At 46.6% G+C, this 70,618-nt stretch overlaps 2 protein-coding genes across 3 annotated transcripts in view; one reads left to right on the forward strand and one right to left on the reverse strand.

Moving 5' to 3' along the window:
• Positions 1 to 1,588: 1,588 nt before the first annotated feature.
• Positions 1,589 to 57,745, forward strand: RHBDL3 (rhomboid like 3; the record flags this gene model as incomplete). 2 transcript variants are annotated; one of them, XM_084273518.1, is made up of 9 exons in its annotated part: positions 1,589 to 1,708; positions 5,183 to 5,206; positions 36,045 to 36,203; positions 47,613 to 47,837; positions 48,180 to 48,328; positions 52,626 to 52,738; positions 53,963 to 54,063; positions 56,988 to 57,048; positions 57,474 to 57,745. In XM_084273518.1, 9 exons carry the CDS (start codon positions 1,589 to 1,591, stop codon positions 57,743 to 57,745), a joined length of 1,224 nt encoding a protein of 407 aa, XP_084129644.1. The 2 variants fall into 2 exon arrangements, with proteins under 2 accessions (XP_084129644.1, XP_084129645.1); XM_084273519.1 differs by lacking the exons at positions 1,589 to 1,708; positions 5,183 to 5,206 and adding an exon at positions 24,246 to 24,293.
• A 7,412-nt stretch (positions 57,746 to 65,157) lies between these two features.
• LOC311199437 (protein Njmu-R1) overlaps positions 65,158 to 70,618 on the reverse strand; it is a gene marked incomplete at its 5' end in the record, with an annotated part of 6,536 nt that continues 1,075 nt past the window's right edge. Inside the window, 8 exons of the mRNA XM_084273532.1 lie at positions 65,158 to 66,812; positions 67,398 to 67,501; positions 67,998 to 68,134; positions 68,256 to 68,320; positions 68,874 to 68,993; positions 69,626 to 69,677; positions 69,865 to 70,011; positions 70,436 to 70,561. Of these exons, the coding sequence (XP_084129658.1) occupies positions 66,612 to 66,812; positions 67,398 to 67,501; positions 67,998 to 68,134; positions 68,256 to 68,320; positions 68,874 to 68,993; positions 69,626 to 69,677; positions 69,865 to 70,011; positions 70,436 to 70,561 (952 nt within the window). The 3' untranslated portion in view covers positions 65,158 to 66,611. The remainder of the gene's footprint in view (positions 66,813 to 67,397; positions 67,502 to 67,997; positions 68,135 to 68,255; positions 68,321 to 68,873; positions 68,994 to 69,625; positions 69,678 to 69,864; positions 70,012 to 70,435; positions 70,562 to 70,618) is intronic.

Below are 70,618 nucleotides of genomic sequence, written 5' to 3' on the forward strand. Positions count from 1 at the left end.
GAAAATCATTCCCTTTACTTGACCTCATTTAGCTGTGTGGGAAGATATTTCAGCCCTTGACCCTGACCTTAAATTAGCACCAGCCGTGCAGGATGCTGAGGGGTGGAAATCTGCTGGTTCCTGTGGGTAGGTGTAGTTCAGTGGGTATGTGGAAAGAATTTAGCATCATTCCCCGTTTCCTGCAGAAAAATCTTTTTGTAACTAAGAAACTAGGACCCAGTGGCTCAGAGCACAGGCTTGCCTGGTTTCCCACTACTGTGTGGGATAAATTTGATCCAGATCAGAAGTAATACACAGTATGGAGCTCATGACAACTGTGGATGAGAGAGACACTCTGCTGTATGGAAGATCCCATTCCCAGAAGTGTTCTGGGTTTGGTTTTTCTGTTGTTATTTGGGGAGGGTGGGGGGGAGGAGTGTGTGTGTGGGGTGTTAAATAAATTTGTAGGTAACAGGGGGACCTTTAGCTTGCCCTTGTGACCGAGGTGTGCCTGGAATGGTACTGATGTTCTGGTTCTGGTATCGTAACTCTTGCGTCAGGAAAGCATGGTCTGTGATGCTGACCCTCTCTCTCTGCTCTGGCTCGGCTGCGTCCAGCTCTGGCTGTCAGTGCAGGGGGAAGCAGAGGCACTAGCACCATGTGGATCAGCCGGGCTCTGCTTGCCCTTCCCCCTCGCCAGCCTGCTATGTCTGTACTTGAGTGGAAGAAGCTAAAACTGCTGGATTTTTGCCTTCTGATAAGGCACTCCTCAAGTTCCTAACCCAGGCTCCGGATGGTTAAGATACCCGTCTTAACACAGAGAAACAAATAATTACAGTAAAGAATGTAAAACCTTGTCCCAGCCCCGAATTGTGAGGCTCCCCGGGACGGAGAAGTTGGCTTCGGAAGCCCGGACAACCCTGCACGCCTTGCCAGCTGCCCGCACTTGCTCAGCGAGACCCAAAGCGGGGGTCGGAGGGGGCAAGGACGGGGAGAAAGGGCTGAGCCCTGTCCGGCTCCGCTCGGAGACCGGCGCGGGGGATGTCCGGTGCCGCCGGCGGGTCGCTCCGGGGGGAGGCGGTGCCGGGCGGGCCGCGGCGCCTCCCCCGGACAGGGGCAACCCGGGGCTCTCCCCCCGCCCCGCCGACGCCGCCCAGCCCGCATCCTCGGGCGTGCTGCAGCTCCGGGCGCTGCCTCCGAGAGTCCCTCCGAGGACGCGCAGCTCCCCCGCGCCGGGAAGGGCAGGCCGCCCCCCTGGGCCGGCATGGCTCGGGGGAGGCGCCGGCCGTGCCCCGGGCTGGGGGCAGCGCCCGGCCGCAGGGGCGGGCAGCGGGAGGAGGCGAGCTGTCCGAGCCGGCGCGGGGAGGGGTCACCTGCCCCGTCCGGAGCCGGCCGCCGGGATGCCGCCCGCCAGCGCTGCCCGCGCTAATTGGATGTTCCCTGGATGGAGGATTTCCTCCCCTCCCGGCTGCGCGAGTCATGAAGGCAGGCTCGGCTGCGCTTGAAAGTTTGCCAAGCAGCAGCTAGGTTTAATTTCTTTAAGGATCTGGGGAGAAGGGGGGGCGGGGGGGGGGGGGGAGCGGGGGCTGGAGGGGGACCGTTTCCAAGCATGGGAGACAAGCTGCCGGAGCCTCATGCCAGCTCTTCCCCTGCTGTGGCTGCCAGCTCAGAGGCGGAAGAAATCGAGGTGCTGGACTCCGAGGATGTCCTACCTATGGCCGCAGAGGATGTAAGTTTCCTTTACTCGGTGTCTTCCCCCCCTTTCCCCCGGGCCGGGTTAATCGGCTCAAGCTATTTATAGATGAAGTCCGGCATGGGGGGAGGAATGGGGCTGGTGACCCTCTGGGGCGAGGGAAAGCCGCCGTCCCCGCCGCCGTCCCCGCCGCCCTCCCGTCGCTCCGCGCGCCTCTGGTCGCCGTCTGTCTGCGGGCTCCGGCCGCCGCCGGGGCCGCAGCTCCCTTCTCCATCCCGCCCCAGCCCGGAAAGCCCCGGAGGCAGCGGCCCGGACAGGCTGCCGCTCCGCTCGGTGCCCGCGCCTGGAGCCGCGCCGCCGGGAGCTGCTGGCTCACAGCGGGCTGCGGCTGCCGGGCAGGGGTGGCTCGAGAGGCTGAGGGGGCTGACGCCTTGGCTTGGGGGGGATGCCCGGGGACGGGGCTTTTCCGGAGACCTAGCTCTCCGAAAGTGACAGGTGTGAAACGCTCCCGCCTTCGGGAGCTTGTTCCCTCTTCCTGCCCCTGAGCAGCAAACAGCCGAGGAAGTTTTTTCCCGGCCCGGCAGGGCTGATAGCTTCTGTCCACCCTCTCTGAGCTCTGACTGCGCCGGAGGGTGGGATAACTTGGCACCGGTCTCTGCCTCTGCTCATCCAGCCTCGAAGGACGGCAAGTGGTCCTCCGTGCCGGGCTGGGCAGCAAAGCCTGCGGAGCTGAGGCGGCAGTTCCGCATGTGCTGGTCCCGGAAGCAGGAGCTCGCTGTGCACCTGTCTGGGAGGCAGAGAATGCGAACAGATCCCGCATTCCCGGTGCATCCCAGGGATGCTCGCAGCTCTCCTTTCCCAGCAAACTCTGCTGGGATGAGGACTGTGCAAAGTGCTCGGTCTGCAGAGGTAAGCGCAGGCTCTGTTTGTGTCTGCGAAGGGATGAATCAGTGATGCTGAATGTCTTTCTGAAGTGGGCTCTGGCAAGGGTCTTGCTCAGCATGAAAGGGATGCTTGTGAACTGAGCCTTCAGCAACGGCACGTCCCCTTTCCCCTCCACTTCTATCACGCTGCTGGAGGAACCCTCCTGTTTAGGGACTGTGCCTGTTCCTCATCCCCCAGCCTATCCTTCCGAGTCACCTAGAATTTGCTGTTGGATTTTCCTCCCAGAGGGTAGCGGAGGAAATGCAGTTGCCTGGTAGGGCTGCATTCCCCAGGCTGTAATCCTGAGCACTGCACAGTCCAGAGAGAACGTGTGAAGCAGTTTGACCTCTGCTACAACGCTGCCAGGCAGTCCTAAGGGTAGCCTGCTGACCCAGGGCCACGTGTAGCTTCCACTCAGACAGGGTGGCTTTCCAGGAGCATTCACAGTCCAGGTTTCCAAATCCCTGTGCTTGCTTACTTCAGACCATGACCTTTTCTTCCCAGACAAATTTTGTGCTTGTCTGGATGGTCTACAAGAAAGATTTCCTGATGTGATACACGTGGGCCCCTTGGAGTTACTCCAGCCTCTACATGAGTGCAACCATTAGCAATTTAATCTTGCCGGGGACCCAGGAGACACTGAAGTGCTGAGTGCCTGGCAGAATTGGGCACCTGAGACAAGAGAGAGACCATGAGCTTTCCTTGGTGAAACCTAGATTCCCATCCTAGTTTTGCTACTGACTTGCTGCTTGACCTTGAGGTAAGACAGCTTGGGTCTGCTCCAGCTTGCAGTGTCTCACTGTTCCTTACGCCAGGATCTGCATTGTTATTTGACTCTGCCACCTTGCTTTCTGCAATCAACGAAATGGAGCTAAAGCCTGTGGTTGCACTGGTTATGGGAAGCTGCTGAGACCTGGCAATAGATGATGTGACAGAGTCTGAGTTATCATATATCATCTGCAAGTTGGAAGAGCAGGAAGCGGTGTAAGTGTCTTCCTCCTCCACGGCCAAGATTTCTTGCTGAAACAAGCAGGCTGCAGAGCATCATCTTTGAAAATTCAAACTGCTCTGCGCTAGAGTGTGCCCCCTGAGACCCAGCTGGGGCTGGTTTTCTGTGTTACTGCACTCAAGTGCTTGATGTAAGCTCCCTGTCTTGGCCAGCAGGAACTGACACAAGGTCAGTTCTTTATGTGTTACTAAACACAAAATATTACGTAGTGCAGGTTTGGCTGTCACAGCCTTGAGAGTGTGTAACAGCTAGGCTGTGATGTCAGCTCTCAGCGCAGCATTCCACAAAGCCAGGATTCAGGCAGTCCCAGAATGTTCCATTTAAAGTGCTGGGTTGATTTATGATGATAAATGGGAGTTTTTAAATGGATAGAGGTATGGTGAGGAGGGGAGCAGACAACTCATTAGATGGAATGTAGTGGCCTGATATCCCACTGACTCTCTGGTCAATTCTGCCTCAGATCTGCCTACCATGTGAGAGGAAGTGTTCTTCCAGCACTGAGTAAGAGTCACCAGAGCACTGCTTTGCACGTAGCGCAGTGAGATTGGCTTCTGCGGGTCTGATGTTTGTCACTGTACTCATTCTGCTTTTCTGGGAAGGTGAATGATGCAGGAACACAGTGTGCTGCACAGCACTTCAGGCAGGAGAGCTGAAAATGTGTAAGGTTTTCTCTGGGGACCCAAAGCTAGCAGTTACCCCACTGTTGCCACATGGAAGTTGCTCTCAGCTGGCTCCCAAATCCAGGAGAGACAAGAGTGAGCATTAACCAATTAATTAGGATTTTTTCCATTTCTTGGGACAGTGAGGCAGGGAGGTGACAATGTTGGTATTTCACAAAGCATAAGTCAGAGCCAGTTGCCAGCTTGTTTTTTCTGTTCCTGAATGACAAGTACTTCTAGAGTATTCACATGGTTGTCTCTGTTGAAGTGGAGCTTCTTCCTATACAGAGCTTTTAAGGCAGAACTGCTACAATGAAAGCTGTGGGGTAAATCCTTGTAATGGACTGTCAAGACCCTGTGCAAGAGAAATGATCTGTTTTTCGGATGTGGACATGTGAAGCTTAAAGAACTGATGGGTTATCAAAGACCTTGTAGCAAATCCCTGCTGGAGTTAGGCGCAGGCAGCAGGCGAGGCTCTGAGAGCCCCACAAAGCCGCCTGTGGGTCAGTGTTGAGCCACAGGACCTCAGAAAGCCATCTGAAAAAAAAAATTGCTAATTCCTCCCACCCCTCAATACCCACCAAGCTTCTTGATCCTGTGAGTAAAAAAGCCTTTTATTCTGTGTTTGCCTGCAAGTAGACAAAGTGGGAGAAAACAGAATTAACACATGAATGTTCTGAGTTCATCCTAATTTGGATTTGTAAATGAAAACTGTCCTCCCTGTGGTTGGTAGATTCCCCCTGCCTCCTCCCCCCGGAAGGGTAGGTGATTCTGGGATGAAGAAGGATGCTGGAAATGGCATTAAATCACTTGATTACTTCTCTGTAAGAAAATACTTCTACGGTTTACTGCATGTTAATGTTGCTGCTCTTAAAACTTCTTTTTCTTCTTTTTTCTCCCGTATGCATTGCCTCTCAGCACTGGAAAGCCCTATTTGATCAGGTATGTGAACAACTGATATGTTGTCTCTGTCTTGTGAGCAAAGAGTCTAACCTAAATTAACTGATTTCTCTTGTACTAGATTCTCCCTGCACTTAAAATGCAGCCTGGGAGTAATGTGCTCCCCGTTCCCAGGGTGCTGGTGTGGAAGTCGTAATTATCACTGCAGCTTTGGGCCTTTCTCTCAGTTTCCAGGAACAGAATTGGACCCGGCCTGGCCACCCCTCCTAGCGCAGGGTCTGAGCCAAGGTGCTGCAGCAGGTGCTCTCTGTGCTGCCAGTTGCACTGTCCTGGCTCTGTGGATTAAAGGATCTTCTGCTCTTTGAAGCAGGCAAACTAGGACCTGTGAAACCAGCACTGTGTTCTTTGAAATGGCTCCCCAGCTGCTAACCTGACTTCTGTGGGGCCACATCCTCCAGGGAGGACCTGCTGCTTTAAATATGCTTCCATATCAAAGGCCACAGTTGCATCAGGTAAATGCCTGGGTCAGATCCGTAGCTGGCTGCAATCTGGACAGCTCTGTGGTGCTTTTGAATTAGAGCTGCTGAGAATTTGGGTTGTGGATTTTAGTTTGTAAATCATGCTTTTAGCTGCTCTAACTGACATGTTTGCGTTGTGGCATTCCTTCCATCTGCCAGGTTGAAATGTGAAGCAGCAATAAACTGCAGGATTTTTCTAGGGTTGACTTGCTTTTAAACTGCAGCATTCTCTTGATGTCGTAAACTTTGTGCTGGGGGGTGTGTGTGTGTGTAAATGTCACCTTCTGTGAGGAAGCTTACTCTGATGCTGGCATTGTCCTGGCAATACTGAAGTTGGGATGGGATTTCCATCCCCACTCTATGAGGCGATGATCTTGCTTCTGTGTCTGGCTGAACTGCAAAGCCAAATGCTGTGGTATACTGTTTGCAAAAGGATGTTCTTGGTATCCCAGGGGTCCTGTTATCATTCAGCTAATAATGGGACTGCCTGTTCTGATGAGTGCTCATTTATACCCAGTTAGCCATGACCGACTGCTAATCCACGTGTCTGGGCTGCCATACACTTGTTGTACAGTCAAGCAAACGGGCAGTTGGGAATTAGATTACTGTAATTGTTGATCACACCTAAATTGTTTGTTGTATTTGAATTTTCTGGGTCTCATTGAGTATGCTGCCGCTGAATGGATGGATGCAAGATAAATTGCTTGTGGTCTGGGTTTAATGCTTGTTTCAGCCACTTTGAATTCTCCCCTGTCTCACATGTTGGCCTTAATTTGGAGTCTGATTCTACAAGCATCCTTTGAAGTCATTGAGTCCTTGTGGGATGGAGCTCTTGGCTGGTAGCTACCTCGGGCTCAAAGAGAGGAATCTGTAATTTCCCACTGGACTGGCTTGAATAGTAGATGGGGGCTTTTTTCTTTCTTTCTTTTTTTTATTCCCTTTCTCAGGGAGGGGAGAGTTTGACTGTTGGATTTACAGAACATTACCCCAGTGACAAGGGAATGGGCTTTAAAGACAGACCTTCAATAATTAGCTATGTTTCAATTAAGGCTGCAGCTGAATTTTAAGCCTCGTCTGTAAGGCTTTATTATCAAAGAGAATGCAACCTGTGACATAGTTGTAAGTCCTGAATAAATCAATAATGTCCTTGTTGCCTGTGGGCAAAGCCAAGGAGCAGGCGTCTTCCTTGAGCGTTATATCAGCAATGCAATTAGCCCTGCAGTAAATTGCAAGATGCTGTTTGTCATGAACGAGGTTGCTATTCCCAGCAGCTCTGTGCTGGTAGGAGAGGGGAGCGTTTTGTTTAGCTCTGATTGGCATCCACGTGAAGCACAAGGATGGTGTTGGGGAAAGCCTGTGTCTTGAAACTTGGAACAGCAGCAGCTCTCCCTGAGAGACACGACCTGGCCTTATGGGTGCTTGGAGTGGAAATGGATGGCCACAGATTCACGTGCCCTCTGTGTTTGTGCCTCACTGGCTGGGACTGAAGCTTGAGAACTGCCCTCTCAGCAGAGACATGTGGGCCTCTGCGTTCACCATCCCAGAAGAGCAACAGAGCAAGAGAAGGCTCAGGAGAAAGTGTTAGAGCAGTTGGGAATTCACCGGCTGGGATTCTGCAAGCCGCTTGTTTCTGGGGTGATAGAGTATGACAGCAAGCAGTATGAGGGAGGGGGCAGTATTTCCCCCCTTGTCTTTTGCAGGAGAGAGAAGTTAGTATTTTTTTTTCTGTATGGAGATTTTTTAAAAAGTATATATATAAAAAAACTACCAACCCTTTTATTTAAGTTTGGCATGTTTCTATTTAGGCATATAAATTAAAGGATTTGGTGAGGGTTTTTTATGCCCCCTCTCCTATCTTAAATTAAAAATTCAAAACTTCTTGATGAAAATTACTGCTCAGCCATAAAGCAGTGCTGCTTGATTGTTTATCTGGGGGGAGAGGAGTGACTGACAATGTTTCCTGGAGGAATTTTTTGTTGTGATCCAGCTCTAATCTGTCACCTTAGGAACTGTCAGTGACTCAAGCCAGAATCTCCAGCGTCTTGCAGTTTGCATCTTCCTCAAAAGTGAAAGAACTTAAGTACAGTGAAAAGGCAGGTCCAGAACTGTTTCCGAGGCTTTGAGGGTCAAAGCCGCCCCTCCCAGGGCAAAGTCCTGACTACACTGAAGCGAGTACCAGGATTCCTCATGCATTTGGTGGGGTCAGCCCCTCACCCAAGAGTCGGGGAGCAGTCAGCCCTGCAGCTTTTCATGGCTGCAGCTCGGCGGTTGCAGTGCAGCTGCTGCATCATGCTGTGCTTATGAGATGCGTTTTTTATTATGAGGCCATGGCCCTCGGGCAGCTCTAACTCACTTTTATATGGGAACTTTTATAGGGATTCATACATTTATTTATTGTGCTCATAAACACCCTCCACCCCCACACACACATTAGCTCCGCATCTGCTGCCTTCTGCAAAGCCTGCACTGTCACTGAGCACTCTGCACTGTCTCTGTATGGAATCTAAGCTCTGAGCAGAGCGAGGCATTGCCTCTCACCATCCCTCCACGACCACCTGGGGTTCCTTTACTCTTTGTGGCCAAACCACCGTTTTTTTTGGTGAATCTTCTGCTAAACTTAAAAACAAGACAATCTCAGGAGCAGGTCCTGATGGCTTCACATGCCTCAGTGCTAGTAAGATCCCTTGTTAATTACCTTGCATGCAGACATGAGAACATCTCACTGTCCTTGTTGAAGCCAAGTTATCTGATGGCTAGAGAGTGAATCTGCAGATGAATCTCCTGAGAGGCTGTTCCTGCTTTGCTGTGTCCTTTCTAGTGTCTTGGGTGCCCTTCCTTGCCTCCATGTCCCCAGTGCCCCTGCTTTAGAGACGGCTGCAGCTAATCGGTATTATCCAGCCTTTGGCTGTGCTGGGTGAAAAGCACTATCCAGGAGAACAATGTTCGTTACTAGAACAGACCTGCTTTCGGAAGGTGGCTTTTAGCCCTATTAGATACTGAAAGCCTATATAGTCTTCTCTCTTTTTCCCATCCCCATGGCTGCTGAAATTTCAAGGGTGAATTAACATTATCAGCCCTCATCTTTTGAGTTCTCACTTCTTCTCACCCTTACCCTTGTTTGTAGTCATGACAACATGCTTGTTTTAAATAGACACACGCAAAACTCTCTTAAAAGACCCTCCTCAATGGCTCAGCACCTTGATCCTATTGCTTGTCAATCCAGGCTGTGTTTTTGTTGCAGCTGCTTCAGAAATCCTGGATTCCTTCCTGAGACTTGTACGTGGGTGTGATGGCAACAGATGAACAGAGTTTATGGGGAATGCAGAGAGATGCCAAGTTACCCAGCCTGTGTAGGCAGCTAATGGAAAACTTCAGCTTAGAAATAAGACTGTAGAGATACCCTGGACTAGACGTGCACTTGCCAGGAAGAGTTCAGTTGCTGACATTACCAGCAGTGGGTGCAGCTGAACCTGCTCGGCCATGGTCTCATAAAACATTAAAATAGGTTTGAAAATATGCTGACTTGGCAGTCTTCTTAAATCCTTAAATAAGGACTAGTTTCTGCACAACTGCAATTGCAAAGCAATCCATAAAATGAGGGCAGCAATGACCATGGTTGGTGGTAACCAAGAAAGTAAATTATTTTGAGCCATTGAAGCTGTGTTCCTTTTCTCTGGACAGCCTTTAATGCAAGCAGGATGCACTATTTCCCACACTGTAAGAGAAATTCCAGCTTGCTTACTGGGGCACTGCCGAGCTGATGAGAAGTTTCCCTGGCTGTTGTTGCTGGTTGACCCCTGGCAGCTGTGGCTGGGAGGCCTGGCCAGGCAGGGCTCTCAGAGCTCTGGGCAGTGGTTTGTGCCTGGAAATTTTACTGTCTTCTCTGACAAATTGCTCATGCCTTACTGCTGGTTTGTGTGGGTCCCTGAGAGCAGGAGGAGCCGGAACTGAACAAGAGGAATAGAAGGCAATGGCAGTGAGAGCAGCTGTATAGGCAGGGGGGCTAAGCACGGGGTTGTGTGTGACCTTTATGTCCTTGTCTGAATTTTGAACTATCACTGCCTTTTTAGATTAGTGTTTGTCAGGATGTTTGTCTGTGTTTAAGTGGAGTGGTGCTGCAAAGAGGACGTGATAGGAACTGGAATTAGGAAATAGTCACAGACTTGTTACTTCAACTCCTAACATGAACTCGAGAATGAGAGGTGCTGGTGGGAAGACTGTCTGTGGTGATAACAGATTAACATCCTGGCCCTAAAACCAGGGTCTGACTTGTCTGCTGTATTAGACGCTTCTATGAGTGTGACAAGAAATTTGCCCCCTTCTCCCCCTCTACCGAGCTGTGCATTGCGAAGGGGAAAGACGCTTTAAAAGCTACAAGGGTCTCTTGGCAATACACAGAGGGGGTTCTGCATCTGCCTCATGCCTTGAAGTCTAATCTCATTTACAGTTGTCATTGGGGGCTTCTGGAGGAGATGAAAGGCAGAGGACAAGGAGGGAGAATAGATTCGTCTGGAGCAGCGGGCACTGGAGTGCACCTGCCCCACTACCTTGAGGAGGGGCGGCAGTAGCAGCTGGGCATGTGTCATCTGCTGCTCTTTGAGGCACCCAGCCATGGAGCACACGATTAATGACTCAAGGGGCTGGGCTTTTGTGAACGATAAAGCCCTGGGATTTAGACAGGGCTCTCAGGCTTCTTTTTTTTTTTTCCTGAGCAACGCCATCACTTTACATTTCTCAAGTGGTGTTTTGGTCGTAGGGAGATGCTGTCTGTGGCCACAATGCTTTCCTTTCTCCTCCCTCCCCAAACTGGGCTGACCTTTGTCATGCAGCATTAACCCTTTGACTCCTGCACTTCGGGTTATAGGGTTGGGAAAAGAGAGAGAGTCCCTTCAAATTCATTGCCCTGTATCCACAGGGCTTGAAGGGAAGAATGGGCTGTTAAGAGAGGATCCATTTTTGCTGAAGGAGGTTGGTTTGCTGCTGCTGTCTGGATTATCAACCCCATGCTGCCTTCTGCTAGAGGCTCTTTTGAATACAGCAGCCCCCAGGAAAGAGGGGAGGGGAATTTATGTTTCAAGGAGGGAAACAGAGGCATTGAGCAGCAAAGAGATGTCTGAGAGGCTATTCCCTCCGCAGGGTAATGACTTGTCTTTTACCATGCCTGGATTAGCCTGTGTCCATCCCCAGTGTTGTTGCAGGGGATGGCAATCTCCCAGCACTTCAAGGCTTACAGCCAGATTTGGCTTTTAGCCACAAAACCCTGGAGTGAAGGCTCAGAATGAAACAGCTACCTGGAGGTCACTAATGATGTTCCTGCCTCTTGCAGGACAAACAGCAAATATTCCCCAAGTTCCTCCATAATCTTCTATACCTTTGTACAGGGAACACCAGCTAGCCCTTAGGCTGGGTGCTGGTTTCTGGGATTGCATGCATTTACAGCTTCCCTGCAGTGTGAAAGGTTTTTGTGATCAGCTGCCCCATTTCCCTGTCCCTGATTATTCGGAGACCCCTCTCGAATCCCGTCAGCCTGTACACAGACTGTTAGCTTTGCCTAGTGCAAAAAGGTTGGGATCAGAACCCATCAGTATGAACCAGACATCAGCAGTGTAGCAAACACAGCACTATTGAGCTTGTGCTGGTAGAAGTAGGCACCTCCCAAATGTTTCAGGGAGTCATAACACACACACACCCCCCCCAAAAAGCACGTGGAGGCTGAGTCAGTTTTACACAGCTCGTGAGTTACTGGCAGCTTGATGTCTAGATTTGTAAATGCCTCAGGAGGCTTCCTACTCATTACACATTTGTGTACCTTCAAGTCTGAGCTGCTTGGAAACCTGCGGGCAGAGCACAGCGTCCGAGAGGGCCGGCAGGCTGCTCTCAGAGCCTTGTATCTGCACTGCCTCCTGATCCCAGCTGCAGGGACAGGCTTCAGCAGTGCACGCTCTGCCATTCCAGCTGAATGTGTGCGATAGTTTTTAGGGGCACAGATACTTGCTAATGCATTATTCTCAAATCCTGTCTTGCACACAGAAAATCACTGAAGAAAGGGGAGGAAAAGCTGTAAACAGAGTAGACTGATGCTGTTCCACAGATCAGCTGCAGCTCTGTTCCTATGTGCTTTGTTATGACAGGGAGGAGATCAGCTTGCCTCCAGAGGGACAAACCACCTGCTTAGTGAGGGGACAACAGTTCAGGGGTGCTTTTTACACTGCCATCACTTGTGCCCATAACATACACAGGGCTTTTAAAGTTCCTCTCTCCCAGACCTGGACAGTAAGTGGGTTCTGTGATAGGAAGTGTAACATTCCCTCCGGTGTTTGCAGTCAAGTGGGAACGCACCGGGGCACGTTTGCAAATGAAATGCAGCAGTGGGCGTGTGTGAGTTTGACAGCAGCCAAGGAAGCTGTGATCTCCCTCTGCCTCCGCACTCGGCGTTACACAATGTGTTGGTCTGAAACCAGCTTGGTACCAACACGCCAGGAGACAAAGTTTATGGGGTTCGGATGATGGGCTGTTGTCCTGTGCCGTGGTACATAGAGGCTGATGGGGAAGCTGGTCTCTGAATGCTCTGGGTTTCTATGGGATTCAAAGCTTGCCGTGTTTGTCTGCTCAAGCTATAGCACTTGGGACAGTCACTTCCTTCCCTCTCTTCCTCCAGTCTCCTGAGTGTTCATATCCCCCCCCTCCAGTTCAGCTACTGTTGGGGACACGGTGTGTATTTGTATCAAATACACGGAGATGATAGGTATTGATGAAATGTGCAGTGACAGTCCTGGCTCTCTGTGATCACACCCAGGCTCACCTGGACCTTGAATTCCTTCAACTCTAAAGCTAAAGCCCGAGCACTAGCAAGACACAGATGTATGTATTCTTAGTGTATGTTCCTGTTGCTTAGGAACAGCTGTCTGCTGTGACCCTGTGCTGCTATTGAGAAGAGTAACAATGTATGAAACTGATTGTAAACAAGCAAGATCAATCTTACCCCTAGGAACCATTCTTCTTCCTGGTCTTTGAAACCTGCCGTAGCCTGTAAGTAGTGTGGGGTTCCCTGAGTTACATGGGAAAAAATAAACAAGGCTGCAGGAGACAAAGTTGTTTGTGACTATCATCACACCTCTGGTCCCACACACTCCTTCAGGGCAAGTGTTCTCCCAGGAAGCATCTCTGCCTCTCTGATCCTTCATGATTAGGTACCAGTGATGATGGAAACCTTGCTCTGTGTAGCATAGTTGTTTGTGATGAATGATTGCGGTGCAGGTGCCTGTTGATGACAGCCAGCGAGATGCAGCCATGCTTTTACCTCTTGACAGGGAAAGGATCAATAGCATGAAAGGTGAAAAATGGAAAGTTTCACAAAAACTGCTGGAGGACTTACTCCTGCGTGCTCTGACTTGGTCTAGCAAAGCACTTGAAAACAAGTGTGGCAGCTGTCCTGGACCCATTATATGTCTAACATCAGCGGTATGTTTTGCTGGGGCTGGGACGAGAATGGCTTGCACCCCAAGGGGTTTGAAGAGCAAAGCAGGTTTTAGTTCTGCCCCTTGGCTGTGAAACAGAGCCAGGCTGGCTTTCTGCCACTCCTTTCACATTTCCTTACCCTCATGATGGCAAATAATGGGAAGTGGGTCTGGAGTGTCTTTCCTCGCTGCAGGCAGTGGCCTCCATGGAAAGGTGTTGCTTTTTAGTTTTGCTGTTTGCACTGGGGAGAAGAATGAAAGTGTTTATTGTCGTTCCATCTTCTGTGAACTGCTGCCTCTTCCCACAGCTACTCCCTCTCAATCACCAATAGAGGAGTTGCCTTTGCACACAGTCTTGTTATGATTGGGTTTATGTCTCTGGGTTGTTCTCCTCCCTGTCAGCGGGGAAGGCACAAACATTTTTCCTTCATGTGTCTTCTGTTTTGGAGAAACATTTATTGTGCATCACTTGGTGCATCTAGGGAGCCCCTTTTGGGGAGACTGCTGTGAAGAACGCGGGACGTAGTCCTTTGGCTACTGTTGTTGGTGTGAGCTGTGCCTGGAGACAAGAGCTGGAGGAATAACTGCCTTCCACCCTAAATGCTGTGTCTGAAGCATCTTTATAGCACTCCCTCGCTGCTTCATCATGCCTTGACTTGCCCTGGGAGCCATTTGGGGATGTCTCTGTGCATGTGTGCAGGATTGCTCTTGTGCCTTCAGCGTGTGAAACATCCTGGTCTTGTCTCTTCTAGAGCTCCATACACTAGAGTGTATGTTGGCTTTTTTTTGAGGGTTCCTCAGTGTTTGGCATCCCCACCAGAGCTCTTTGCTCTTGCGATGTTTTTCAGCCAGTCTGTATCCCAGAGGCTCTAGTGTGCTGGCTTGTTTGTGTGCTCTTCACCTGATGGGAACCTCCTGCCTGCATTCATTGCCTTGGGCAGCATTTGGAGAGGCCAAAGCCACCTCTTTCGATGAATGAGGGCAATGGCCAGTTTATCTACTGGTCAGGTATGACAGGAAACAGCTTTTTTGGTGGAGAGAGCAGCAGCATAGCATCATAGTTATATGAGAGCTGAAGCTGGCTGGGGTATAAATGCTCAAGTCCCCTTCAACAAGAAAGATGCATAGGGTGGCTTCTCCCAGGGTGGTGATAGCCAAAATATCTCACAAAGAACTGTCATATGTGCCTGAAACAGCATCTTCCATCCTTATTCCCTCTGTGGCCAATGAGCTGAGAGCTGCCATTGCTGCACAGATTAATGGAAAGTTTTAGGGTTGGTACTGGTGGCCAAGATGAGCTGAGGCAGAGAGTCATTTGCCAGCTGCTGAGTTATGGCCCTAAGAAACAGTCTGGAAAAGCACAGTGAGATTTTTCTGGACCGTATGCAGTTCCAGCTGATTGGAAGCTCCGGGCTGTTATTTGACCACGTGGAGTAATAAAACTGTAAAAACTAATTATCTTTTGGGCCTACTGCAAAACAAACTAGCTCATGCAAAAAAAATTACTCCACACTTGCAAGCAACAATGACTTTATGGGCTTATAAGCCTGTGTTTAATGACCAAGCATGCAGGACGATGACCAAGCATGCAGTACAATGCATGAAGTACGTTTCTTTTGCTGACTTCTAAGGCTGAGCAGAATATAACAAACTCCACTGATCACTGAGCATTTGAGTAGCAGCTTGGGATAATGTTGTCTTTCATCCTCATTAATTATGTAGCTGGTGTGTGGGCAGGGGTTTGACACAGAGCTGCATCGGATGGTTTCTTGTACTCTAAGCCCGCCTGAACTGCGCACACCTGACCTGATCCGAAGCACTTCATTTGAGGAAAGATGCTCTCCAGTGTGAGCACTGTAGTCTTTCTGAGGTCATTCCTGGCTCACTGTTCCCTGTGAAGTGTAGCTGAATGAATTCTTTCCCAGTGGGGACTCCAGGGTGGTTTTTCTGCTGCTGGCACGCAAAGAGATTCAACCCTGCTCAGGACCTGGCTCCTATGATGAGGATGCTCTGTGTGTGCTAGTTGTGATGGTGACGTCAGTATGCAGATGTCTCCAAGTGCCCTGGTATTGTGTTCCTTGCCAGTGACAAGGCACTTACCAACATCGTACAGATGATCCAGACTGTCATTCTACACCAATTTGGAGGGAGGGAATGACTGGCTCTTCTTTCCATTTAATCAGATGACTAAGGGAAGCTCCTTCTGTCCCACCACTCCTGCGATACTCAGTAGCCCTTGATACTGGATGTTTAACTGCCTGTATTGTTAGTGTCAAAGCTGTGCCTGCTGATTCCTGCTCTCCATTGCTACAGTCTATCAATTTAGCTGGTGGCAGAGCTTTGCTTAGAGCCTTTGCTCACTGGGGTACAGGATGCAGCTTTGCTGTGCTTTTCTGCTCGTTAACTCATGGGCCCAAAGACCAGAGGTGCTCTGGAGGAAGCCATGCAGTTGTTCGCTATGTTTAAGCTGCACAGGCGTGAGCTGTGGGTCCTCAGGAAGCTGCAGGGAGTGCATGGCTTGTCCTCTCCCCACACTGAGAAGGCGGGAAGGAAGGTTGAGTACCAGACCCTTTTGCTGCTCCACTACATGGCCATGGAATGAGGGAGACTTATTCAGGAACTCCCTGCTGTGAGGGAAGTTGTGTGCTGGCCAGGTCTGTGCCCATACACAGGTTATGCAGATAGACTGTCTCTTGTCTTGGTCAGATACTTGTCATGATTTCTGAGACAGGAGCAGGTACTTGGAATTTTAAAAGGAACCATCTTAAAGGCAGGAAACCTGTGGCATGATGAAATTTTTGAAATACTGTATTTATTTATTTTAAAGTTTTTCCCACTACTTTTTCTGGTGGATGTACTGGAATTGTAATGGTACTCAGTACCAGAGTACCAGCTGGCATGGGTCTGTCCTGAGCTTTGGTTTTCTCTGCTAGGCAGAGTATTATTGCAGAACTATTATTTGACCTAAAATAAGTGTGTGCATACTCACTGCTATAGAATTCTACTTTTTCACGCATCAGATCAAGTCCCTGAGGATTTTCACCTCCCTCCCAGATCTGGCAGACAGTGAAAAAGGGAGCTATTTTTAGTCTGAAATGTTCTGTGTTTCAAGTCCAGAGTATAAAAATTTTTTTTTTTCTCCTGACAAGTTTCATGGCTGATTGCTGTAAAACTCCTTGTCTTTAAAGAAAGAATAAAACTTCCTACAGGAAGGGCAGAAGTTCTGGTTTTGGGGGCCATGGATCTAAGTTCCTTTAAGAAACTCAAACACAGTGACAGTCGTTGTCCTTGAATTAAAGAATGTACCAAGAAGGAGGAACAATCTAACAGAGGAGTCTTAGCAAAATCCAGTGTAGTAGAGTGCTCATCTGGTCACTTCTGTGAGGCTCTGACTGCTCCAGCCTGGTCCCCACAGAGTCACAAGTCCCCACCAGCAAACGTGGGCCTCTCTCTCCAGGTCCTGCCAGGAGCTTGCTCCAACATGAGTCTCAGTGTCTTCCATAGGTCTCCACCCACTCCAGTGTGGGTCCTCTCCATGGGCTGCAGGTGGGGTCTCTGCTCCCCATCATCTTTCATGGGCTATGGGGGGACAACCTGCTCCACCATGGGTTTCTCCACAGGCTGCAGGGGAATATCTCTCCTCTGGCACCTGGAGCACCTCATTCCCCCCCGCCTTCACTGACCTTGGTGCCTGCACATTTCTTACATCTTCTCACTCCCTCCTTAATAGGACAGCCAAGCTCCAAGCCCAGCAGACCATGGACAGTACTGCCCTGGAGTGTGCAGTGCAGCAAGTGCAGCAGAGGAACAGCACTTGTCTTCTGGGGCTGGCTAGATAATCGGTGTTTCTGTCAGGCCTTCATCTCAGTGGTGTTGCTTGCCAGATATGTCACTAAGCAGCAGCAGAGAGAGACCCAATGGCTCAGATCTGATTAACCTCTATAACTTTATCCTGTGTCTTAATTGGATTAGCTGCAGGGGGGTGTTTTTGCCGCTGTTCCTTTTTTCTTTTTCTTTTTTTCTTTCCCTCAGGTACTTATCACTGGGACATCTGATGCAAGGAACAAGTTAGAGTAGCAAGGCTTGTGAATAAACAAGTGGTGTTTGCTTCTTCCCTACTGGTCAACTACCAACTCCTGTCCTTCCTTTCTGGAAAATGACTGTAGCTGATGTCTGTGCGATGGGTCTGAGTGAGCCCTGCAGGCAGATCGCAGGAGATGTGGGTCTTGCCTAACAACTGCTGTTCTGTCACTTTTGGGAAGGATTTCTGCTCAGTAGATGTTCAAAGCAGTATTTTCTTTCCATGTTCAGTTTCTTTCATCTTTTCTGTGAGCTTTTCAGTTTCCTTTAGGACCTGACTTTTCTGCACCTTAGGGTTTTTCCTTTTATCATTGCAGTGGCTGTGGGCTGTCAAGAGTTGGCTTTATTCAGCACTGCAATAGCCCTTCCTCTTCAAGGACTTAAAAGCTGGTTCTCCAGAATCAGTTCATTTAGTTTCACAGGTGGGAACATGGAACGAGGAGGAGATCTGTGCTCATGTCTTGTTACAGTGGGACACAAGCTACTACAGATGTAAAGAAGGAATGGAATCCATTTTCCCATGGGATTGCCCCTTAGTCTTCGGGCTGCTGTCTGCCTGCACAGTGACCAGTTGAGAAACAGGAGAGTCAGTTTATAGGAGACTTCCCCCCCCCCAGCCATGGCCATCCTTCTGCCTGCAGCACCCTGTTAGCTCTTCAACAAGCTTAAAATAGAAGCCTTTCTCCTAACCATAGCTGTAATTGGCCCTGCACTGGGCACTGGAAAGGGTCATTCCCCTCCCTGGGATGGGAGAAGAGGTACATGCTGCTGAGAGGCTCTTACCTCTGTTTCTAGATAGCTGTGCACAAAAAGAATGAATTGTAAGTGTGGTATCAGAGCATGGCTCCATTCCAGGAGGAATAATAGATGTACCAGCACCGCTCTAACTGTTATGAGATCAGAAGTGCTGTTACATTAAAGCTGGTACTGCTGCCTGCCTTGGCAGAAGGGCTGAGAAATCCTTCCAGGGTTTTAATGTGTGTTCGGATAGACTGTCTGCCATAGCAAGGATCCAGCCTGTGCATTTAGTACATGGACAGTGGGCTTTGGTGACTTAGTAAAAATGTTTAAGTCCAAGGAATTCCCTCTTTGCATGGGGCTTTACTGTGATTCAGGCGTGAACACTGCGTGCAGCACAGAGGCTTTCAGCAGAGGGTTCAGTACTTTGCTGCACCTGGGGTGCTCAGACGGGGTGTGTGGCTGTCAGGCAGGGACTGCTGCTGCTCCTAAAGCAAATGCCATCATTAAATCAAATTGCAATGGATGTTAGTTTCCTTTTTCAGAGGTAATGTATTCATGTATTTCATGTCCACTGGCCCCTCAGCAGCTTGCAGGCTGGATATGCAAATTAGTAGCTGCAGAGGATGACTGATCCATTACTAGGTGAATTTGATGCTCATAAAAAAAGAATGCATTTAATGTTGCATGGCCATAGTTTGCTTGAATTTTAAGTTGCCTGAGGATCTCTTACTTGGAATTCTGTGGCTCAGTCTGTATTTGTTACAAAGGCAATACAAATGGAGAGGCCCTGTGGTTTCAGAGGGTTGGCTAGTCTTTTGTCTGTGAGTATCACTTACACTTTTTCTGTATCAAATGTTATTCCAAGGAAGCTGTGAAAATATGAAATACGATGATATCTGAAAGCAAAGCCTTGCAGTCCAAATCACTGTGTCCACAGAAATATCTGCCTTTGGAGATCTGTTTAGATACTATTTTTCAGGAAAAGCCAAGTTTTAGTAGGTGATTTTTCATTATTAGGCTTTCATGGAGAGATGTAGAAGACTAAAGGGATTTGGTGGGTCATTAAAATAAATGCAGATCTGCCAGCGTGGGTTTTTAAACACAAGATGAAATCCTGGCCACTCTGAAGGGGCCTCATTTGCTTCCTTTGGGCCCCATGCTAATTTCATTACTGATTTCAGAAGGGTAAGGACTTCCCCTGATTTTAATTTTACAGTGTTTCTTTAAACATGTAGACATAGAAATATTAAATTTCTGTTACTGAGGGCTTTATTAACGGAAGCTCACACAATATGCACCTCTTCCATGGTAGAGTTTTCACATGATAAATTTCAACCTTCAAGAACTTGAGGTTGTGATGAGCCCTCAGATTTGAGAGGCTGCACTCTGAAAAGCTCCTTGTTCCTTTCTCTTTAGCACTGTAAGACAAATACTTCAGCTCTCCATCCCTTATGCCAGCCAGGGCTACAAGCCTTGCCTGATGGGGCTATAGAAAATATGCAGAGAGAATATTGTGATACACACCATAAAGTTGTGCCAAGGAGAACGGAATATCTGGGCTCAAATGATCTTTTTCCCTGAGGCTTCTATGGTTTATTTCTTTCTGTTTTCTCCAAGGTGAAGTGCCAAGCCTTGCTAACAGCCAGCATCTTTCACGTCAGGGAAAACATTCTTTGCTAGCATCTTCCTTGTCCAGAGCATCTCTACATGGTGGTGGCTTCAGTACAGCAGAGTTTGGCTGTGGGAAGTGTGTAGTTACTGTAGTAATGCACAACTTTGTGGGTACTGCTTCCAACTGCTCTGTTCTCACCAGAGTGTGTGCCAGGGTTAGGCAGAACACAGCTCGCTGTGTTTCTGAGCAGCCCATTGGAAGAACAGTATTTGCTGGGTGGGCAGCAGGCACAGAGCCAGGGTGAGGTACTGGGGTGGGGTGGCTGGGGCTGGGGGTGGTACCTTCATAACACTTCTTCCCACACTATGGCATTTGGAAAAAGGAGAGCCCTAAAGGCAAGTAGGAGTGCTTGCTTCTGATGTTTTGTCTCTGAAGCTAGCTAGTTGTGATTGCACTGATTGGCAGTCTGCTATGAGTTGATATAATAGAGCTGCTGTGTTTCCTGGAGGGACATCAGGGAAGTATGCAGGCAAAATCCAGCTGCTTTTCTTCTGGAGGCTTGGCCTCTCAAATACTCAGTGCTCAAGGTTCTTGGGAGTCCTATCTCAAGTCAGTGAATTCAGTGGCAGCTGCAGGAATTTGGCATCTTTGGGTATCGATCACTCTTTGGGGTGCAGAAGGCAGCACTGCACACTGACACTTTGGCCAGACCACTCCACTCCACCCACCAGCTGCTTGTCTGAGAACTCTGGCCTGCTTTGGGCTCAGCTGCAGCTCAGCCAGCTCATGTGATTCAAGGGTGAAGCAACAGTAAGATGTGTAGGACTGAAAAAGACCTCAAGAAATTTCCCCCCCTTTCCATCAGCCTCCCTCCTGGCCCCCAGGTGAAAATTGCCTAGACTGTCCCATTTTTGACATAGGAGGGATTCTTACCTCAGCTTCCCCGAGGCCAGGTCCACAAGACTTGGGAGGGTGAATGGAGAAGCTGTTCACCAGGACCTGCTGCTTCTGGTGGCACCAGCTGGCAGTTTCTGAGGTAAGTTTTACTTTAGCTGCCTCCAAACTTGGTAGAGGTAAGAACTGGAGCAAGCAACACTGGTTAATTAAAGTGGCCATATAATTTTCATTGCCCTAATAATGACTAATGTAAAATTAATTATTCTATGCAATAGGACAGGAATTAATCTCACCTAAGCAATCCAGCCCGTTGTACTTCCCTACTTGCTACAGCAAGCAATTGTCTATATAGAGGGATTTTCTAGCACAGGAGAGCTAAGGAGAGAGTGCTCTGTGGTAAAGTTGGCTATGGGAGTTGGACTGGACTGCCTTCTAGCTGTGTTCCCTCCCTTGGTTGGTGGGTGAAGAGGCTGATGGCCAGCTTCCAGTTAACACAGTTATTTTGCTAGCTTACGGGGTAACTGTGCTGAAGGTGATGCTATTGCCTGAGTGATCTCATTTCTGAAGAGGGATTCTGATGAAAAGTTTGTCTATGAAATGAGCTGTCAAAACTCTGGTTTCCCCTCCATGCTGGTGAAGTACCCAGCCTCAGGGTGCAAATCCTCAAACTGGTTTGTTCCTCACAGAAAAACTGCAGAGCCTAAAGCAGCTTCACAGCTGAGCCACAGCTTCTCCCTTTCCAGTGAGAATGAGACTGTGACTCATTCTGTCACTGGCTTGCATCTTTGGGGACATGGTTTAGCACGGGACAGGTACAGTTGGACTTGACGATCTTAAAGGTCTTTTCCAACTGTCTGATTCTGTCTCTGGGATGCAATAGATTTGCTGTCTTGTCATGCTTACATGCAGTACTTTACTGCAGGGCTCAGCAAAGCTGAAAGTCTTGCCTGTGTGTCTCCTGCCCAGCTCCTTCAAGTTTCTCAGTGTAATGAGCAGAGCCTGGTTATATCTGTTCTCCATCTGTCCCTTCCTTCCTCATCTTCGCTATCGTTAATTGTTAGCATCTGGCTTGAAAGATTGCCTCTTAGCACGGTGCTGATGGGATCTTTCCACAGAAGATTAAGGCTGGAGTGGATTGACAGGAGACAGTATCCTTGCTGTGGGAGGTTTGCCAGTTGTGTGTGGGCTCAATGCTGCTTCTCTCCAGTTACTCCAGTTCATGTCAGGACGTAGACAGGAGTCAGTCACAGCTCCTTCCCAGGGCCATCTGGCCAGATGTGGCCTGGTTGTGCTGCCTGCTGGGTTTGGGAAAGGCCTCCTGCTGCTACGCACTGCCTTTGTCAAGACTTTTAATCTCTTTACATCAACTGCACCATCCCATGGAGGTGATTTCATACCTGGCTTGTGAGGTAGTTTCCACTGCACCATGGCAGCACTTTAATCAAGGATGTGCTTAACGGTAACGGCATTGTGGGGGTGCTGGCAGTACAAGTTGAGATGTCATTTCTTACTCTATCGTGTTCCCTGGGTGGCTAATGTATCTGTAAATCACATAAGTGCTTTCCTGTAGCTTTGCTTTCTGTTACCACCATGGCTGCCAAGGATTTGGGACACAGATCTTAGCTCTTCACAAAAGCAGGGCCCCTTTCCCTTGTAAGGGTACTTAGTACGTATTTCCAGTGTCCCAAAGTGTAGCTGAGGGTCCTGCTAAGCTCACTGAATCCACTCCCTGAGAGATGCATTAATTGGTTTCCTTTCCTGTGAGGTCTGTATTTTTCCCTGTACATGTAGAGGGAGCAGCACAGAATCTTTTGGCATTTCAGAAGGTAGGACTTTCCCCTTATTTTTGTCTCCTGATCTGCTCCTAACAAGACCCTGGAGACCCTTGCTGCTCTTTCTCAAAGACAGTATCTGTCTGCAGTAACCAAAAGGACAGGACCCTTGCATGACAGCCTGAGGCCCGGAGGCACATTGACTCTGAGCACAGGTGATGATGACTCTCTCTTGCCATAGTTAGGACAAACTGTCAGAAACTTTCTGTGTCTCGAAGCTGTCACACTAGCTTGGATTTCCACGATGTTGATAATGTCTACACCTACAGCTGTTGCAAAAAACTCTTCTCCCTGTCTAAAGGTAAACCTTTCTATCTAATCTGCCTTAAAGATAGCCAAGTAAGCAGAGTTTGCACCAGAGGGCTCAATTTTGTGGACTTCTTGGAGGGAATGTTAAAAGATGTTCACAGGGTTTAGAATTATTGTTGGATTTACGTGGGGGTTATTTTAATGGTATGAAAATCCCACTGGCTGGTATTCCCATGTCCCTTTAAACCATTTAAGTTAAGGTTTCTTTTGTTTCTTTCATTAAAGCTACTTTTATCCTGGCTTGTGGGGCTGTGCAAGTAGAAATTAAAGCACTCCTTGGTATTTCCTTGCCCATCCTATCTGTTCTTCATCCCAAATCCTTTCAGCTCTCCCCCCTTCCCTCCCAAGCTTGCCTTGAAGGGCTGGGAAAGCCGGCGCTGGCGCATTATGTTGCCTGTCTGATTGTTGTGGGGTTGTGTTTGTGTGGGGAAGGTCACGAGACAAAAAGACCACCAGGCAGGGGTGGGCAGGGGTGTTCAGTCCCTTTCCATTCAGCCCTTGTGGTGATGGGTGGGAAGAGTCTTGTTTGCATGACAGGATTTCAGGCGGCGATTGCTTTTTGTTTAGGTTTCTCCACGGCCCTGCATGGGTCCTGAGGGCTGCAACAAAAGTAGAGCATATACATTGGATTCATGGGGCTGAGGCGTGCGGAGATAACTGAGAGGCAGAGCTGTCAGTGCAGGAGGGACTGAGCCAGAGCTGTGTGCAGAGCCAGGACACTGCCAGCAATTGCCCGGGTGTTTGTGCTGTGTCCAGTCTTGGCTCTGGTGGGAGTTCTGCTTGAGTGTCTGAATCCTGTGGGCTGAGGTCCTTAGCTGGAGGAATGCTGTGGAAGCTTTCTGTCCTTGGAAGGAAGGTTGGATGCTGGGGACAGGGACAGCTCTATGGCACGGTTTCTGTGCTTCCCTGAATACTTTTGAGACTCCCAGCTAGTGACTTATTTGCAGCATCTGCCTTCTTCCTTGCCCATTAGCTTCAGGCTTCTGAGAGTATCCCTGTGCTTAACAGTGCTTGCTTCCTCCTCACCCCTCTGTGAGGCGGAGGTGTTGTCCCTCAGCACAGCTCTCCCCTCACCCCCATCCTTAGACAGCAGCTCGGGCTGTATTTACCGCCGGCACACACAAAAGCAAACATTGTCAGGATTCATTGTAACTGCCCCAGTTAACCCCCCGAGTTCATTTGCATAAGAAGATTGACCGTCCTGTGGGAGTGGCTTTGCCTTGGCTGTCTGACGCTTGGATTTGGAGAGCAGAAGAGCTAGAGTTCACAGTCTGGGTGTGGAGTGGGGAGGGAGCGGCAGTTTTGGTCCCTGACATCATGGGTGCCACGGCAGATCTTCCTGGAAGGAGGGTGACCTGTCAGCTCCCAGCTGGCAGCACAGGCCTGTCTGATTCAGGTGTAATAGCTGCCAGTTCCCCAGAGACACGATACAAGGATCCTCCTGCATGCTTGAGCTTCTGGCTGTCCGATTGGAGTGAATCCTTCTCCTGTGAAGGGTGTATGTGTGTAATTCTGTATTTATTTTTGGTAGGTGTTGACCCTGCTTGGATGCTTTTAGAGGAAGCAGTGACCAGCCTCGCGTTGTTGCTTCCCTCAGGCACATTTCTTCTGGAGAGCTAGCTGGCACGAAAGGGAGAGGAAAGCAGCTGGGATGAAGCACAAGTCAGGAAACAGGCTGAAATGGTGTGATCTTTTGACCCAGACCAATAGCTAACGCTGTGAGGGCTTGCTCAGGCTGCAGCAGCTGCACAGCCCGCACTTCTTTCACCCAACTGGGAATTATTCACATTGGCTTTCCCCCCCCCCCGGACCCATATGTAACGCGATCTGCTCTGCCCAGCCTGGCAGATGGAAAACCAAGGCTCTCTTCTATTTGCAGTACTGGTTCTTCATGGGCTCAACCGGCCTGCGAAGTTGGAATGTTCAAGCTTGTCAGCAGCCACTCTGAGACCCTTACTGTCCCCTGCCACTACTCTGTGTGTGTATATGCCTGCACAAATGCATATCGACCCCTTCATCTCCCTGCTGCTTCCAGGAGAGCCTCTCACACTTGGACATCTTCTTGTTTGTGGATGTCGCCAAGCCTAGCATACTTCCTGGGCATGCTTAGACCTTGAGTGAGTAATGATAGAGAGAGGGTTTTTTGCAGATCCCCCAAAAATGGGGAAAAATGCTTTTTACTTCAGTAAAATATTTAATTTGACTTGAGCCAAACTATCTGGGCATTCTGAACATAAACATAAATAGCAGTTGTTCTAATGAAATATTTTGAAAATGGTAATGTCCAGTATTTTGGACTTGTAGAACCTGAGGGAACTTATCCTAAACAATCAATGTTCAGAGCTAAGGCAAATTCACAGGAAAGTCTTGGCATGATTGAAATCTCCAAGTTTTTGCTCGGAGAAGTTTTGTTTTGAAAAAAAATTATCCTGGCTTTACAAAATGGGAAGAAAGCCCTCCAGATAACACTTACAATAAATGATGCTCCTGTGTCATACATGCAAATTGCACTGTGTCCCAGTGTTAGGTAGTGTTACACTCACATCTCTTGGGCTGCTGCTTGTAATTATCTTGGTGCTTTATCCTGTCAGCTGTTTCCATGCCACTGGCTCAGTTTTGCTACAACTCCCTTTGATGGGGCCGTCTGGCCTTTGGTGGCTGCTGCTCGATTTACTCTGGGTTCATGAGAACTTGTTGACTGGGAGCAAAGGAGGTGCCCGACGGTGGAGGGATTATACAGGGACAGACGGCAGTAACACTGTCTGCTCCAGGCAGCTTTTCTGCTCCTGGATTAAAGTTCATGCTATGTTACTTGTCTGTCTCTAAGGCCTTGTCAAGTCCATGTGGAAAGCTATTCTGCCTGCACTATTTCATTTTGTGCTGCTCAGCTCTCTGTGTGCCTCATTTCTCCTCCCTCTTTCCCCTTCCATTCAAGCGGCATCTTTCAGTTTTCCCCATTCACATCTGTGCTCTCTGCCCTGTGTAAAACTTCCATGCCCTTCCTACCATTCATCACCTCTGGCTCATTCACCTCTCTGCTTGCCTTTCTCCATTCATCTGGGTTCCTCTCAGCCAGTCTGGGCTGCCCTCTCCTCCTGCCCCTTCCGCAGCCCTCCCTTTGTGTCTCTGCACTTTCATCGCCGTGATCATCCAAAGCACAACAGTCTGCGGTGTGCTCTGTGAGGATGCTCTGCTAGAAGCTGGCCCCACTTGAGGGGGTAACTAATCTCCAGTGGAAGCCTGGTGGCATTGTTTTAAGAGGACTTGTCTCTCTAGTTACCCTGCAGGTGAGATTTCCCACCCCCTTTCTCCCTTCCCCCCCTTCCCTGAGATGCAGCGTGATGCATGAATAGGAAGAGCATTGCCATTTCCTAACCTTCCTTGTCAGTCTGGTCTTTCTGTCTCTTCCTCCTGGCTTGTTTCCCTCTTGTTTGCAGCAACTGCAGCTCTTGGTGACTCTTTGGGAGGTTATTCGGATTTCCTCATTCCTGAGGAGCATAACATGTATTCTCTTAATTACACAGGCTCTCAATTTATGGTTGCTGCCTGTGCCTTCCCTGCTTCCTTCTTCTAATCATCTGCATTGGGGTCACATCAGTTTTGGAAAGCCATCTCTGCGCTTGAACGTGTGTTTTGTTACCCAGGAAATGGAGCCTGTGGATTGCAGTAGCCAGGGCTTGTGTTTCAGTCTCACTGCAGCCACGGCGCTGTGCTTGTGCTACGGACACGGCAAATATGGACCATGGGCCTCTGCCAAAGGTCCCCCAGGCTGCTGTGCACCCGCTCCCCTACAGCTCACACCCGAGCCGGCAGCGTGCGGACATCACCCCATCCTATTGAAGGGGCTGCTCTCTGCTGCAGCCTGGCAGGAAAACTAAGTGGGAGGTCTGCTTGGGTGCCCATGGGGGGCTTCAGCTTTGAATGGTTGAACTGCATTCAAGCCAGCCTGTACTAGAGCCTGGGAAAAGTGCACAGGCTTGTCAAAGAAAGCAGGTGCTCTTTAAAGCATGTGTGAGCCCTGTCCATGTGAGAAATCTGATTATCGGTAAAGGAGGCAGAAATGGAGTGGAGGCAGGCAAGAAGGGCTCTGTGAGTGAGCACGGGTTTGAATGATGGGATGAGCGCTCTGGTGTGTGGGAGGCTGTGAAGGGAGCATCCAGTGCTCTGTCCCGGGGCAGTAGGGAGCCCCTGATACGGCTCAGGCAGGGCCAGGCTCTGTGAGGACTGTCAGTGCTGTGAGAAGGAGCCCTTCACCTGATAAGTGTGGTTGTGTAGCTTTGGCACTTGGACAAATCTTTTCTACCCTTAAAACAAAGCAGAGGAGTTTCTTTGGTAGCTATTAGTCCTCATGAGTGAGCAAAACCCCATGTAAAATCAGGCCAAGTTAAATACATTTCCCTGTCCCTGAGTAGGACTTCTGCTCTACAGTGTTTCTAACCAGAAGCATGGTTTGAATTCCAGTATAGATGGGTCATTCTGGGTTTGTCTGTGTTATGGAAACTGTTATTTGGGGCTTTAAATGCATTTGTTTGGCTTAAGTTTTTTCTGAGCCCTAAGAACTTGCAGTAAGGTCAGAAGGGAACTGTTGGAATCTTCTAGTCTCACAAAGAAGGCCAGAAGATTGTCTGAGCGGTCCTCTGTTTGACCTTGCCCACACCTCATCTCGTAGGGAAACTCGCAGTTCAGTTGTAAAACTTCTGGTTATTCTAATCTAAATCTAATCAGCTTTGACCTCTAGCTCCTAGATGTGATTATACCTTTGTCATAGTGGAGAAGCCTCTACTGCCAAATTTCAGTTCCCTTTGCAGCTCTTCTGGACAGTGATCAAATCATTCCTTAACCTTCCCTTTCAGGAGCTAATGAATTGAGGCTGTCAGTGGAGCCAGACAGACTATACCCGTAGCAAGGTGCCAAATGCAGAGGTAATGGCATCTCATTTACAAGCCGGCAGGTCGTGTTTCCTCTTCTGAAGGCAGCATTACCTTGAGAGAGAACCTGGTGTAACAAAGGACATTTTTTCCCCTGAGTGGCTGTTCCTGAAGATAGCATTCCCCATCCTTGAAGCTGGCTGGCACGCTTGGCTCCTGGCCATGTGGTTCTCTCTTTGTTATTACTGTAATATGCATTGTTTGCAAGCACTCAGCTTTACCCAAAGACCCAGCTCATGCTTAGTAACTTGCTGCTTTAGCTCAGCTGAGAGCATGATGCAGAGTTACATTATGCTTTCTCTAGCCGCTAATGATAATTCGGGGGGGGGGGGGTGCCAAGAATGAAGTCTCATGGGACCCCATTAAGGGCATCTCCATCTCTAGCTTAGTTTTATTTTTGAGACCTGTCAAATAGTCAGACTTTTTAGCATGTTGAATGTGTGGCAGCCTGAGTTTATGTCACAGCCTTCAAACACAGCGCTGTCTGGTGATGCCCTGCAGAAATCAGTTATGCCAGCAGTCTTGTCTTAGGGTCCTGTACTGAGTTTGTAAGCTCATCCTGATAATTTCAGTTGAACATATAACCTATTTTTTGTAGCCTGTTCTGACTGACATTAGGCCAGTCCTATGCAATATTTGCCGTACGTTCATTTGCTGTCGGTGTTATTAGGCTGACAGCCCTGCTGTGTCCCATTAAAATCTTGTCACAGCCCTGCAGTTGTGGGAGTGGTGTGGGTGCCTGTCACTGTGTTTGGACAGGAGTTTTGGAGCCATGGTTGGAAGGGCTGGATTGGTGATTCAAACCTGGAGAAAGCGTAGAAAACCCATCTCGATGTTTCCCTAGTGTTCCCAGGCTTACAGAGAATTGGCATTAATACTGGCTTTTGAAAATCTTTTGGATGCAAGTTACCTTGACCTTCTGTTTCAAAGCTATCTAACTGATCTCCTATGATAGAGATAATTCATTGAGCTTTTGTCCAAATACAGAACAGAAGCATTTAAACTGCTCCTAGTGCTTTTGCGTTGGTATCTCCTATGCTGCTGTTTCCAGACCATATTGGACCAAACCCCAGTTCTGACTGAGAAGACTTGGCTGCCTCAGCTGCCCAGCAGAGATGCTGCTGTGACAGGAGACATTGTCACCAGCAGCAAATTGTACAGAAATGTTTGTGTGCTTTCAGTTAACCTGGGAGTAAGCAGGGATCTGACTGCAGGAGCTTGGCCTAAAATACAGTCCCAGCTGAACAGCTATTCTGACTGTTGTATGTTGGGTTGGGGTTTTTTGGGTTTTGTTTTTAATTTCCTTATAGAAATAGTGATTAGAGCCTGTCTGTCTCCAGGCTGTGAGGCAGACTGTGCATTGTGCCTACTATTGAGTTATGAAGTCCAAATAACTGCAGCATCCCACCCAGAGTGTATTACATTTCAGATCTGAATGAAGTGGCCTACACATTGTGCCCCCTCACAATGTAGAAGCCCTGAGAGCTGTAATTAATATTGATATAGGATTTTGAGAACCTCCAATAAGACATGACTAAAAAGACATAAACAGTAATTATGTAGTGGTACATTATAATATCATGTGGCATGGTAGATGGATATTTCTGGGTTTTTTGATATTTAATGCTTTATGGCATCCAGATGAAAAGTGAGTTATATTTTAATTAGGCTGTAGAACTCATTGCCTCAAGAGTTTATGGAGCCCTAAAAACTGGAGGAATTTAAAAGGGAGAGCAAGAGATGGGGCATTTGTACATATAACAATGTCTGGTCCAGTGCTGACAAGCAGATCTGGAAAGAGTGTTAAAACCTCTTGCCTAAGGATTTAAGAAAAGGTTTTAACTGTTAGGGTGGGTTTGGTTATGGCAGTCACTGGGTGATCTCCTGTAGCCTTCATCTTGTCCACGGTCTCGGAAGTGTGTGGGTAGTCAGGCTGGAGCTGGGCTGGCCATGTGTGGTACATGACTGAGCTGTAACCTGCCCAGCCTGGCGCTGCAGCTGAGGATGTCTGTCCAGTGAACTGTGCCATGTGCCCAGTGCTGGATAGAGATTAAAAATTTGATTTCCCCCTAAAAAAATCCCACCACTATTTAGAGTGCTTCAGCTTCTTTCCATTAGTCTTAATGTACTTACATAAATAATAAAAGAGGAAGAAGCAGAACTGGAGAAGTCTCAGTCTATAAATATGTCTCTTAGCATTAAGCCTTGTGGCATAGTGGAGGGTACCTCCTGCCTTCCATGCTGTCTTGTTAATCTTGTAATTATCTCCCTCACTTTCAGTGCTGCATATCCTTCCTTGTAGTACTGCTGATAATGGAGCTTCTATTTACCCTGGCTTCTTTCAGGGGAGTGGCTTCATTTTCAAAGCCAGCACAGTGGCATATTTTGAATAATTTAGTTCTGGGTGGCTTGAACACTGTGTGCGATTCCCCAGCAGAGGCTGGAGGCTCGTTCCTCTGAGTGTTCTGCCAGGAGGCTGGTCTGAAGAGAGGCGGTGGGATCGCTCAGAGTGGTGGGTTGTTGAAACGATAGAGGACTGAAAGCTAGCTCAACAGGTGCTTTGAGCATATCTCAGCTCTGTCATCTCTTAGTATAAGGACTTGCAGCAAGAAACCCAGAGGCAGAGGAAGGATGGGGAAAGAGTGGCATTAAAAATGTGTATGAAGATAGAAACATGGATTTGGGTACTTGGCTGAGCATGATAGGCTGGGGTCTCTGAATGCAGGATTTGCTTGGTATCGAGGTGGCTTGAACCAATGGTCTGCACCTCTGTGGAGTCAAGGAGTTCAGTGTAGTGTCCAGCTGCTATTGGCTTTGGGAAGTCAGTTATATTTCTTGGCAGAAACCCATCTCTATTTGTGTTCTCCCTGTGCTGCTTGAAATGCCTATACAGATTGGCCAGCTACCTGACAGTCCGGGTCCTTCAGGCTACTCTGCTCTTCAAGGAAAAGGGAATCTTATACCAGGTCCCTCCATCTCCACTTTGCCATGTGCTGTCTGCAGCGAGACTGTTACCTGAGTCCAGGTCGTGGGCCATCTGCTCTGCAAACACCCTCTCACCTATGTGAACGCTGAGCCTCGTAGCTCTGTGCTCTCTCACTGCAGCTTTCCAGGGAGTGGGTCTGTCTGGGGGCCCTGCTTGGTGAGTCACTGAGTATCCTCTGTGCTTAAATGCAATCTGGCTTTTGAGAGCTGGGTGATGTTTCCAGCCCTCGGGTTCACCTCAGGTCAAAGCAATCTAACATGTGCTAAAAGTACTGCTGGACAGCTCTTAATCACTTCATATTGTCTGGGCAGTGCTGGGTAAATTCCTTATTTACAGGAGAAGAGAATGTGTCTCATTGGAGCTGGTGCTAATGTTTTACCACATGTGTTCAGCCAACTGGAATCAGGTGATGGTGGGAAGCTGGATCTTGAACTGGAGGCATAGGCACTTGACTGGCCTTCCTCTCTTCTGGACCAGAGCTTCTCCTCTTGCGTGCAACTCCCACCATTGGGAGAAAGTGCAGGTTCATTAAGCTGCTCAGAAGATAATCAGCACCAGGCCCTGATCAAACTCCTGATAAAACAGCCCCTGCTTTTGCCCTCTCATTTGGATTATAAGCCAGACTTTCATCTTCTATCCTGTCATTCCTTTAATCTTCATCAAAGCAGCAAATGCTGCATGTATTGTTGCCACGTTGGGTTTTGTTGTTTTAACAAACAAAAACCAGCAATAAGCAAACAACCCACCTCTCACTGACTCAGAGCATGGCCCCAGAAACTGGAAGGGTAGAGAATGGGCTCTGGTAGGTGTGTGGCTGTTCTGGGGAGAGTGTCAATGCCTGTCTGAGATGTCTTTTTACAGCTTCAGGTTGGAGTCTGTCAATTCCATGCATTGACTTGGAGACACTTGATTTAGCACAGTCTGTTGAGGCCGGAGATGGTCTGGTAGTTTCCAAAGCTTGTTAGCATTCCTGGATTGCAAAAGGTGCCATCTAAAGGGCTGAGTTCAAATCCAGCACAGCTCAGAGTGATTTCTGAAACCCTTGCATGTGATTGACTCTCCCTTTCCAGTGCCGATCATGGAAGATTGTCTACATGTGAACAAGAAACAGGCATAGTATTGATAGCTCATTTCTGGTGGGAAATAAGGCAGGACATGTCATTTCCATAGAATAGGAGGGGAAGCTAAGGGGCATTTAATCCCAGAATCTGCCTCCTGGTCTGGAGCAGAGCTGGGGTCAGTGCCAGGAGGCCTCACAGCCAGGCCAGCCTCTCCCAGAAGTGATGCCACTGGGCCATGGAATGATTCAGGTTTGAAGGGACTGATCCAGCTCAAAGCCAGCTTCTAAATTAGATGAAGTTGCTTGGAGCCTTGCCCATTGTGAAGACAACTTACAGCTTGCGTCATATCTCCATGCCAAGACAAAGCCCCTCAATGGGGAAGCCGTGCATCTGCAATCCTAAAGCCAGCTAAGGATCCTCATGTTGTGCCTGGTTCAGCTGTTGACTCTCCAGCTGCCCATGGGGCAGAGGAGCAGCTGGCTGCGCTGTGTGAAATGTCTGTGTTTTCCCAAGATACCCATTGTCTGGCTGCAGCACCAGCCTCCACCCTACTTGCTCATTCAGCCGTGGCTAATGTGTCTTTAATTAAAGAGGAGGATCATTTTGAAATTTCGTTTTCTCAACCATATTTCCTGTTTCCTTCAGAGTTTGTGGGGTTGTTTTTGTCTTGTAGCTTTGTGATGGGGCCTTCAGTTTATGGAATGTCTGTTCTAAAATAAAGAAGAAATAGGAAAAAAAAAATCTTGGTTTGGGCCAGGGTATTAAGGTCCTGGGTCAGGACCGTCTGCTACGGTCATTAACATATTTACATTTTTCTTAAGACCCTTATTGAGGATCAAGGGAGTTAAGGGTGATTGTCATTGAAATGCAGAGGAAACCTTGCATGAAATTGCTGTTAGTGTCCTATTGTTTGGAGGGGTGGGGGTGGGGGCACATGGCCTTTCCTCATCCCTGCACCGGTTGTGTCTGCCCAAGTAGATGGCAGAGGCAGAAATAACTATGCTGAAGGAAGGCGCTGTGCTGGCTTGGCTGCTGGGAGGCTTTGCTGGGTGAGCACTCCCTGTGGGGCTGGACTGGGGTTCAGCGTGGCCGTGCTGCTGTCTGCTCTCAGTGAGACAAAGGTGCTCGCCTGGGCTTGTGGGATAACTGCCTCCTAACGAGATCCTCATGGATAAATACATGAAACACCTAGCAAAGGTCAGTTGCCTCTTTTATAATTGATGGACTCCAGAGTTTTGAGTGTGCCATTGGACATGGCTTTTGCCATGTGTGGGGTTATATGTTCTGGGGGAACAGCTCAGCCCCTTGAGTTTTGTGACTAGCTGCGCTATCGGAAACAGGGCTTGAGGCAGTTTGAAGTGTTGGGGTGGATTTTGAGTGCTGTGGTGACAGATGAGTTTATATGCTGAAAAAAAAAAAACCTGTTTAAACATAAATAAGAGAGCTTCCTTACAGCTGGGGTTTACAGTAAAACATTCTGCTCCAGGCTGTGGAAGCAGTGGTCTAGTCCAGCTCTGAGGCAAGCCGTTTCAGTTGAGATGCCAGTTATTCATTATTCACCTCTTACTCTTTCATGCTGTTCAGATCCTCTGTTTTAATCCCAACCTATTTCTAATTAGTATCATTAATTTAGTGCCAGAAAGAAAATTATAATAGTAACGTGAAAGAGGAGAACAGGCTCCCCAGCACGTTTGCAGTGCTGACAATGCTAGCTACCTTCTGCCACAGCTCTGACTGCGGTGCGATGAGCCGCAAGACGGCGAGCTGAAGGAGGGGTGCCAGTGCCTATCGGTGTGAGGAAAAAGCATCCTCGGACCACAGGGTCATCCATAGTCTCCAGACAGACTTCAGCTGTCTGCCCATTTGGAAGCCAGCAGCCACTCACAGGTATGGACAGTCCTGGTGTGAGTGACAGAATCTTATCTGCTCTGGCCATGGTGAGTCTGGAGCCACTGGTGGGTCCTTGGTTTGAAGCTCTGAAGCTGTTGTGTAATTCCTGTTCTCGGTTACAAAATGTTTCTTTTTGGAATGCTTCAAAGCAGAACAAAGTCTGGAAAAAGTAGCTTGTGATCTGAGCAGCTCTTTTGTGCTTCTGGAGCCTATGTGCTCTGTATCTCTTTTGCCTTTTGAAGGAATAGTTGTGGTCCCTTGTCACTGTGGCCCTTAGTCATTCCAAAGCACACAGTGAACACACAGCACGGCGGGGAGGGAGAGTCCTGTGCGTCAGTCACTGGCCCTGGCCCTCAAAGTAGGGAGGCATTTAAGCCTTCAAGGAGCAAATGAGTTTGTCCTAGACAAGGTAGGTTCTGACATCTTGAATGTCAAGATATAGTTAAAGTGGTGCAGTTAAGTAAGATGTTGGTTAGGTCAGATGTTTTCAGGAAACAAGGATGAACACAGCAGTGTCTGTGGGATTGCAGGTGTTAGATCCATTCGCTGAATGACTCATCTCCCAGCTTCTGCAAATTCCCCTTGAGGAAGGTCATCTCAGGTATTATGCTAATAATACTTTATTTCCTGGGTTTCTGTGCTTCTGGGATTGGGAACTACAAACTCAGGCTGGCTTGGGGGTCCCAGCAAGAGCTAAAAAGCATCATTGCTGAGCCTGAGTAGAGCAGCCCTGATTTGGGGGTCGGTTTTAGAATTTGATCTGTTAACTCACAGCATCAGACTGGGGGGAACAGAGGAGCTAAACTGCTCCAGGGATTAATATTAAGCCCTTGTTTAACCGTAAACAGCTGATGAAATCCACCTTTGGCTCTGGGTGCCAGCTGTCAGGAAGGTACAGCCAGGCCATCTCGCAAGGACAGAACAACCCTTGGCAGTGGGCGGGGGAGAGTGCTCAGCTCTGTCTGTGGGTCTCTTGCTTTGTGTGATCCGCTTGTCCAGCAGCTTTCTTGCTGCTTTGACAAACTAGCAGATCAGCCCTGCTCCAGCGAGGGGCTGTGTTTTCCCCTCCTCAGGTCAGACAGCTCCTGCTGAACAAAGCAGCCAGCGACAGCAAAGTCTGCAGGAGCAGCGGGACAAAGGGGCTTGGGCTGGAAGGAGACGGAGCCAGATCCTCACACGTGCATGCTGTGTCCTCCAAACAAGCTGCCTGTGCCCGAGGCCGGTCTGTTTTATAGCTGCTCAGCTCGCTGAGAGCAGTGCCAGGCCTGGCACTGGCAGGCTGCATCCTCTGCCACATCCCTTTTCTCACCTCCTTCCCTGCCACAGCAGCGGCTGATTGAAGGCCTGGTGCTTGTTCGGGTTTTGTTCTCTGTTAGGAAAGAGCGGGGATTGTCAGGACCTTTTAGGCTCTGCCAAGGCCTTTTATGTCCCAAATGTTTCCATGAAAAGCCTCCCTCCTGGCCGCCCTGCCCCCTGACAGCCATTCAGTCCCGCCAACAAGCTTGATATCATTATCTACAAAAGGAGGCCAGCGAGCACCAGGGTCCTCACAGCCAAGTTTAGGAAATCCCAGGCAAATCACCCAGCAACAGAGAGCTGGCAGAGCTCAGACTGCGAGCGAGGGCTGGCCTGCAGCTTGCATCCACTAGTTTTCAAAGCACAAAAGCAGCCGCTCGGCGTGGTGCCAGCACTGGCTTTTCGGGGCTGGGGGTGTGCTTGCCTGGGGACTGGCAGCCCCTTGTGGAGGGGGGAGTTCAGCATGGGCTAGAGGGGTTGACAGCCCACAAAGCTGTCTTTTTTTTGGTCAGTGACATTTTTAGATGAACCACTTTGTCTGAGGGAAAACTTCTGGTTTTCCAAATGTTTTGACCAGAGTGAGATTCACTCCAAATCTCACCTGGGACTTTTCTTCTAATCACTCTGGTTTTCATTCTGAAATGGCATGTGGCTGCTTTGTCACTTCTAGTTTGACATAACATTCATCTGCTTTGCTCCCTGTCCTGAGACTTTATTTCCAATCCATCTTAAAATGGAAAGCTCTTCAGCAGGACAAACATCATTTCCACGGCATCTGTAGAGGTGGTCTGGAAAGGTGACTGGCAGAAATACTGAACACAGAAAGGGCTTGAGCAGGGATGGCATATTCCTGTGTTGCAACTGTGTTAGGAAATACACGAGTAAAACTGTTTTCAGCATGTTTTATCTCACAGACTGCATCTCTGTTTTGCTTGATGGTCTAGACATAGAGAGATATCAAAAAATATCCAAGAGAAATGATGATGCAGAGGGCAGGAAGGTGAAGGGAGATGACTCAGATGAAGCTGGGCTGGAGACAGGGTGATGGCACAGATGACTGTGCCTGGTTTCACCCTTCTCTGCAGCAGGGTGCTTTGCAGTGCCTGGTCAGTGAAAGGAGGTTGGAGACGGGGTCATTGCAGGACAATGCATGCCCAAAGTCTAGAGCAGCCTCTGGGGTCCCTCTGGGTCTGCTGGAGGTGGTGAATGCAAAGGAGGGTATAGTTGTGTAATGTGGAGTGGTTAATTCTGGCACTTTCCCCTCCTATTCCAGTTTGATCCTGACAACACTGGCTACATCAGCACCGAGAAGTTTCGCTCCCTTCTCCAGAGACACGGCTCGGAGCTGGACCCCCACAAGCTGGAGGTCCTACTGGCCCTGGCAGACAGCAACTCTGAGGGGAGGATCTGCTACCAGGACTTTGTCAACCTGGTGAGTGCTCTGGCTGGCAGGGCCTGGGAGTCCTTGGCTCTGTTTAAAACACTGGCTCTTGAGGAAAAGTCTCTCCCCTTCCAGCGTTTGTTGTGCCCCCACATCGCAAGCTGTATGGGCTTGCTGAAGCATTCACTGGTGACTGAACTCTCAAGCCAAGAGTCGAGTTTCTGCTTTTTCCAGGGGAACAAGTTTGTATGGAAAGAAACTGTGGGAGCTGTTGTAAGAGGAGCATGAAAAAGTGACTGCTGCTAGTTTTTGCTTAGTATCAGTTGGTAGCTGTCATAGAGCCATTTGTTTGCAAGCAGAGGCCTGTCAGTCTGGATGTCTCCTGTTTTATCTATAGATTTCACCACTTCCAGACAAAATATATAGATAATGTTGTGTTTTCTTGCTGGATGGAGTCATATTGCACTGCTGTAGGCATCAACAGCAACAGGGATAAAGTGTTTCTAGGTCGTGTTCACTTTATCCCAGGTGAGATGTCTCAGACTGCATGAGTCATGATCTGGATGCCTCTCTATCTCTACTAATGAGTCAATTAGTGAAGGGATCTCTCTGTTTCTAGTCAAGGCAGTTTGGCAAGCCAACACAGATAGGTATCTTGGGCAGTAGCAGTTCCAGGAGCTTTGCCCTGTTCTTGCTCTGCCATTCCCCACCTCAGTGCAGCAGGAAGAGAAGCCTGCATGGAAAATCCAAAGAGCAGTGAAAGTCAGTGATGTCTCCCAGGTTTTGGGGGAAGCTGATGTGGTTGTGATGCGGACTGTAATTACTTGCATCTCAGTGTATTGCTGCAGCCAACATGGGGGCTCCATGCCCTCGTTTGTCATGGTCACTCATGCACACGTTCTTAGTTTAGAGTGTCTGCCTATGTCCTGCCTTCACATTAATCAGGGAGGTGTAACAGTGGGGCACAGCTATCGAGGGTACTGGTCACAGCGTGGTCAGACCATGGTCAGTGTGAAGGTGACATTACTGTGATGCAATGACATAGACCTGCTGTATCTAATCAAGCTGTCTTGTTAGCCTCTTGCATGCATTTAGGTGCACAGTAAAATACAAAGTAGCAGCTATGAAATAGATCACAGGGAGTGTGAGGTTTTCCTCAGCTCCATCTTAATGAACAGTGTGGTCAATGAGACTCTGTGAGCAGCAGTGTATTTATAGTAACAGCTGCTTGTTCTACAGTTTGGTACATTCAAAGTACCACACAAGCATTCACTAATTGAGCTGCACAACACTGAGGTAATGGGAAGAGGTATCATATCATTTATTTTACAGAAATGATGGCCTGGGGCCAGCTAGCATCTTGGCAACAGGCTTGGACGTAGACCTGGCCTTTTTCCTTTTCCTCCTGCACTGAGCTCCAGAGCAGCACAAGCTCATGAGAGGCAGGTGGGAGGTGAAAGGCTTGGACATCCTCCTCCTTTGGGGAATGGGAGATCCTGCCAGCTCACACCCACCCAAGGTGATTTCTGCAGAATGGCAGATTCCCTTCACTGCTGTGAATGGGTCCTGAAGAGAAGCTATTGATCGATCTGTCACCCGCCCCGCTACCCGCTGCTGCATTTTGTGCACTTTCTGATCAATAGGCAATGCGAATGCCAGAACATTAATTTACTTTCAAATGGCATCTCTCTTCTCACTCCTCCTCTAGTTGCAATTGATTTCCAACATCCAAGCTTTTTAGGGCTCCTTTTCTTTTCCCTAGTTTCCTGCTCCCAAACCTGCCCTGCAAACTTCCTGATGCAAAGAAATAACATGGCTGGTGCAGAGTCACTGTGAAATGAGTGATTTCCTTTACTGCATAGCTGTCAATCCTGGAAACTGTGGTGGTGTTTAAGTACCTGCTTGTGCTTGATGATCATCAGCCATCTCTGCTCTATGCTCAGGTTAATTTATCTCTTTCCATAGCTTAGCAAGAATTGATCTGATCAAAAACGATGGTGCTGGATGTGGGGAAAGGAAAGGCTGACCCTCTGTTAGATCCAGAGAGGCTTTACAAGCATGGTTCTGTGTGTGGCCTTCCTCTTCTCCATCAGTATTCACCAACAAGTGCTCTGACTTGATCAGAGAACCTCAGAGCCTCACAAATGTGTCCAAGGTACTGAAACCTTGAGCCAGAGGTATAATTGCGTGAATAAGGCTTGGCCACTGGAGAGGCCTTGAGGGGAGGAGTGGGGCTGGGTATCAGAGATGCCTTGCAGTGCAGCTGTCAAGGTGGAGATGTGGAAGGGAGGAATGGGACTCCTCTGTGTGTGCATATGTGTGTTAAGCAGCTCTTTTGGTTTCTTTCCAAGCATGGGGTTGGAAGGAGCTGATGAGCTACCTGCCCAAGTTACTATGAAAGAAAATTCACTCTATCCCAGCAAAAACTAGTGCAAACTTGTATTGTCTCATAGAACCTGGTAGAAAGTAGGGTTTGATCACTGGGCATCAAGAGAGCTCTGTCTTCAGTGGTCAGCTCCTGAGATATGATATCCTCTCTGTTTTCTCTGTCAACTTTGCTCATGTTGATAAAAACTGAGCAAGGAAGGTTGTCCCTGTTTTCAGCCTTGTAGAACCATTGATCTTTGTTGGGTTCCCTGGAAGTGTGACAGACTGTGATGCTGCTTATTCTACAGGGTCCTTGGCTACTTATTAGTGAGTCTGATGCTGAAAGATGCTATCAGTGATCACAGAAGCTGCTGTAACTCCTTGAAATTACTATTTCCAGAAGACACTGCAGGCCATGATCCTCACAGAGCAATAGTGTTAACACTTCTTTCCTCCAGGATATTCTGTGTCCCAGAGAGGGCAGTTAAAAATGTTTGCACCCCTATGCTCCAATATCACTGTGAGCACCAAGAGCTACTGCTACTGAGCAAAGCTATTTTATCCCTTAATGTCCAAAGTGAACCTCTAGATGCATCACAATATAGTTCTAGGACTCCTCACCTCAATGAGACCCAGATACACCAACAAAAAAACATATGCCTGTTCTCAATTCAGCAAAGCACCTTAGATTTCTCAGATTGAAAATTTTATAGGGTGAGAATAGACCCTCGAAATCATGCAGTAAGTAATTTGAGTAATGAATAAATTCAGGGCAGCTGAAGCTTACAGTTGCAATCTGCAAACAGAAAGGGCTGGAAAACAAATCAGATAGGCAACTCACTGGGAATTACGTATCCTCTGTACGTTTGAGATTCGTCTCCTATAGTTGTAAAACACAATGCTGCAATCATACCCATTTCTGTTCCTATGCTGGGGTCTGCATAATGGCAGAAAGCAGTGTCAGATGGGATTCCATATTCTGTGTGTGAGTGCAGAGCAGCAGAAGTGTTTGCTGTACACGTGGAGATGGCTGGTGCAGTGCTGCTGTCTGGCTGCTTCTCTGCATTGTGAGGACATGCTGAAAGCACACAGCGAAAATCTGCCTGTGACAGTGTTGGCCACAGGAGGAGATAATGAACAAAGCTGTTTAACTAACTTCACCCCTGGCTCGTGTCCTCTCTGCAAGTAGCAATTACAGTTGAGGTGTTACTTGCTGGGATCCCTGCTGAACAGCAGTTGTGGCTGGCAGTCCTGGGCTGCTTTGCATAATACCCAGTGAACAGTAACGGAGCTGAAGAGCAGACTAGTGATGCCCTGGAGAGACTCAGCCTCTTATTCTCTGGCTAATCTCCCTTCCATGCTCTGTTTAAGAATCTGGATTATTGCTTTGGGCAGCCTGGATCGTGGCTTTACCACATACATCCTCACCCTCTCGACATGTTCCTCTTCAGACATGTGAGCAGAGGCAAGGGGAGGCAATGGAGCTGAGATCTTACTTAGCTTGACAGAGGGGCAATATGAAACCAGCTCAGGCTGTGATGATAGCTTATACTCTCTTGTTGTAAAAATCAGGTAGGTAGCTCCTAGCCTTGCTCTGCACAAGGAGAAGTTTCTCCAAGAGCCAGAAGGAGGTAAAAGTTTCATTTCTTTCAGGTTTCACAGTTTTGGAAGGGTCAGGGCAATTCTCCAGTGGAAGAAGACCCAGGTGCTGGGGAATCAGCTCTCTGATGACTATTTGCTTTGGGAACTGTGTTTGGTCTAGAAGAGCTGAGGACAAATGTGTTCCCTGAGGCAACAGTATTTCAGCATGTTTGGGAGGAATTAGTAAACTCTGAGACAGAGTTCACCTGACCTGGGAGAAACAAAACCACTGCTGCTTCCAAAGGAAATGTTTAGCTCTAACTTTGTAGTAACTGGAAGCTGATGTAGCATCTCAGTAGTGAACAAAATATATTAAACACATACTCTTCTTTTCCAGATGAAGAATTAATACCTGCCTTGCTTTCTCTAGCCCTGCTATCTTCTAGGGACAGGTTAATTCTACCTCATTTTCAGTGAATAACACAAATTTTTTAGGCACTGTGTAACAGCAATCAGGTCACACTAAGCCAAACTTTCTTGGTGCCAGCACACTTTACTTTCCAGAGAAAAATTTCATTTAGTTTTTGTGATTTCCTCTCTAGCTTGCTCAGTGTGCTGCCAGACTGCACATACTGCCTCTTTGAGTGAAGAAATAAAACCACAGATGCAGGCTAAGAAATCTACAGCTTCTGCTCTTCTTCATGAGTGACAGACATATAGGTTTACTGGCTGTCAGAGGAGGTGAGAGGAAGATACCAGTAGTTACTTATTCATGGAAGAGGCTGGAACATGATTAGTTTTTGGTGGAAGACTGGTACTGTATGCTGGATATTCAAAGGGGCAGTTATGTCAAAATATTGGTGGAATTATAAGAATAAGACTAAAAATGAGAGGTGAAGGAAATGAAATGACTACCTGGAGTTTTGTGTTCTGTCCGTGCTGGTGGATGCTGTAGAAGTAACAAAGGTTAAGATTCGGATGCTAGCTGTTCTGTCCTCAGCAGGGTGATCTGAGGAGGCTTTTGAAGAGAAAGCAGGAATGGCTGAAGGGATAAAATACTTTGAGGTTGTGTTACAATCCACAGACAAAACCAGTGAGACCAAAGTGGGTCCTGGAATGTTACAAGTGGGAAATGAGCTGGTTCAGTGAAAGCTTTGACTTGTACTTTACAGCTTCATTAGTCTACAGGAACTAATTGTGTGGCTTACCCTAAAGAAAAACAAAAAGCAAAATAATGAATTCTCACTCTAGTTTTAACACTTTTGTAGACTTTTAATAGTCTGTAATGCACTCTTAAAGATGCACTCGAAGTAAGGACTCTTCAACATGTACTTAGAACAAGTTAATGTCTTTACACAGTTCTGAGTTGAAGCCCTATGGGTGTAGTGTTGTTGTGCTTTGATTTAATGAAGTTCTGTTGGGAACCTTCCCTTCTAGACAACTTATTTGAAACTTGGTAAGGATAAAACCTCTAAGATGCCACTGACTGTGTCATTTGATGGGATTCTCGAGGCTGTTTCAACCTTATCAAGTGTAACAGCAAGTGGGGGATGAGGTTTTCTTCCAGTTTAACCCCAGACAGCAACTAAGCACCACACAGCCACTTGCTTGCTCCTCTGTTGGGATGGGGAAGAGAATGAGAAGAGTAAAAAGTGGGAAAACTCATGGGTTGAGGTACAGACAGTTTAATAGGTAAAGCAAAAGCCATGCAAACCCAGGAATTCCTTCCCCACATCCCATGGGCAGGCAGGGGTTCAGCCATCCCTGGGAAAGCAGGGCTCGGTCACGTGTCATGGGTACTTGGAAAGACAAATGCCATCTCTCCAGACATCCTCCCCCTTCCTCCTTCTTCACCCAGCTTTATATGCTGAGCACGACATCCAATGGTGTGTCATATCCCTTTGGTCACTGTTTGCAATAGGACCACTTTTACTTCCTCCAACCTGGCTTGAACTGAAATGAGGGAAAACAGGGAAAGGAGAGCTGTAGCTTGGGCAAGAAATAACTCTTCTAAAGGAAAAAACATTGAATTTTATATTTTGGCTCTGTGAGTGTGTGCATGACAGCACCAGGAGGGCAGCCCTATCTTCGTGGAGGTGAGCCTTGAAGGAATTACATACCATGTTCTTTCTGGCAGATAATGGGGAAGTTAGAGAGGCCCTTTAAACCATGGTTTGCCTCGAGTTTTTTAATGGTACTTAGAAGTTCTTGGTAGCACAGACATAAAGTAGCTATAAATTCTACTTCCAGTGTCTTTGCATGTCCTTTACTGAACCAGCTGACAGCCTGCATTGAAGGCTTAGCTGAGCACGGCTTCACAGGAACTGTGTATAATTCTTTATTACCTGAGTCACTGGGAAGATAAGCAATAAAGCCTCAATTTCCAATTCTCAGGCGAATCCCCAGGCAAGACAAAAGTTTGCCCAAATGAGTTTCTCCTCTTCCACCTAAATCATTGTTCACTTTCCAGTGAGTGTTTTAAGCTTAAAATGCTATTGCAGAATAACCCAGGACCTCAGTTCCAGAGGTCTTATCTGCTGTTTGTCTTTTTGTTCTCACTATGGATGAGCTGGAAAGGTTTGTTGCAGGCAAAGCTGTAGGTTTGTAGCTCCGTTTCATCCCCTCTGTGATTCCAGTTAGCTGCACTGTTGAACCAGGGCAGATGCTCTGCCAAACATCAAGAGGACTCCCATCTGGAATGCTCTGGGATGTCCTTCAGCTTCCAGTGGGGACACCCCTTTAAGTGCTCTCTGTTCTTGACTCACTGCCATGGCTGAAAGCACAGAATTCCTGAGTTCTCTTCCTGGCCTTTATTCAGAGGTATAATCATAAATATTTCATGACAAAAGGTTTCAAAGTCTCTTACTTCAGTATTTGATCTAATATTAAGCTGTGAGTAAGGAGAGGTTTTATCAAGCGATAGATGAGAACAGTCGTGTGATTGTGTCCTTACCCATCTCTTCCCTCTCAGTGTATTAAAGCCCTTACTGAGGTGCAAACTTCTCACTTCAGGGTGCGTTTCCAGGAGCTGGATACTCCCCCTCATATTGCCTCCATGTTGTTTGGAGAAAAGTGGTGATTTTTGATGTTCCAAGAGCCATGTGCATCTCCTGAGTGGAGAAGAAAGCCGTCAGAGGGACAGATGGGCATCTTGAAACTTAACAACTGGGATGCAGGAGCTGCTTGTGGAACGTGTTCAGTTGTACATTGATGTGAGTCCGTTAGATACCAGGTACACACAGCAGCAGCAGAGAGACCTTTCCTCCAAGGTAACTGGTCTGGCAGATAAGCTTTATGCCAATGAAAGTGGAACTTGGCTTAGACATTTCTGTCCTTACCCGGGATTACTTGGCTCTTTCCACCATGTGCAGTTGCAACTCGAGAGGCACAATGTCAGCTTACGTGGTTGCTTTAGCTGTGTATCTATCTGAAATACATACATGAGGGGGAAATGTTGCAAAGGTGTTTTTTAAAATCATTTCATAAAAGTAAATCTGGATTAATTTGAGTTGTGGAATCCTTCCCACACCAAGTTAAAAAGAGGGGAGTTGGGGAGTTTGAAGTTTCAAACTTGCTGTGTTTTGATACATTATTTGAATCCCAATGTTAGTCTTGTCCTGCAAGCAGTGTTCTTGCAATTAACCTTGAAATCTGAATATGCTTTACCTTTTCCAGTGGAAGTGCTGGGAAGTGTAAGCCTGGCACATTGGAGTTCAGACAGAACCTTGCACAGGGAATACTTGCAATGACCAGGATTAATTATTTGGTCTCTCCTGCTTCTAACTTTCCTTGAATCCCCAGAGTAAACTGCTGCTTGATCAGAGCAAATCAGCATGTTGGTATTTGCTTTTTTTTGCATTTGATACTGTTTGGGAAAGTGCTGCCAGGTTGGCTCAGAGGAGGGGAACATCTGTGACAGATGAGCTTGATGCTGAGGTATGCGTTTTGGGAGAAGCACTCTTTACCCACGTTAGCATTTTGTACAAGTGCAGAGTGAGGGAAGGAAATAAATGTGAATCTTGAAAGCAGAGTTGATTGGAAAGGCTGCATTTGTAAGCAAAGTGGGTTATAAAACTGGAGCTGACAGAGCCTTTTAAAAAGCTTGTGCTAACTTCTGATTTAGTGTTCTGTGTCTTGGAGGATCAGAGCTGGAGGGCTGCATGCATTGCCTGCCACAGTGTTGTGTGTGTTTAAAAATAGCTGTAGACCAGCCTCAAGGATGCCAATACGTAATGGGCAGAAATCCATGTTCTTCAGAACCTCATGAGTGAAGCTGAATAAAAGCCACTAAGAGGGTCCTACAGAAGCCATGAAACTGGAGATGGGGAGATGGTCCATGACTTGGCTGTTGATTGAGGCGGCGTCAGTAGTACAGGCAGCCAAGGAACCCAGAGGAATTTGTCTGCCAGTGGGAACAGACAGTTTCTATTGCAAACTGCAGACTATCTGAGACTAGTTGAAGATGGGTGTGTGTCCTGGACAGCAACAGGGCTTTGTACTCAGCAAAGGTTGGCACCATCCCATGCTAGATGGACTAAATTTTGACATGTGCAATGGTGAGGACAGGTTCAGATCTAAGTATGAAATAAATATTGCTTTCTGGCAGATGTTTCAAACCCATCCTTTGAGCAGAACTGTTGCACTTAAATCTTGTTTAGTTTTGGAATGGTAATACCCAAGGGCAGAGGTGGCAGTGCACAGTTGCTGCTCATGCTAGCTGGGCTGGTTTGCAAGGGAAATTTATTTTTCTCTGCATAATAACTTCTTACAGGACTAAGGGAATGTGTTGGTGCCCACCACCACTTTCATTCCCCACACACTGTTTGCTGTACCCATCTGCCTACAGCTTTAATATCGCTCTCATTAAAGAAGTCCCACATCAATTGCATGAAGAGAAGTGGGGTGGGCTGCCCTGGAGCCCTAATACTGTGCAGGCCAACAATGGCCCCAGTGTTCTTTCAACTGATGATTAAATACTTGGCTCATGAATACCAATATTATGTAATTCCAAAATCAAGTCAGCAAATTGTGACCATATGGAAGACTCTCTGTTTGGGAAGATTTGAGTCTACCATAGTCAGTCTGAAGAACAAAGTAGGCTTCTCATCAAGAGCTGGTGAGAGCAGCAGTAGTGACTTAATCCTCTGCCTCTCCTCATGCCTGTCACCTCCCAGCTTGAGGTTAAAAGTGTGATCCAAAGGCCTGTGGGGTTGTGTGAGTAGGCCTAGGACTGTTGTGTTTGCTTGAGCCCTGGCAGTCTCAGCTGTGCTGCCTCTTTCAAGATCATTTAATCATTGGTGCGATGGGCAATGATTGCAGATGGACACTAGCAGAATGTCTTCTTGCTGGGACACCTAATTTGAACAGGCACTGAGTGCATCCAGTCATCCCTGTATTCATGGTCTTGATGCTGAACTGCACTGATGGTTCTCCTTGGTTGACTCTCAAAATTATGTTTTCTGTTGAAGTGCTGCAGCAGGGAAAGGCACTGACCAGTTTGTGGCAGGCAGAAAAATCACACACATGACTGTAATTAGCAGCAGCTTCAGACAACTGTTGGGTGTATTCATCTGCAGCAGGAAAAATTACAGTTTCAGTCTGAATTTATTCTTGTCCACAAGCAGAGTGAAGCCGGAGGGAAAAGAATGAGCTCAGTGAGGGAGCATGGACAGAACGTCTCTGACAGACCACTCACAACTAATGAGGAGTGAAACTTCCTTCTGTGGACGTGGTGGTGTCATTGGGTGGCTAAAGGTACCTTTCAAAACAGGAGTATGTCTGTCACCTACCAAAAAGCATCTCTCAATGCTAAGGAAAGCCTTCCACCTGGTGGATGTTTCTCTGTGAAAATACTGTCTTTCAGTATGAGCGGCCTTTCTTGATGCAGCAGAAAGATCACCAACAACTTTTTTCCCTCTCTTCCCTAGTTTTACCTGAAAGCTTCTGGATAATAGACTTGAGAAGACTGGAAAAAAGATTTTTGTGGATGGATTTTTTTTTCTTCTCTGCCTTTTCTGCTGCTTTGCCAGAGATGTTCTTTTACAAGTGCTTTATGAGTGAGGGAAGGACAGAGCAAAGGAGGAAAAGTTTCTAAAGTAAACATTTTTCCTCCCAAAACAACTCAGAAAGAACAACAACAGTTTCAAGGTTTTAAAACTAGGGAAAAATAGATCAATTGCCTGTCAGCATTGCTCGTGTGGGTAAATTTCTGCATTGGAAGGACGGGCTGCAAATGGAAGGGAAAGGAGGGGTGGGCAGTGCTGGGAGATGGGCCGCAGTACCATCACCTCAGATGGTCCCTTGGCAGCCTTCAGTGATTAACAGGAGGTGGCTCCCTGCAGTGATTACTGTGTTTTAAGCAGCTTGGTCCAGCTCGGAGCAATTACCCGGCTGCCTGGGCACTGGGAGCACAAGCTCTGGGCTTTGATGCCTTTGGGATATTAGCTGACACCAGTGTGATCCAAGACAACTGGAAGCCAGTGCTGGTGAACATTGTCTCTTACTTGATTCTGAGAGGCTGAAGATGCTGATTGTTTCACAAATCAGTTAGCAGTTCTTTCAGAAGAAGGACCAGGCTGTCATGTTCTCTTTGCTGCCTTTTCTGTAGGTCCCCATCAGTGGTCTTTGGCACACTTCTCCTTTTCACCCTTCCTGCTGAAGATTCAGCCAGCACAGATAGTGTCTCTAATGCAGCAGGTTTGTTTGACATCAGGGCTAATAAGCAATTATCTAAATCTTGGAGCAGGCTCTTTCAGACCTGATTGTTGGTTGTTTGGGGTTTTTTCCACCAAGCAAGCCTGGCATAAAATTCCATCTGCCTAATTTGCAAATGCAATTGCTTTAATTATGCATCCAAATTGGGAAAGTGTATGTTCAAAAAGATAGATAGCTAATTCCATGCATGTAAGATGATAATGCCTATACAAATTAGCTGTATACTCCAAAGCCTGCTTTAAAAGCAGAAATCCTTTCTTCTTGTAAGCTTACAGTAGTTAAGACAGTCTGTACACCAGTTTGGTTTGATGGTTTGTTGCACACAAAGGGATAATTTTCCTTGCCCAGAGCTAACTCCTGCCAACAAGGACCAGAACACAGGGGTTGGAGTGTACCTGCTGCTACATTCAGGAAATGTTCTGCCCCAGGAGATGGCAGGTGCAGGAAGTGTGATGGAGCAGTGGGAGCTGAGGGAAGAGAGACAAAGGAATGTGGATTGTGATAACTGATGGTGAAGACAGTGGGTGAAGCCTGGAGAATGGGCCAGACAGCTCAGCCAGCTGCATCAGCAGCCTCTGCTTCGCTGTGCCAGTGTTCTGCCCTGAACTCACTTGTTTGGACCGTGGTAGCAAACCCCAGTAACGGTGTTCCTCGCGCCCCGTGTGAGGTTACCCTGTGAGCACGCTGAGACTCAGTTCCTGCAGCTCCAGCCCGGTGCTGCCAAACCAGCACTGCTCTTCCCAGGCGGTGCCAGGTCTGGCTTTGTCCTCATGGTTTGTTCCTTTTCTTTTTGTGCAGATGAGCAACAAAAGGTCAAACAGCTTCCGCCAGGCCATCCTTCAGGGGAACAGGAGGCTGTGCAGCAAGGCGCTGCTGGAGGAGACGGGGCTGAGCCTCTCGCAAAGGCTCATCCGGCACGTTGCGTACGAGACCCTGCCACGAGAGATAGACCGCAAGTGGTACTACGACAGCTACACCTGCTGCCCCCCGCCCTGGTTCATGATTACCATCACTATTGTAGAGGCAAGTACCCTAATGCCTTCTCTGGGAACCCATGTCACACTGCCAAAGGGTTTGCTAGGACAAGGACAAGCGCTAGAGTGGGACTCGTTTAGACCCAGACAAGGACAAGCCTGAAGCTGGTAGGTGTCTGACTCAGTGGCTGTTGTGTCAGAGAAAGCCTCATACAGATTTATAGCAATATGTTGCAGGTTCCTCAAAACAGGCAATTTCCATGCTGTGTGAGGATGTCAATGAGAGGAAAATTATTGTACATTTGACTTGCTTCTCCATGATTTTGAGCCTCAAAGTGCTTTTCAGCAAGAAAAGGCATTTGCTAACCATGGATTGTCCCTGCTCTTCCAGGTTGCCTTTTTTCTTTACAATGGTGTGGTGTTAGACAGATTTGTGCTGCAAGTCACCCATCCCTTATACCTGAAGAATGCGTTACTCTACCATCCTCAGCTCCGTGCTCAGGCTTGGAGGTACCTAACCTACATATTCATGCATGCAGGGTGAGTACTCACACGTTGCGGAGAATCCCCATAGCTCAGGTTCCCCAGAGTGGGGAGGAAGATGAAGTATTAGAACCAGCTCCGAAATAAATTTTTAAAAATCAATTCTAGATTGCATATAAAAATCTGAAGCTGTTGTGGACTGTTGGACAATGAGGGGCAAACCTTTGCAGCTCTCTGAAGGGAGGAGGCAACAGAACCTTAACAGATGCTGCTCTTCTCCCCAGCAGTGTTGGGACTGCATCTTCTTATTATGCACTTACTTCACAGCATGCTTCCTAAAACTCACCAGATTGAAGCCCAGTGTCCCTCTGGAGAAGCTGTGCAAGTGGTAGAAAAAATCTGGAAAGATGCTAAACTGCTATTTAAAACCATGGTGTATTCTTCCTAGACCTCCTCTTTGAGGTTGGAAAAGTCAATTCCCTGTGCCTATGGTATATCATTGTTTAGTATCGTCCACTCTGTAGGGACTGAGATAATGCCTAGAAGCTTGAATCAGGATTGAACTCCTATTTTGTACACACTATCCAAACACCAGTGTTCTGAAGAGTTGACAGTCTCAGCTGACCAGATGGACAGAGCATGGTCCATCTAATACAGAATGAAGATGGACAATAAAATAAGTCCTCCATCATCCTAAGGGAGGTATGTAGCAGGCTTGGGAAGAGAATACAAGGCGTGGGGATTTTAACTCTGTTCTTCTTGACCGTGCCAGTCCTCCCAAGATTCGGAGAGGCTTAATTGTGTGATGTTTGTGATGCCACGGTGATGGGTGAGTGGCACAGCAAAGTTCACTCCTGTACAAAACACACTACCCCCACTGAATAGTTTCTCAGATCATTATCTTCACACATTCCTGGAAGATAATTACAATTTTCTTTAATTCTGTCATTGAAAGATCACAGCAACATGCTCTTTAGCAGTAGTTTATAGTTTGAAACTGAATAAAGACCCTTTGTTTCTATGCTCCCATTAGTCAATGTTCTCCTATGAAAGGCCAGAAAGATCAGGCTGATCTTTTCCATTTTCAGTGTCTCTGATGGGAGACATGCTGATGTCTCTTCTCTGCCATGATAACTGTCTCTGTCTGTAATTGCCCTTGAGCACAAGATGTGCCTCACGTCTTTGGATAAAAATCATAGGACAGAACAGACTCACTCAAGGAGAGTTGAGGAAAAACATCACAGTTGAAACTTTTGCATGTGGCAACATCTGCAGTCTGCATGCTAAATCCCTCTGAAGTCCACTGTGTGCAGGTTTGATCTGCAAATGGGGTCTGTTGGTCTTAGACGTGAGGCTGGTTCTGTAAAATGGGAATTTGAAGTTTCTGTCACTGAGGATGTGGGGAAAACTGACCTTGTAAAAGGAGGAAACGCTGTGTTTTAGCTAGTTAGTTAATTTGTATCTGGGTTTTTGTCTGGTGGCGGTGGTGTTCTTACTCCAAGCAACGTGGGTACGTAAGTGATACAGCAGATAGCCACATTGATACCCACAATGAAGAGAAGCACCTGCACAAGGACAGCTTCTGCAATGTTTAGATGTCCTCCTGTACCACCTGTGGCACCTTTCCTAACCCATGCAGTATGAGCCTTTCCTGTAGCAGGCAGCACTCCAGCACTCTTCATCTCTATGGGCTAAAAATACCTCAGGGTTATTTCACATCTGTGTCTGGCTCAGAGATGAGCAGTGGGGAAGGTGGTGTGCAGGGCACTCACTGGTTTTGTGATGGATTCCAAGTTCTTTAGCTACGTGGTTTTCAAAACAATGGAAAGTCCTGCTGCAACAATAAACCCCATGATTTATCTGCAGTGTCTGGAGTTAGGCTGAATGTTCATTTAGTACTGACTTCTGTGTGTTAAGCTCCTTTCATATCAGGAGACAGATAAATCTTAGAAAGGTAATAACATTTGTTAGTGGAAGCCCATCATTCTCCTCTGTTTTCAAATGAGGGGCTAACACAATGCCATGAGGTCTATTGTTATCCTGCTTCCAGCTGAGACTTTAAAATGGTAATGTGGACTGCTCCTTAATTTAGAGCACTCAGTCTGGTTTTTTGAAGAGCAAGTGACAGCCATAAGGTGTCCAAGAAGACAGCAGTTGCTAAGGCTTGGCTGCCTGTACCTCTAGAAGGATTCCAAAAATGCCTGGGCTGTGTGTTGGTCCTGCTGGAGCTTTGTCAAGGGCTGAAAAGGCAGCAGAGCTGTAAATTCTGCCCTCATGCTTTCATGGAGAGCAGCCCTTGATGATCTGGGGCCCACGCATTTGTAACACTGCCATAACTAATGACTTGCATTGATGCTTAGGCCCTTTTATTTGGTCCCAGGGAAGGAGAAAGTCTTTAATAAATCAATGAAATTGTCATTTCAAGAATGACGCATTCAGCACTGGCAAAGGCTAATTATATTTTATGGGTGCTTATTGACTGTGGAGCCTTCAAAGCTCTTAGCATGATGGGGAGAAGAAGTGAATTGGACCACTCCTGGAAAGTCTTTTAAGAACAGCTGTGAATCAGAGCAGTCACTTCAGAGTCTAGATAAACTTTGCTGAGCTCTCACAAAAGCTTCCTTTGAGAAAGAAGACCTGGTGCTTTGTGTGAAAATGTCAGGTGCCTCATGATGCTGACTGTGTGCCAGCCAAAACTTCTCTGTCCTCTCTGTAAAAGGGCACTTGGATGCTTTGGCTTTTCTCTGTGGTCTCAGTTTGACCTTTGCTGACTGTTCCTAATCTAGTTACTAAGTTCTGTGAACATACAGGATCATAACAGGTACCAGAATATGCCTGTGCCCACTGGCTTCAGAAATCTTGAGCAAGGTAATGAAAACACTCAGCTATATGGAGCAGCTTCCCATGATGACAAATTGTGGTTCTGATGCCTCATGCAGGAGGGAAATTTATCCTTGGAGAGGAACTCAGTGGAAGCAAACCTGTTGAGATATCCGGAAAGGACTGTTTCCTGCAGTATCATTTCTAACAGTTTTTTTCTGGTCCAACTCTCAGTTCTCATTTAGGAGGCAGTTCTGTCACTGCTGTGTCTCACCATCAGCGTTTTCACTGATGGGTATGGGAAATTGCTATGGCAACATGAAGAGAGACCAAAACAGGGAAAATGCAGATAACTTAAACCAGAGATTGCTGGTGGCTGGCTGTGAGCAATCCTTTTCTAGTATAAAATAGGACATAGATTTTCAATGCACTGGCTGTTTCGCACTCTTTCCCAGAAGCGATGCTAGCCGCCTCTGTTAAGGGTACTGCTGCATCATCTAGGTTCCCCCTGCCTTGTAAGTAGAATCATGCTACACCCCTGTGTCCAGTGTGATGTGGCCACTCAGCAAGGTCACAGCTGTGGGACCAAGGGTAGATGTCAGGCACTAGCAGAGTGTGGAGAGAGATCGTGTTCAGGGGCCAGGTGTTGTGACATCACTGGGAGATCCTACAGGTAAATATTTGTATAGAGCTTTGGAAAGGACAGGACAGTTCTGGTAAGTACTGCACTGGAAACTGCTGCACTGGAATCTTCCCCACATACACACTGCTTAGCTGTCACACTCTCCCTCTACGCTGCAAGGGGCCCTGCACAATGGCACAGAGGGGGTTTTCTACAAGATTAGTCTCCACCCAACCTTTCCTGTTGTGTTCAGGAGGACTTTTGTAAAGGAAACAAGGGTTGTAGGTAAGTAGAGAGCTTCAGTGAATATACCTTGTGTCTCACGGGTAACTGTACCAGAGACCACACTGAAGCAGGCACAGCAGAGAGGAGTGAGGGTCAGATAGCACAGACAGTAAAGCAGCATTATGTGTCACAAGGAAATGGCAACTCTCTCTGGCCTGATAGGCTTACCTGGCTCTTGACTTTGTATCTTCCTCCCTCCCATCATGGCTGCACAGTATATGTGGGGAAAGCTGTGTCATTAGGAGGGCAGAAGAGAGGAGCAGGTCAGGTTTCTGGCTTCTGTTCCAGACTCTGCTGCCATCTTGCTGGTTTTTTTGACAAGTCGGTTAACTTCTTCAAACTCCCTACTTTAAAAAAAAGAAAGGAAAAAGAAGTCATCTCACTAAGAGCAAACTGTGCTGTGAGGTCTTTGGTTGAAAGAATCTGATGGATATAAAAAAGATAATGAGCAGCAAAGAGGGAAGAGACATCATAGCTCTTGGTCTGGTTTTTTTTCAGGAACTGTTCTTTTTCCCAGTCTTACAAGCTGGTGCTGTTTTATTTCCTTTCCAAGATCTCTCTCTCTCTCAAGGGTAGAAAAGGGAGACAAAGAGAAAAGAGGACAACTGTTGTTTTTCCTTGCCACAGGATAGAACACCTTGGACTCAATGTTGTCCTTCAGCTCTTGGTTGGGGTTCCACTGGAGATGGTGCATGGAGCTGCGAGGATCAGCTTTGTGTATGTTGCTGGAGTTGTGGCAGGTGGGTGATACCTCTGGATGCCCCTGATGGAGAAGTGTCTGAAAATAGTCTGCACTGTCTTTGTGTAGGAGCAATGTTCTGTGACATTTGGGTGTAGAAGAACAGTCACTCATCTTCTGTATGTTGAAATTATGTTGGAGGCTACCTACAATTTGACATCTGTTTGTAACTACCCAAAGGCTCTGTGTGTAGACCTGCCAAAACAGCCCCAACAACCTGTTGCTTCCTGTTGCTTTAAAATAGCTTTGCTTTAGATGGTCTTCCTGAGTGTGAAGGTCATGCTGATCCTGTCTGTAGAAGCCCAGAAGAGAGGTGGCTTCACAGGCTCCCTACATGAAGAGTGATTGGGGTTTTTTTAGGTCCTGGGCTGGTTCTTTTTCCATTTGTCCTGTGCTGTCTCCTTGCTACAGCCTGAGTAGGGAAGAAATATTTGGTTGTAGGATGTGAACAGCACACCGGAATCTGGAAATTCATTTAATCCTAAAGCCATGGGGTTTGATTGATTTTTAGTTTGTGCTGTATTGCTTTCCTTTACTTTTGGCATTTACAGCAGTTTGGAGGTGATGGAAGTTAGCTGACAACAAATCAACATCTAAACCAGGGAGAATGTGAGAACAACCAGGGGTCTCACAGTGCAACTCAGACCATGACTTAGTTCAAGATTTATGGTGATTTTTTCCCAGCTACATGGTTTTTATTTTTCCCATAATGAGCAGATAAAACCTTTGTAAAACGGGCTGCATTGGGTACTAATAAATCCTACATTCCACTAGATAATTGCACAAGGACACAGGGCTAAGCACGGTACAAACACCACGCTGTTTGATGCAGAGGAAGAAGTTAGCAGATCAGCTCTGTCATCCCTTGCCTGTTATTTTAATAAGCACTGAAGTGGTCCCCAGTCTGCAGCTGGTGAGGAACAAGACACAGACGTTTTCTGTCTCGAGCTTCCATGTTATTTAATCAGGGTGGAAGTGCCTTGTGCAGCGTCAGGTTGAAGATGCGGTGCTGCCTTGTAACCAGGGCCAAAAGCATCAGACTTGTCAGTACCACAGGACTGAGCTGGCTTCATGAGCCCATTGATTTCTGTGTCCCCCCTTTGCTTTCTCTGTATGTTACTGACCTGCAGCAATTAGCACAAAACAGGCAGTAGCAGGGATGTAGGGAGGGGAGAGTGTGTTTATTTGGCTGGCAGCTGTCACAAACCCTTGCTCTTTCCCCCAGGGTCCCTGGCGGTGTCAGTAGCTGATATGACTGCGCCTGTGGTGGGCTCCTCCGGAGGAGTGTACGCTCTCGTCTCGGCTCACTTGGCCAATATAGTCATGGTGAGTACCAGAGTGACTGTAACCTCCTCAGAAGAGAGCTGGGTCCAGTAGTCTGAAGGGGTTGGAACCAGGCCCTGACTCAGAGCATTCTGAGCTTGCCCCAGTTAAGAATTTTGTCTCACTGGTGTGGTCCTGGAATGGAAATATTACACTGCAGTTGGTGGCTTGGTATCTTGATGCCTGGCAGCTTGCCAGAAGAAACGAAAGGTTCTGGTAACCCAAGACTTGGTGGCTCTCCTTGAGGACCAGCAGATGTTTGGAGAGGGAGAAGCTGACTGGCTCTGCAGAAGTTGCAGACTTGTTTCTGTCTGCATGTGCCATTTCATGTTAGCAGGTACATAAGGAAATCCAGCGTGTGGGTGGGTCTGTGTTCAGAATATCCCTTATCTGCATTTGTAAAACCCAGCCTGAAGCTGAACCCTGGCGAGACTGCTGATGCCTCTCTGCTGTTTCACCCATAAAGTACTTCACAAAGGTCAGTAAATACCAGCAGCATCATTCCTCTAAGACCTAGGAACAGGAGCTCATCCAAGGTCCTCAGCTAGGTGGTGGCAAAGCCCAGCACATCTGCCTGCGTCACTGGGCTTTGCTGAAAGAGCTGTTTTTCTGCCACCAGGATTTGGTGTGGTTGTACAGGGCTGCATGTCTGCCCTGGGCCAGGAATGTCAGAGCAAAATAGCCATAGGAATGATGGCAGTGTGTCCTCCCCTGGGCCTGAGTGGGAAGGCAGTGTGAGTAGGCTGCAGTAGAGACAGAAGGGCTGTTTATCAATGCTGGAAATGTGTGTGTATGTGTGTGTGTGTGTGCACGGTGGTGCTTGTGTCAAGCCGAAAGGAAAACGTTGTATTTAATGCTTGCAGGCAGTGAAGTCAGCAGGCTGGGGCTGCAGCCACAACAGTGCTGCTCCAGGCAGCCTTGGAGCAGCTGGGAGCTGCTGGGGGACGTGGCTGGTTTCTCGAGCAGAAGACATCCCCTTTTGCTGACTTCAAGCTTTTTGGAGCATTAATGAGCTGGAGGAACGTTGCCAAATTAAGACAGTTTAAGTGACTGGCAGAGAGACGAGGAGTGGAGGAGAGGGGCACCCCCTGTATGACGGGGTTTCTGCTGGCAAAATGCCTCCCTACGTACAGTCGCTTCCAGTGTGACTTGTGCTCCCGGCTGCAGGGCCAACAGAAGCAGGTGGGAGCTTCCTCTGTCTCACACAGTCATGATGTAGAGACAGGGCTTCTTCACACTGAGATTCACAGTGTCAGAGGGGAACATGGGAGGGAATTTTGGGTTGTTTCAGAGGAAGAGGCTCTGCAGGAGGTGTGTGGGGAGTCTTCACAAGTTTCCTTCCCAGACTGCTTCAGACATTCACCTCCTCTAAATCTATTTAGCAATTACTACTACATCTTCATTACATGCTGCCTCTCTTCTCATCTGCAATGACTTTTACTGCCTTTCCCATTCCAATGAAGGGCATATTTGCTCCTCTTTCCCCCATTCTCTCTGCTCACTTAGAATCGAGCTGTGATGCTCCTGTGTGCTGAAAGATGTGCTGGCCTCTTACTGGTAGAGCACAGGGGCTTTGAGAACACTGGCAAGAGGATGGACTGTTGTGGGCAGGGTCTCTTGAATCTTCTGTTCCCTCATGTCTCCTGATAACAAAAGGAAATGAAAGCATTCCTGCTTGTAAAAATAAATATTCTTGGAATCAAATACATAAAATAACCAACAGGGGGAAGCAGTAAAGCATGTTACCCTAAGGAAAAGAGTGAGGAGAGGAATTCAAAACAGTTACATGGGACTGAAAATGGAAGGAAGCAGCACAGTATTAATCAGCATGAGATCAGAGCCTTCTGAATGAGTTACATGTCTCTGTGGAGAGAGAAAATGAGTTACTTATTTTGTAGAGATTGTGTTTTTGCAGTCACAGAAGTGATTTACAGACAGATCCCACATAAAACTTGAATATATGTAATACATATTGCAGAATATTTCCTCAGTGGGCTGAAAAGTCACTGGGTGTCATTAAAGTTAGGCTGAAGAGTTTGCAAGCACTTCCTTCAGTGAGATGAGTAGGTGGTATGTCCATTTAGTGACAATAACTACAATACTACTACTACTGATGTCATACATCTGGTTTCCCCAGAACATGATCTCTTTTTTGTCTTGGAAGGAGGAATTTTAACATTTCTTCCAGGATTTCCAGCTATTGTTCAGAGATTCTTATTCCACTATATTGATTAGTGACAAAGTCTGAAGACAGAGACCAAATCCAGGCTTCTTTATGGCACTGGTCCCTTAGTATGCTTTTATTGAGGTCTTTATTATTAATATGTGCTCTACAGAATATCCAAGTTGCAGGATTTTAGGCAGCTGGAGGGACAGGCAGTGGCATGGAGAAGGGCAGTAGGGCTTGAATGCCCAGAGGAATTACCTGGCAAGTGACAGTGAGGGACCTCCAAGTGAATCATCGTGAGCTGTGCTTGTGTCGAATGCTAGGTGCTACTTAACATGATTTTATTTGATGTGGCCTAATAAAATAGCATTTGGCAGGGTAGGTAAATTCAGGTATTTTCACAAGTCAGAAACTAAAGTGAAAGATCCCACTGACCTGTTCAAAGTCCATCTGAACAACAGAGAATGGCAAGGACCCCACCACACCAGCTGGATCTCAGGCAAGGCAAGTCAGTAATACTGTAAAGCAAAGAAGTTATGGAGTGGCAATAATTTGGACATCTGCAGTATATCCTTTGTGTATATCCTCTGTGACTGACAGAACTGTGTTTGTGTGGTAATCAGAGAGTTTACAGCCCGGTAGCAAAGGCCATGAAAAGGGTCTCAAGGGATTGGTGTCTGATTTTCTTCTAGTGCCCACCTGAATGTAAAATCCTCCAGGTCTGCATGCAGCATCACACTCTTTTCCTTGTCTCTTCCAGAACTGGTCAGGAATGAAGTGCCAATTCAAGCTGCTGCGCATGGCTGTTGCCTTGATCTGTAGTAAGTATCACACAGTACCTGGCACACATGCAGTCCTGTTCTGTTTGTCCTTGTTACAGGAGTTCATGCTGATTTGGAGAGTTTTGACTTTGCAGCAGGCTGGGTAGGAACTTGCAGCTGGACCTTCTGGCAGCAGAACCCAGGTCACTGTCAAATGCAGACTTTGACTTTCAACACAAGGATTTGTAAAGGAGGGTTTGTTGTCAGTCAGCACCTGCAGCTCGTGGGGTTTGTGAAGGTCTGGGACTTAAATGTCTCCTCTTTGAATTCACAAACAAGCAATGCCATCGCTTCCCAGCTCCCCTATGCTCACCATACAAGGCAGTTTCTCCCTCTGTCTCTTTAGGGATGCAGCACTGCCTGCAAGATGGACTGAAGAAGGGATAGACCTAAAGAATTAATGCCTTTTCCCTCCTTTGTTCCAGTGAGCTTTGAATTCGGAAGAGCTGTGTGGCTGCGATTCCACCCCTCCGCTTACCCACCGTGCCCACACCCCAGCTTCATGGCTCACCTGGGAGGGGTGATGGTTGGAATCACCCTTGGTGTTGTCATCCTGAGGAACTATGAGCAGAGACTCCAAGACCAGACTTTGTGGTGGATCTTCCTTTCTATTTATGTAATTTTTGTTTTGTTTGCCATCTTCTGGAACATTTTTGCCTACAGCCTGTTGGATTTAAAGCTACCTCCTCCTCCTTGAAAACAGGGGACAGAAAACTCAAGAGTGGAACTGATCTGTCAGCTTTGTTGAATGAATGAATGAAGATGGAGGATCTATTTTTGTATTTAACTTAGAGGAGGATGATTCTTATGAACACAAGTGTGTGCTGAAGGAGATGCTTAAAGATCTCATGAAAGAATGGGCTGATGGTTTGGTCACAGATCTAGCAGGTACTGTAATACTGGCTGGCCTGGGCCTTGCAGTTCCTCCACTGCCAGAGCTGCCAATGGGCAGCCTGTACCTGGGCACTTATCCCTCGGTTCGTTAGCACACATCAGTATTTTGTATGAGATGTTTGTATTGCCAGGTCGGTGCTGGAATCAGGGCCAGTTGTTGAACAGATCTTGATGTTATGAACACTAAAAGGGAAAAAGAGTGGATATTTACTCATTAGAGACTTGTGTGGTACTCACAAGGCAGCTTGGGTTTGGTTCCATGGACACATCTGACTGTTCAGCCATACCAGTGCCACTGTCTAATTACTTGAATGGTTCCTAAGATAGTTTAGCCTATGGTGAAACCTGTCTTACACACCTTCCAAAGGGATCAGCAGAACTCGGTTACCCAAAGGGATGGAAACTGGTCTTCAAAGACAGGTCAAATTAAATTGCACTATAAACCTTGGGAACTCTGAGTGTTGTGGACACCCAGCCAGAGGTGACTTTTACCATGCATGTTTCACTTGATTTTAATTATTTTTCCCCAGCCTGCTGTGGCTAGAGAATGTGGCTGGGGTTTATTGTTTGAAGGATGGAGAAAAGGAGGGCAAATGTTCAATCCTGTTTGTATCAGGTGACAATCAGGTGCTGTTTTCTTCTCACTTTGTTTCTGGCCATGTTGATCTAACACCTGGCCTGCAGTGAGCTTCTAGCAATGATCTCAACCCTTCCAGCAGGTTCTCACTAGAAAAGTGGGACCAGGAGTGCCTGTAGCAGTGCAGGGTGGGAACTATCTTGTATTTACAGCCATACAGTCCATTTGGGGCCAAACCAGGTATTAAAGTGACTGTGAAATTTTGAGGATGCCTCTTGCCAAGGCAGTGGACATTCAGGGGCTCCAAGCTCATTGCAGTGATGCCTTTTTCTTTAGTATTGGCCAAGCCCAGGTTTTCACACCCTGTACCTGGGCTGTAGCAACACCCACACAGTTGCCTGCATGGACCTGGGGACCCGACTGGAACATCTGTAGCACCAGCAGTGCTTGTAGGTACACTTCTCTTTAAGGTGCTTATGTTACTTCACTTCTCGCTTTAGTGAACTGCCAAACTACAGCCCAGGAATGTGGAGCCCTCCTTTTCTCTCCCCTTTCCCCACCTAGTTCGATGGCCTGGCTACAGCAGCCATAAGAGTCTCTAGCTCCTCTCCTCCTTTTTTCCATTTGCAGACTGGCGCCCCGGCACCAGCCACGAGAGCCTCCCAACAGCACCTCTCACCCCACAGCACCTCTCACCCCACAGCACCTCTCACCCCACAGCACCTCTCACTCCACAGCACCTCTCACCCCACACAGCACCTCTCACAGGCGCTGTAGCAGTTGTGTTTGCTCTCTAACACAATGTCTTGGTGTTGTGGGCTTTCAGTGCTGCCAGATGATAACACAACCCAGGCTTCTGTCTTTTGAGAGGGGACATTCACAAGTGCTCATCAACTGCCCCCTTTGTTGCCTCTTACGGGAACAATCTCTCTGGAAGGGTGAAGTTCTGCTCCCATGACATTCACTTGTACATCTCCTGTTGCCTCGGGGAAAGAGGAGGGGAGAAAATAAGTGTTTCTCCAGCCTGGAATAAGCCTTACCTGCAAAAGAAACAAACTTTGCCACCTTTGTGCACAGGAATGAGAGCTCTGAGGGCAACTGCACCTTCTGCAAGGCAAGTAGCACATTGTTTGTGGGCCCTCAGATCAAGGAATGAGAGGAAGGGAGAAGGTCAGAGCTGTGTTAGTTTTGGAGAAGGTCAGAGCTCTGTTAGTTTTGGAGAAGGGAATTAGTTCCCCATGCCATTTTGTCTCTGCAGTTTGGGTCTGGGTCAAAGCAGTCATAGTTTGTATGCATCATGTCAGGTCAGGAGGTGGTCGTTTCATAGTGGTGCAGATCATCTCCCTGGGGAGCAGCAGGGAGCTAGGAGAATACTGACAGAAGCACAGTTAACATGGAAGGAGGACATTCCTTTCCTCACCTATCACTAAGCCTTTCTGATTACAAATGCCTTTAAACCCAGGAACATTTCTGTGCCTGCCAGCGAGCTACAAGTTCAAAGGCCATCTGGTTTTTCATCAGCCTGACCCTGGCCAACATACCTTTGCCTCAGCTCAGGAGGGAGCAGAGCAGAGCCATCCCAGGTGCCCATCTTCTGTCCTGTATCCATAGATAAACATAGTTTACATGAGCTGGTCAAAACCAGCTCTGAGGTTGAGCATATGACTTGTTCTTTTAACTACTGTTCATCTTTCTGACTTCTGTGTCCCTGTACCCTGTCTGAGCAAGTCTGCAAGCTGGGGTTCAGAAAGGCCAGACTTTAAAGCAGTCCTAGATTTATTGTGAAGAAATGAAACACTCTCACATTCCTGCTTGTTAGAGCCAAAATCTCTCCCCATACATACAGCAGGTTGTACACAGAGCCTGCTGTCTGCTACAGATCTGTCACCTCATGGAGTCAGGAGCAGCATGGGTGCTTAAGCTTTTATAATTACATTTTTATCCCTAAAATCATATTATGAAAACTTGTTCTGTTTTTACAGAGGATCAGGAAATCAGTTCTGTTGTTTTCTAACACACCCAGGAGTGGCACAGTGCTGCAGCACCAGAGAGCTCAGAGCAAACCAGCTTTTCCTTTACCTCCAGATGTCCTTGAAGCTGCTGGCTGATGTCAGAGACACGATATTCTCCATCCTGCTCATTCGTGGTTCCAATTTGTCATAGTCAGCAGTGGGTCCCTCAAGGTGCCATCCGCTGAGGGGCTGGTTCGGGTGGTTGTTTTGGGTTTATTTCAGCTGCTGCCAGGATTTTGCACCAAACAGATAAAATGTGAACATATCGATCCTGATGGATGTGCAGTCCTAGAGCAGAGGCAAGGACTGGCGTACAGGTTTGAACAGTGCCCCTCAGAGGAAGTTATTTTATGCTGGTGATCTTGAGTGAGGACACAGCGCCTGGGGGAAAACCCCACTTTGTGCTGGCCTTCCCGTTCAGTAAGTATAACGCAGCAGGGGCCAGTGAGGATGGGTGCAGGGAGTAGCAGTGCAGAGATGCAGAGCCTGGAGTGCTGGCTGCAGAGCTCCTTCAGGGATGCCAGCATGGATGGGGTCCAGCTCCAAGCCTCTTGCTGATTCTCTCACACCAGAAGAGACCCTGGGAGAAGGGCCTCAGCTGCAGGGAGGAAGAAGGAGGAGAACTGGGTAGATCAGACTCCACGGGGCTTGCAAATTGCACATTTTATTCTTAGATGCTGGGAGGCAGGTAGAGATGATTTTGCACATGGTAATGATACAGGAAGGAGGGGGGCTTGTAACAGGTGAAAGGAGATGAGGTTGCCAGAAACAGTCTTTCAGTCAGGTATAGAGGAGTTGTAAAATGCTGATGAATTTACTTCTGCTGAGTCCTTAAGACATCTCATGTCACTTTTTCCCCATCAGTTGATGAGGAATCTTAGCACTTACATGGCAGAATGTGATTCTTCACTACCTACTCCTTTAGCAGTAGGAAGAATTTTATCAATGGGGAAGGGGGAGGACAGAGAAAGTATCGTAGTCTGAGGTTGCTGCACTAGAAATAAAGCTCAGGGATTCTGTATCCCAAGGTCTTGCTGCTTCTGATGGATTGTACTGCTCAGATGTTTTAATCAGAGTGGATAGTCTCAATTTGCATTGGGGTATGAAGGATAGAGTCTGATACATTCAGCTGTTACTTTAGTAGCAGCTCTGTCTGCTGACCTCACAAGACTGTTGCTGGTTTGTGCCAATATTGAGTCTCACAGTATCGTGGGTAGGACTTTTACACATACTTCAGTGAGTAAAGAGCTCAGTCTATCTGTTTACACAGACCCAAACTCAGCTCAGTTGCTCTGGAAAACCCATCCACTTGGCTTTACCCAAAATAGGACTAGAGAATATGGATGCAGTTCAACACCAGCAACCTCTGGAGGCAAACTGGGACCTATAGAACAAAGGCCAGCACCTCTGGGGTTTCAGCCTCTTTGAATTTTGCTGCTGTTCTGTTTCTTTTATAGTAGTGGTTGCTCTACAGTGCTGTGACACGACTCAGAAATTCCTTCTGCCACCACTGATGCCAAGAGCTGATTATAAAGGAAAGCAGTGCATTTTGCAGCTTTATAAAGAAAGAATCACATATAGGACAGAAACCAAGCTTGTTTAAAGGTAAATGTATTTTTAATGTCATCATTAATCATTGGCTTTTAATTGGAAAAAGCTTTCTAATTAGGTATTTCTGAAATGCCAGTAGTAGTAGAGAAAAATTATGTTTCAGAGTACCTTACAACACAGAGCACAAAATATTCCCTAGGCCTGATGTAAGTAGCAAAAGTACCTTAATTTTCAGTGAGCCCAATAGATCTGTTAGTCACCGACTGTCTCCTGACTCCCCCACAGTGTCTGTTTAGTTTGCAAATAAAGCCAGATTTCTGCAGCTTTGCTCTTGCTTACGCTACGAATGCTGACAACACACTCGAGTGTTAAACACAAAGCACTAAACAATGTAATTTTCTGCCTTAAAATACTGAACAAATTCTACTTTCCCGTTAAGGGCTAGTAAAACAAAGTGATATTTGCAAGGTAAGACGCTCTGGTACGTTCCAGGTATTTTTGTATTGTGTACATTCTGTATATTTTTGTTGTAACAATATTATTTGAGCGCAGAATCCATTAAATTTTTTGTTGGTGGTTTTGTTTGTTTTCTGTTTTTCTTATTTTTTTTAAATAAAATGGAGATTTTTCTACATCACATGCCAAAAAGCAACCAAAAAACCCCTTAGTTTTGTAAGCTTGTCTACAGTTAACACAGTACTTAACCGAAGAGCAATTGGTTTGGAGCTCTGCAGTGTAATCTTTTAATAATGACATTGATAACTCATTTTTATGTCTCTCTCTAAGTGTCTGCCTAAAAGATAAAGGGGAGAGCGAGCTGCTGCTTTATTTCTCTATGAGATATAACAAGAATGCAGAACTGGCTTGAGATTGTATTGAGATTCAAGTCTTGTCCCACCACTTGACACCTAACTCTTCAGTGCAGTAGTGACCTCAGAGCTGCAGGGAAGTTGGCGACCAAGTGAGTTAGATTGTTTAATGGTTTTTCACTGGGGTGAGGGGGGTTCTAACTTTAGACTGTACTGAATGGTTTAAAATCTCAGAACCGACACATTCTTATCTCTTGAATCAATAGTGGTAACAACTTTCCCAGGAAGTTCTGCAGCAAACCTCCAGTGGGTTTAGATATTTTTAAGAAAACTAAAATAAAAATTCTTCTGCCAGTGTGGAAGGGGAAGGCTTGTTCTGAAAAATACTTTTTTTGGGGGGGGAAACATTGGGTTAATGTGTAATTTAAGGAAATGAGGATGTCTCTAGCAGCAATTTCTGTCAGATCTGTTACGGTAGCAGTGATCTGCTTCCCCTTACGTGGGACTCAGCTCTTGCTGTTGGTTTTCTGCACTTAACTGAGCTTTCTGAGACACTACAAGTGCTTTATTTTAGTTGAGCAATTTCAGCAAGAGGATAAGGTGGGTTTTGTCAGTTAATACAGGGAAGTGCTGCTGTCTGCTGGCACCACAGGTTTTTCTTGCTGCCTGAAATACTCTCAGAAAGGCAAACCAAAGGCCAGGAATACTGCCAATCCCAGCATATCAGCTGCAGAGAAGCAGCCAAAAGCTGGCAGCTTGATACTCAGCCTCAATCACACAAATTCATGACACTGATGATCGTTTTGTTAGCCCCTATGATATTCTGTGCAGTAAGCATTGCTCCTAATTGTTGGAAAGAGAAATATGAATTGGTTTATATGCTGCTACTCTTGGGGGTAAAGAGGAAGGAAACACCACAGAACAAACCAGACCCTGATCTCTCAAACTGCAGGAGGTCTGTAGCAGTTAGATCTGAACTTGCATTCTTAACGTAGGCCTGGGGGATGTTTTGTTTGGTTGGGTTGCGGGGGGTTGGTTTGTTGGCTCACCTGTTTTGGTTGGTTTGCTTTTTGGTTGTTTTCATTTGTTTTGATTTTTCCCTGAAGGGTTTTAAATCAGACCCTTAAAACCACAGTAAAAATTGTTCAGGTTTGCAAATTAAGTGCACAACTCAGCATCTTCCGAACTTTTGTGTTTCATCTTGAGCTTTGAATAGCTGATTGCTGGGAAAGTTAAGTGTGTGCTACTCTCTAGGCATTCATGCAGCTAAACCAGCTGCTTTGCATTATTATGCTTTTGTTTCTCTTTCTTTAGTTTTGGTTTGCTTTTTGGGGTTTGTTTTAAATAGAATTCTTAGTGGGAAGATGCCAGTAAAACGTGTAACTTTATGAACTAGCAGGTGTATTTCAGTATGTGAACTCGTGTCTTGAGTTTAGTGGTGAGGTAACTGACTGGCAAAGTCACTGCAAAGCTGGGAGAAGCAAGATGATAAAGGCTGCAGAAAGCAAGGAGCTATGTTCTAGTTAATGCCAGCCACTTTCAGTGCTGGGAAGCTTCAGGGAAAGAAACTTGCACCAGAAAAAGCTGTGACTATAGCTATCTACATGTAACAGTACAAATTCAGTGGGATGGATACATCAGCTTGCAGAAGCCCCAACAAAACTAAGCCAAGTTTTACAGTTAAGGTTAAAAATACCTGAGTTTTGAACAGCAATCTGTTATAATTTACCTAGAAAACAAAATCTTTTTTTAAAAATGAATGTAGTCCAGGTCCCAGGACAATAGGATCATTCAGGCGGTAAGAGACATCCAAAGATCTCTAGTCCAAGGCAGCGTCAGCTCAGAGGTAACGCAGGTTGTTCAGCACTGCCTCCAGTTGCTTCTGGAAAACCTCCAGGGAGGAAAGATGAGCAAAGCAAACGTGGTTGTGCCTCAGGGAAAGTTCCTCACCAGCACTGCTGTGCCCGGGACTGACCTACTCTGTGTAAATATTAAGGCCCAGCCAAGAGGCTCCAGCCCAGCTCCACCAGCAGCAGGCACACGTAACAGGACAAGCTGTGCAAGGATTTCTTATGCCCCCACCAGATCACAGCTGCCTGTTCTCCACGCTCCGCGGCACACACCTCTTCCCTGCCGCCTCAGCATGCGAAATTCTGAAACGCTCCAACCTTGTTACAAATGTACAAGAGTAATGAGGAGTGATGTGTTTTATTCACTCATTAACACAATATCCTGAAGGAAAACACTGATTCCTCTCAGAGCTCCTACATAGGAGAGTAAGGGGTTTGTTCTATATGCCACAACTACAGCAAAAGCACCCATGAAATATTCTGCCTGCTCCCGGGATTCAAGCTCATTTTTCAGCCTGCTTTCACTTCCTCCCTGACTGCCCATCCATGTTACGTGTCACCTCTGCTGCCAGTGTGACACTTGCAGACTCCTGCACATCGCATAGCGGTTCCTCTGTGGTGTGAATACAGACTTTAAACAGGAAACATCAAACACACTCACTGGAACTTCATGTAGGCACACGATTACAGATTTGAATGTTTTATTGTAAACCTTACTAGAGGCTGAACACTGGTCACAGGAAAGAGTTCAGCTGTTACCATTGCAGTACACGGCCCTGGCAGAATAAGCAATTATAAGTGCATTAGTAAGGCTGGTAGCAGGTGCTGTTTCAGGCAGAGTTGTTCAGTCAGGGGCTCAAACACCCTCTGATACAAGGGGAAGCAAGGATGAGTTTTGCTTCTATCAGGTTTGCAGACAGAAGCCTCATTTAGATGCCTACTGAGTTTTTATTTTCTTCAAACATTCTGTGTAAATGTCCATGAAATGGGTAAGAATTCACTGCCGAAATACAATGAAATGTTTTAAAGTCTGAATAATTAAATTAAGAGCTTCAATTCTGAAGTTATACTTAACTCCTGAAGTTAATACTGAATCTATAGAATTTTCAGGTTTCATTCTCTACAAATGAAAACCATACCATTATTTAGTTATGCAAAATAGGAACTAAGTACAAAGGTCTTGATGACAACACAAACCAACGAAGAATGGGAATTTAACACTTGTATGCATACGTACAAGCACATATGAACTGAGTCCTACAGCTCTGGTCACTCTTCAAGCAGTTTCATTCCATGCCAATTAACAACTTGTTTATCTAGTACCCAAAGAACAAAGTGACAGTTTGCAAGTAGAGTGTGGAAACTAGCTACAAACATGTTACCTATGTTCTCTGATAGAAACACCTATGATTAATTCATTTACTATGATTTATCCAGTTGTTTGTGCTTCTTTATATATTAAAACAAAAGTAACCAGATCTTAACTAGATGTGATTTTTTAAAAGTTCTTTAAAATATTTAAAACACTGAAATGCTTTGCCAGATAAGGGATCTGGTTGGGGTTTTTCATGCAATGACTGTAAAACCCAAGTGTCATGATTTCCTCAGAAAAAAGAGCAAGTCAGATGGAGATCTGTTAAGCACTGAAAACTATGCAGGAGTTTGTATGATCTGATATTTACACAATAAAAAAGCTCATAGTGCTTTCTCTGAGAAAAAGGCAGGGGAAGCCGCAACTGAAGTTTGACTAAGTTATACTTTAAATATACATTAAAAATCCTGCAGTAGTGAAAATAAGCTACACATAAAGAATTAATGACTTATGACACCTTCAAATGAGTACAGAATAATTAAGATAATATTAAGCCACTCATGTTTCTCTCATAAATTCCTCAAGGACAGTCACCACATTTCTGGCCTCTGGCATTTCTGCATGCTCCACTTTGACAATCTTCAGAAGAACGTCTCCGCTGCCACAGTTCTTTAGAAACATGTAACACTTGAACAAGGCGTAGTGGTTCATCTCAGCCTGGCGGATAAACCTCTTCAGGTTGTTAATGTCTTGTATGGCCTGGGAAAAGAGTAACAGCACATTGCCTTACCCTTCTACATGGAAAGAAAACACTGGCATGTGGAACAGCGAAAGACAGCTAGCAAGAGAAGCAAAAGCATTTCCACTAGGCATTTTCTATTACTACTTCAAGAGGAAGAATTACCTACTGGGACTCTTATTACTACTGTTACTGTAATGATGCAAAATGTGTGGACACCACAACTTGATCATGTCCAAACCTGTATCAAGAGTTCTCCCTCTTCTATTATGACAACAGTTCACCTAAGAAATGTAACTATTGAATCTGTGTTACACGATATTGTGTGGCACAGCTGAAATTAATAGTATTTTAAGACAAAAAGAAAAAAACAGGGTTTATTTTAAATACAAGGAAATGCCTTTAGAGGAGTCACTGAAGAAACTTTCACACTGCTTTACATCCTAGGGCTGTGAACTACAGTAAGCCAGTCCTCAACTTGAACTTCAGAAATTAATCAGTTAATGATGTACAGACATCATAAATAACCTCAAGATCTTCTTTGCTGCAAAAAGAGTATTTGCTCCCTGATGTCTTCTCCAAGTGTAACATATATGAACAGGTACCTTCAATTTAAAGTTTTCCAGAATTTGCCGGAAGAGAAATGGATTTCCACCTTCAGCACCATTCACAAAAGCATGCATCCAGTCCTCACAGAACCTGTTGCTCCCTGTTACATATTCAGGAAAACAGAGAAGAGATGAGAAAAAGTAAATGAGCTCAACAGAAATGTACAGCTCCATTCACCTGGTTTAATCATTCACACTTAATGACTGATAATAGTATACCTGGGCCAGGAAACATGTCTTAAGAATACATGTGGAAAGGAAAAGCAAACATAGCTACAATGATTACATGAAATTGTTCTGATTGTTTGATCCCTTTTCACAACATCTGTCAAAAATGCAACAGGAAAAAGTTTGGCAGCAGTTTACAAGTCGTAGTTTCACGGTCCACAAACTAAATGCATCAGGGATTTTATCATCAGTCAACTTTGAAACAGAGTTCCAGTGTATCTGCTGACAGGAAACCACCAGGCGTGTACCTTCCAGCCAGAATTCAAACTTTCTGGGCATGAACCCACAAGCTCCTGCATATTCTCAACTCTCCGGAGCTGATGGATGCAGGCAAGGAACATGAAGAGATATTCACAGCTGTAATCTCACCTGCGTTATGCAACTGAGGCTGAGGTCCACCACAGTCGATAATCATTGACTTGTGCTGCTCCTCAGTCATGGCAATACACAAGGAGGTCATTGTGCCTTCCTGCACGAGTCCTTGGAGGCTGGCAGCTGCCAGAAACCTGACACAAAAAGCTCTCGTGAACTGCTAGCTTCTTTACCACTCCTGGACAGCAAGAACAGGACATTGTCATACCCAAACCCCAGGTTACTCACAGGTTCTTGGTCTCAAAGTATCTTTACCTGCTGATGTCTTTTTCTGTTCTTTCATCTGCATTTTTTACTTCTACTGGAGTATAACTCAAAGCCTTAAAACAAACAAACAAAACCAAAACAAAACAAAACAAGGCTGGATGCAACTTTGATGGTACTTCTGTTGCCATACTGCGATCATTAGCAATAAACACATGATGTGAGACTTTCTTCTGTTCAAAGGAAGAGCACAGGCTAAGGGAATGCTCCATAGGATGGTCCTTGCAGCTGGTTATGCATTCAGAGGAAATAACAGCAGTTACACTCGATTAGCTACTCCATCCAAATCCCCCTCAAACTCTGTGACCAGAGCTAGGATTAATGTCTATTTCCAGTGAATCACACATGGTCCATACACAGTGTAACAACCCTTTTGGTTCAGGCAAGGGACACTTTTCTTATGCTGTTTCTAATTTTCTCATTCTAATTTCAACTTGGCCACTACTATATACTTTGAAATGAGTTAACTATGAAAATTGACAGAAGAAAGAGTCATGTGCTTCCTTAGCAATAAAGCAGGGAAAAAGTACTTGTCCCAAATTAAACATGTTGGAGTCACAGAGATTCCTTATGAACCTTTTTAAGTTACTCAGTTTGAAATACACTTACAGCATGTAACAAAAAGGCGAGTTTCTCCTGGAAGAGCTGCACCACTCTCTGAACAGGACAGATGGCATTCTCAAACCAGCTTCTCAAGCAGGGGTTAACACAGGTCTCCAAGGTTTTTTGCTGTAACAGATTGAAACATCAAAAATTGAACTACAAGTTAGATTTCTACACAAATAGAAGCCTATTATTAATCTATTCAATCTGGGATACTTGGATGTCAGAGCCTTCTTAATTTCAATTCACAGCAAACATAAATAATGACTTTGACATTTAAAGCCACACTTTGTCAGCAGTGAAGGGATTTGTATTTTAAGAATTAGAACTGTGCTATTACAGTATATACTAAACAAACACCATTGCAACAGTAGATGGAATGAGAGGCTTAAAATGCAGAGTTTCCATTAGAAAAACTGTGACAAGAAGTCCACTAAAAATCCATCCTCAATATTCAGAGGTGGTCAGAATCCAGGTGGACATTGATAACTTTCCTGTAGGCCATCACCTCTTACTAGTCATTCTCCTTTCTGAATTTAACTGCAAGCAACCATTAAGAGATTAATGGCTGGCACAAGGAAGTCCCCCCCTTTTTTCCTCCCCCTTCAACTTGTGTGATTGATAACACTTGAGACATTCACTGTCACTAGTTAATCAAGTATCTCTAACCGTTTGTCTCTATACATGAAATCTTTCAGATTGTCTTAGTAATTAGTTTCCATAAATAGTAATTTTTACCACTTAAAGTTAGGCCTTACCTCCAAATCAAGGTTTATCTTTAGACTTTGAATGTATTTGTCCAGCTCAAGTCTGAAAGTATCTTCTTAAGGAAAATAAGACATGTGGTTTTTCCCTTTCAGTATGTGGCTGTGATTAACATTTTCAGTTACTGGAAGGTGTGCATGAACAAGGTGATTTCAAGCAGGAAACAGACATAATGGGACCTTCATTTTTACATCATCTCCCTCTCCACAGAGATACAGAAAGTTAAATGTAAGGATATAGTTCCAGCCCTTTCTCTGAGCCACCTAAGAAACAAACCACATATTCTGGGACATTGATTTCTGATTCCAGCGTTGTCATTTCTAGAAGATTTTCTTGTTGGAAACGACAGTAGTAACAACCAATTTTACTTTCTGGTATGCTACACAAGAAGAGAAAGAAAAAATATTTTGTTACAGACACATCAAAATAAATAAGTGCAAAAAGCAGACATGCATGATTTCTGTAAAGCATGTTCACCCACTAGCGCCACTGGTTCCTATGATCACAGATAGAGCTCTTAGTACTCTTTTCCTCTGCGATGCCAGAAGAGTTTAAAAGGAAATAGTAATAAACATATGTAGTACTTTTCAAGTACACAAACAGCAAATTATTTACTATGGTACTTTTCTCAAAGCAACCTAGAAAAAGAGGAAAGTGCCACTGTGTAAAGCTGTCATTAACAGCAGCAATAGACTGAGAACGTAGAATCAGGATTAAACCTCAGCACAGCACTAGATGGCAAGATGTGTAATGCTGCCAATGTTTCTTCAGTTTCTCATTCACAACTGATTTTCAAACTTTACCTCAGCCCCACTGACGCTACATTCCCCATTCCTTCAAACAGGGCTCCTTTAGCAAGACGCTTAGCGATAAAACTGCGCAATTCGGTCTCCGCTTCAGCTGGTAAGTTAGTGTCCAGCAAGGAGAGGCTTTAAAAAACAAGAAGAAACTGTTAGCAAAAAGTAAATGTTAGGGTTTTTTTCTCT

The sequence above is a fragment of the Gallinula chloropus genome, assembly GCF_964237585.1.
Source record: "Gallinula chloropus genome assembly, chromosome: 20".
Classification (NCBI taxonomy): Eukaryota; Metazoa; Chordata; class Aves; order Gruiformes; family Rallidae; genus Gallinula; species Gallinula chloropus.